This window comes from Triticum aestivum, chromosome 5D, assembly GCF_018294505.1.
Source record: "Triticum aestivum cultivar Chinese Spring chromosome 5D, IWGSC CS RefSeq v2.1, whole genome shotgun sequence".
In the NCBI taxonomy this organism is placed as follows: Eukaryota; Viridiplantae; Streptophyta; class Magnoliopsida; order Poales; family Poaceae; genus Triticum; species Triticum aestivum.
In genome coordinates, this window is record NC_057808.1 from 286,060,557 (window position 1) to 286,132,645 (window position 72,089).

Here is a 72,089-nt window from a genome sequence, read left to right on the forward strand (position 1 = left end):
GATCTTCGCACGCAAGGAAGTGCCTGACAGTCAGGGCCCACCTGGTCGAAGTATATGTAGCGTTGTCATTCTGGTCGCGAACGTGTACGTACATACTGGTCGATGTAGAGGCGCGCACGTGTCGTAGTAGAGGCGGGCACATAGCATGTACACGTACGTACAACGGCCAGGGTGCAAGAAAGTAAATACGGCCACGTACGTACATACGGGCGGGGTCTCGAACGCCTACTCGCGCATACGTACGGCCAGGGCTCATGTACATGGTTGGGTCAGAACGGAGAAACTGCGTCATTGTCGTGTTCATGGGGAGGCAACGAAATGCGTCGTGTTCATCAGGAGGCAACGGAACGCGTGCTGTTCATCGGGAGCCAACCGGCTTGGACGGAACAGCCGATGGAAACGAGGCCTGGCGTACCGCAGAACGGAGGAAACGGCCTTGTGTTCGACCGGCCACGGTCGAAACGGGATCCTGTTCATAGGGAGGGGTCTGGCGTAAGCAAGCATTAAGCATAATTAACACCGAATAATGCACCACAAGTAGGATATAATTTCATTTCATGACTATTGACTTTTGTCCTTGTGTAGGGAATCACAAACCTTAACACCAATATTCTTACTAAAGCATAATTATTGATCAACACAACTCACATATCACATCATCATATCTCAAAACTATTACTAATAATCAAGTTTATTTTGTCCAATGATCTTCATGAAAGTTTTTATTATATCCTTCTTGGATATCTATCACTTTGGTACTAATTTTCATGTGTTCCTTTTCATAAGCTCAAACAAGTATAAGTGAGGATCATGAGCATAACTTTTCTTTCTATCAAAATAATTTAAGTGAAGTAAGAGAGAATTTCTTGAAAATTTTACGAACTCTCAAATAAATCTAAGTGAAGCAAGACAGAATTTCTTCAAAAATACTAAGCACACAGTGCTCAAAAAGATATAAGTGAAGCACTAGAGCAAGTCCATAGCTCATAAAAGATTTAAGTGAAACATAGAGAGCAATTCTAACAAGTCATGACATAATTTTGGGTCTCTCAAATAAGTGTGTCCAGCAAGGATTCATGACTTAAAACACAAAATAAAACAAGCAAAGACTCATATCATACAAGACGCTCCAAGCAAAACACATAGTATGTGACGAATAAAAATATAGCTTCGAGTAAAATACCGATGGTTGTTAGAAGAAAGAGGGGATGCCACTCGGGGGCATCCCCAAGCTTAGTTGGTTGCTCATTTTTGGATAATAGCTTGGGATGCCGGGGCATCCCCAAGCTTAGGCTCTTCTATCCTTTATTCCTTCATCCATCGTAAGATAACCCAAAACTTGAAAACTTCAATCACACAAAACACAACAAAACCTTCGTGAGATCCGTTAGTATAAGAAAGCAAACCACTACTATAAGTACTGTACCAAACCAATTCATATTTTATTTTTGCATTATATCTACTGTATCCCAACTTTTCAATGGCAAAAACTCATCAAAGAAAACAATAGAGCCATCAAAATAAGCACACAATGCAAAGTAAACAGAATCTGTCAAAACAGAACAGTCGGTAGAAATCTGGATATTTCGAATACTTCTGTAACTCCAAAAATTTCGAAAAAATAGGAAGACCTAGGTAATTTGTATATTAATCTACTGCAAAAAGAATCAGGGTAAAAGAAAGTTTCTGTGATTTATTAAAATTATTTTCGTGAGTGCATAAGTTTCTGTTTTTCAGCAAGATCAAACAACTACCACCCAAGAAGATCCTAAAGGCTTTACTTGGCACAAACACTAATTTAAACACAAAAAACACAATCATAACAGTAGCATAATTGTGCAAACACTCAAGAACAGAAAGCAAAAATAAATTTTATTCATTGGGTTTCCTCCCAACAAGCGCTATAGTTTTACGCCCTTTAGCTAGGCATAAAGCAAGGATCTAAGTATTGCCATCTTTGCTTCGAGATCCATAAGATGCCCTCATCATTGATTCATAAGGTGGCTTAATTCTTGTTCTAGGAAAGTGTTTCATACCCTTCCTCAAAGGAAATTGGAACTTGATATTGCCTTCTTTCATATCAATCACGGCACCGATAGTGCGTAAAACGGTCTACCAAGAATAATTGGACAAGACGGATTGCAATCAATATCAAGAACAATGAAATCTATGGGCACATAATTCCTATTTGCAAGAATAAGAACATCATTAATTCTTCCCATAGGCTTTTTAATAGTAGAATCCACCAAGTGCAAAATCAAAGAACACTCTTCAAGATCGGTAAGACCAAGCACATCACATAAAGATTTCGGAATTGTAGAAACACTAGCACCCAAGTCACACAAAGCAAAACACTCATAATTTTTAATCTTGACTTTGATAGTAGGTTCCCATTCATCATGTAGTTTTCTAGGAAGTGATACCTCTAATTCCAATTTTTCTTCAAAACCTTTCATCATAGCATCAAAAATATGTTTACTAAAAGCTTTATTTTGTTCATAGGCATGGGGTGAATTTATCATGGATTGCAACAAAGAAATACAATCAATCAAAGAGCAACTATCATAATTAAAGTCTTTGTAATCTAAATGAGTGGGCACATCACTAATTAAAGTTTTGACCTCTCCAAACCCACTTTTATCAATTTTCTCAACAAGATTTTCACCCTCCGAAATATTGGGGCGCCTTCTACCTAAAGTTGACTCTTCTCCAGTCCCTTTTTCATCAATCTTAACTTTACTAAACAAAGAATCAATAGAAGAGACACCAATCACTTTAAGATTTTCATCATTTTTATATTCTAACGAGATTGGTTTAGCAGCCATTTGATTTACTAAGGTAGCTTGTGCATCGGATATTTTTCCTAGCAAACTTTCAGCAAAAGCATACTTAGATTGGAGATTGCAAACTTCTCTACTAATATCATCAAGTTGTTTTGTGATAGCATCTAGCACAACAGAGTGCTCCTTAAGTTCTTCGGTAAAATACTTATTATGCTCAAATTGTGTAGTCATATATTCCTTAGTACTTTTCTCAATTTCAAGCAAAATATTGGGGTAAGGAACATCATAATATTTTCTTTGAGGGATCATGACTACGCAAACAAGAACGCATATAAAAACAGATCCGGCAAGAAAACGGCGAACGGAAAACGAGGGGCGAATAAAATAGCTGATTTTTCTGAAGTGGGGGGGAGGAAAACGAGAGGCAAATGGCAAATAATGTAAAATGCGAGGAGATGAGATTTGTGATTAGGAACCTGGTATATGTTGAAGATCCTCCCTGGCAACGGCGCCAGAAATTCCTTTTGATGTCGCTTGAAGCTACGTCGGTATTTCCCCAAAGAGGAAGGGATGATGCAGCACAGCGGCGGTAGGTATTTCCCTCAGATATGAAACCAAGGTTATCGAACCAGTAGGAGAACCAAGCAACACAATGTAAACATCCCCTGCACACAAATAACAACACCTCGCAACCTGACATGTTAAACGGGTTGTCAATCCCTTTCGGGTAACGGCGCCAGAAACGGTGCGCGGACGGGAAAAAGTTTTAATAGATTGATAGATCGAACGCCAAATAAAATAAATAAGAATAAAACACAGCAAGGTATTTTTGTATTTTTGGTTTAATAGATCTGAAAACAAATGCAAAGGAAAAGTAGATCGCAAGGGCAAATATATGAGAAAGAGACCCGGGGGCTGTAGGTTTCACTAGTGGCTTCTCTCGAGAAAAATAGCAAACGGTGGGTAAACAAATTACTGTTGGGCAATTGATAGAACTTCAAATAATCATGACGATATCCAGGCAATGATCATTATATAGGCATCACGTCCAAGATTAGTAGACCGACAACTGCCTGCATCTACCACTTGTGCGCGTCGGTCCTAAACAAACGGTTTTTTACCCCTTTCCGCGACGGCATTTGGAACCGTCGCCAAGTGAGTGTGGGCAATAGGGGGTTCCTTCCCACACGACCCAGAAACCGTCGGGGATAGGGAGCCTTGATGCATACAGTTGTCCCTATATAACCGTTTCCGATATCTCAAATATCCCAAACGCTTCATCCTTGCTACTCGTTTGTGCTCGCATTGCCATCGCAGTCGGAGATTTGTGGTTCTGCCTAAAACCAGGCAGATTCCAGGCACGGGAGTTTTCCAGGCAGATTCTAGGCACGGGAGTTTTACGATGCCTGGCACATCACAAACAGTTCATGATTATAAACTGTGTACGATGGGTAGACAATCACATACATTTAGTTTTCCCGCACCTTATGTGATAGTGTCTGACATCACACACGCTTTGCAAATGGCAACTGTGTGCATGCTTGCACACGTTTCCTCTCTGTGAACCATCTCGGATTATGGTGTATATCGCAAACGTTTGTGTTTTAGCAACCGTGTGTGCCGTAATGACCTGCACAACGTAATTTCGCCCTAATTTAATTGCTGCTATTTAAAATTGTACCTAATTTAAACTTGAAAGTAGGCTATAGCTTTATTCATATCCATCAGGTTCAAACAACCAATGCATTATTCGATTCACAGGTACATATGTTTATGAATTACATACGCACCAAATAAAGAATGATGTACCAGGGTTCTATACTTGTACTATTACAGATGGTAAAGAAAGACGCGACAGACATTCCAGTTGCTGAACAAGGTGAAGCGGAATGGCCCTACTGTGCACTCCTGGATGCAGAAGGCATGCAAGACTCTAGTCCAACCCCTTGTGATGGTCGGCCGCCAATCATGTAGTTTGAGAGGTAATCTTGAGGAAACTGCTTCAGGATCTACTGCAAAAGAAAAAAGATTCAGATATTGTCATCTAACACAACTAATTACGGGCAGTAAAAAGAAGGCTACAGGGTTCTTACTTATCATCCTACAGTTCACTGTTGTCTTGCATAAAGTGTAAACAAATAGTTTGATTGACATCTTTTGACCCATTTTAATAACAATCTTTATCAGTTTCCTCACTTGATGCTGGTTCATGAATATCTCATTGCCCCATACGCAGAAAGGGTCGAAGTGTGGATCTTTGGCAATGATATATGTACCTAAAAGCACCAAGTTAATATTAGAAGCTAAACAACAATTGAAAAATGATGTAGTACAACACTCCATCCATCCCATTATATAAGATTTTATTACATGTATATCTAGACATCATCAGAACATTAAGGTAACACTCTTCCTTGTTGTTATGTAGCCTGGGATTGCATATTTAGTCATTCAGTACAATGCATGTTGCTAAACAACAATTGAAACACGAAAAGGCATGTTAACTGCAATATCCTTAACAGCAACCAAATATCGTAATTCATAGTGGTATTGTTGAAACTGTTATTGATGAAATTAAACTACACAACAAATAGTTGCACATATAGAGCATCACATTGTGAAGAACTGAAATAAACAAGTCATAAGCACATCTCTAGGCGATCCTTAAAAAGTTAAAGAACTAAAACCCTTAGTGGATATATATATACTCCAGCAATTTTTGGCCTTTTCTAGTCGATCCCCTAAACTTAAGGTTGTAAACTTCAATTTGATCAAGTTCAAAGCAGGTTCAACCAAAAGTAGCATGCATTCAAACATAAACATAGATAGTTTTGCATAACCGAACATAAAACATAAATTTAAACTAAGCTAAACTACTTTCGGTCGAAGTAGAGGTCGAGCCAATCCTTCCTCATCATGTACGGTGTGCCGCGAGCCGGGTCCGGGCCAGTACCGTCGTCGAGATCGTTGGGGAAGGCACTCCTCCACTCGTAGACGTCGATCTCCTAGTCCTCGGGGCCCACCTCGATGCCCTCCACGCCGCCGTCGCTGCCGCCTTCGACCTCGTCATCAGAGGAGAGCGCGATAACCTCGCCGCCCTTGGCGCCGCCGACCTCGTCATCGGAGGAGAGCGCGATAACCTCGCCGCCCTCCGTGCCGGAAAAGATCACCCGCTCCGCCTCCACGAGCTCCGGGTGCTGCCGGCAGAGCTCTTGCATGTAGGCCTCATCGGCGGCCTCGGCCTCGAGGCGCTCCCACGACTCGCGGTCCTCCCGCGCCATAGCCGAGCTCACCACCCCTGGCTCCGGCGGAACGAGGTGGACTGGACGTGTGCCGAAGGGGAAACTGAGCCTAGCCGCCGCGCCGTGGTAGCGGACCTGCCAGCGGTCGTACTCCATGGCCGCGAGCTCGGCCGTGTGGAAGCTACCGAGCCACCGGCGGGTGTGGGTCTCTCAATCTGTAATCTCGGTGACCCACGTCCCCCACCGCCGCTGCCAGACCCCGAGGTAGGACTTCGTCGGCTGTCGGGTCTGAGGGAGGACGGGGAAGTCCTCAAACCGGCGTAGGGGCGCGGCGGAGGGCGGATCAGGCCCGCGGAGGACGACGGGGACACCTCGGCGGCCACCTCGGCGGCGTCGGGCGAAAAGGCCGCGATAAACCTCTTTTTGTCCATTGGCTTCTCGAGCTCCCCGGCACACGGGCAGAGGTTGAGGATGGAGGCGCCGACGATGGCGGCGACCTACCAATGGTTTCGAGGGTTGTGTGTGTCTGTGTGAGTGGAGGTTTTGGGGTGTGTGTGTGTGTGGAGGGGGGAGCAAGGTTGTGTTTGAGCAAATACTGCGGCAACTGAAAATTTTACTAGGCAGGAGTAACAAGGCGGGGCTACTGAAAATTTGGATCAAGGGCGAGCGGATATTTTTGAGATTGTGAGGGATGCAGAGGCGGGAGTAAAATGCCGGGGCTACTGAAAGTTTGAATCAAGGGACTGAAGCAGAGTGGGAGTAACAGACATCGCACACAGTCTGCACATACTAATCGTGTGCTACCAAACATTAAAACCTTCCAGGTGGTAGATATTTTCGAGATTGCGAGGGATGCAGAGGCGTTTTTGGGGAGTGAGCTAGTGTGCTTCACACGCCGGCTGTGAACTATAGCCGACGCACCTTCTCGCGTAAGCCATAGGCGTACTATACACCGACGGTGCTCCAAGATATTTTGTACTACATCTCACACGGTTGGTGATAATAAACTGTGTGGGATCTACTTGATTTGAATTACAAAATGGGGTCACAGTGGCAATGGACGCTGTTTGAATTGCTAGACCGTTTATCCGTAGTGAACATGCAACTATATGTGTGTCGTAAAAGAATTGGAATTATTCAGAGTTCATTTAGACATTTTATACAATAAACTGGTTTTCTAGCCATTTCACGTGCATGATTCAAAATTAAACTACATGCACATGCCCCGGTGCATACAAATTGGTTGAAAATCAAATTTGTGTCCTTCAGTGCATGCTTAGGTCCCATGGAAGAAATGGGAATGAATTTTTCGGGGTTCGTTTGGACTTTTTATATATTAACTGGGTTTTCTAGGCATTGTATGTGCATTCAAATTTGAACTACAAGCACATGCTCCAATGCACCAAAGTTGGTTGAAAAATCACATGTGTGTCCTTAGGTAAATTTCTAGGCCCCATGCAAGAGATGGGAATGAATTTCAAACACCAAGGAACTGTTGATTGCCAGCAAAACGTTGAGATACCTGGTTTTTAAATTCTAGTAAATCCAAAACTCGTCTGAAATTCATGAAACTTGGCATGCTATGATGGAGCAGCATCAACATGCCGTGGTGAAAGTTTTGTCCCATTTGGGGCAGGTTTGGGTATAAGCTTCTCACAACAAGCATGATGGTTTCGATAGGGAACGTACCACCTATGGGGACGGGACGATATCCGTTGCCTCTTATTGCTTTCAAAAAAATTCTAGTGTCAGCATAGAACAATAGGAGTGTTGTGTTTAATCTTGGAATCTTTCGGGGTTCGTTTGGCCTTTTTTATACATTAACTAGGTTTTGTAGGCATTTTATGTGCATAATTCAAATTTGAACTACCAGCACATGCTCCAATGCACTAAAGTTGGTTGAAAAATCACATGTGTGTCCTTGGGTGAATTTCTAGGTCCCATGCAAGAGATTGGAATGAAATTCAAACACCAGGGCACTGTTGATTGCCAGCAAAACGTGGAGATGCCTGGTTTTTAAATTCTAGTAAATCCAAAACTCATCTGAAATTCATGAAACCTGGCATGCTATCATGGAGCGGCATCAACATGCCGTGGTAAAATATTTGTCCCAATTGGGGCAGGTTCGGGTATATATATGCTTCTCACAAACCAGAGCTTCTCACAACAAGCATGATGGTTTCGATAGGGAACGTCCCACCTTTGGGGACGAAACGATATCCATTGCCTCTTATTGCTTTCAATTTTTTTCTCATGTCAACATAGAACAACAGGAATGTTGTGTCGATTTTTGGGATTTTTCGGGGTTCGTTTGGACATTTTTATGCATTAATTGAGTTTTCAATGCATTTATGTGCATAATTCAAATTTGAACTACATGCACATGCTCCAGTGCATATAAATTGGTTGAAATATCAAATATGTGTCCTTGGGTGCATGCTTAGGTCCCATGCAAGAAATGGAAATGAATTTCAAACACCGGGGCACTGTTGATTGCCGGCAAAACATTGAGATGCCTGGTTTTTAAATTCTAGTAAATCCAAAACTCGTCTGAAATTCATGAAACTTGGCATGCTATCATGTAGCGGCATAAACATGCCATGGTAAAAAAAATTCCCATTTGGGGCAGGTTTGGGTATATGCTTCTCACAAACCAGAGCTTCTCACAACAAGCCTGATAGTTTCGGTAAGGAACGTACGTCCCACCTTTGGGGACGAAACGATATCCATTGCCTCTTATTGCTTTCAAAAAATTTCTCATGTCAACATAGAATAACAGGAGTGTTCTGTCAGTTTTTGGGATTTTTCGGGGTTCGTTTGGACATTTTTCTGCATTAACTGAGTTTTCTAGGCATTTTATGTGCATAATTCAAAATTGAACTACATGCACATGCTCCAGTGCATATAAATTGGTTGAAAAATCACATGTGTGTCCTTGGGTGCATGCTTAGGTCCCATGCAAGAGACGGGAATGAATTTCAAACACCAGGGCACTGTTGATTGCCGGCAAAACGTTGAGATACCTGGTTTTTAAATTCTAGTAAATCCAAAACTCATCTGAAATTCATGAAACTTGGCATGCTATCATGGAGCGGCATCAACATGCCGTGGTGAAAATTTTGTCCCATTTGGGACAGATTTGGGTATAAGCTTCCCACAAACCAGAGCTTCTCACAACAAGCATGATGGTTTTGATAGGGAACGTACCACCTTTGGGGACGGGACGATATCCGTTGCCTCTTATTGCTTTCAAAAAAATTCTAGTGTCAACATAGAACAACAGGAGTGTTGTGTTTAATCTTGGAATTTTTCGGGGTTCGTTTGGCCTTTTTTATTAACTGGGTTTTGTAGGCATTTTATATGCATATTTCAAATTTGAACTACAAGCACATGCTCCAATGCACCAAAGTTGGTTGAAAAATCACATGTGTGTCCTTGGGTGAATTTCTAGGTCCCATGCAAGAGATTGGAATGAAATTCAAACACCAAGGCACTATTTATTGCCGGCAAAACGTTGAGATGCCTGGTTTTTAAATTCTAGTAAATCCATAATTCATCTGAAATTCATGAAACTTGGCATGCTATCATGGAGCGGCATCAACATGCCATGGTAAAAAAATGTCCCATTCAGGGCAGGTTCGGGTATACGCTTCTCACAAACCAGAGCTTCTCACAACTAGCATGATGGTTTCGGTAGGGAACGTCCCACCTTTGGGTACGAAACGATATCCATTGCCTCTTATTGCTTTCATAAATTTTCTCATGTGAAGATAGAACAACAGGAGTGTTGTGTCAATTTTTGGGATTTTTCGCGGTTCGTTTGGATATTTTTATGCATTAACTGAGTTTGTAATGCATTTATGTGCATAATTCAAATTTGAACTACATGAACATGCTCCAGTGCATATAAATTTGTTGAAAATCAAATATGTGTCCTTGGGTGCATGCTTAGGTCCCATGCAAGAAATGGTAACGAATTTCAAACACCGGGGCACCGTTGATTGCCGGCAAAACATTGAGATGCCTGGTTTTTAAATTCTAGTAAATCCAAAACTCGTCTGAAATTCATGAAACTTGGCATGCTATCATGGAATGGCACCCGACATGCTGTGGCATTTTTCGTGTCCATTTTGAGAGAACGCACACTCAAATAATGACAGCCAACAAAGGCATTTTGAAAAAAGAGCTGCCACTTTAATATCTCAAACGTTTGTAGAATTCAAACTGTGTGCGTTCTTTTAACCATTCATGTGACGCCATGTGTCTTGGTTTTAATGGCTGTAGGAGGTGTCATGCGGAAAGCTGCTTGACCTTGACTGAACGGGAGGCATGCAAGCGCAGTCCGGTGCGCAGGCTGACCGAGAGGCATGCAAGATGTCCTCCAATGCGCAGGCTCACCGGGAAGCGTGCGAGCTGTACGCTGCGCAGGCTCACTGGGAAGCGAGCCCTTTGACTTGCATGGCCGCCCGCCTTCCTCTCCATTAATGGCGCCCGAGCCGCTGTTTAATACGGGCGGTCTTACTGTTCGCCTCCCATTCCCCTCCCTCCCGCAGTCGCAGACCTCCACCAACGACATGCCGCAGAATGATCATCTGCCACTAGTCTTCAAGTTTGGTGAAGTCGACTCCGAGCCGGAGGAGATAGAAAATAAGGAGGAATGGGGCCTCATGGACATGGCCCAGAACGAGCTGGCCACGGCGGTTGCTGCCCCCGCTCCCGTCCCCGCTCCCATCCCTGCACCCGCGCCAACGACCATCCCTGTAGCATTGACAGGCTGGTCGCCGAGCACTATCGCAGAGCTGGAAGCCGTGGGCGTTAGCGAGGTCTCCGCGGACCCGCGCAAGCTCGCTCATCAGCTTCCCTTTCCCTCGCCGGTGCAGTGCCATCTGTGTACATGCCAGCGCCAGTGCCTGTGCCTGTGCGCGCCCCTCCACCCACCGTGGCGCCGACCCCCGTGCGTTTGGCTACACCCGCCGCGCCCGTGCACGTGCGCGCGCCCCCCTCAGCGGCATGGGACGCTGCCGTCGACCGCTACCTCTCAGCGGTGCCAGTTGCCGTCCTCCCGCGCCCCGCCTGTTGATCGCGCGACGACATGATGTTTGATTTACAAGTGAATAACATTTTGTGCTGCCTTGAAAACTTCAACAACGGCGTCCCGGAGGACGACAACGACGGCGCGGCACGCCGCCTCCGCCGCCGCCGAAAATATTTTTTTGGGGTTTAATACTGTATCTCGAATTCTCGATCATATGAATATAAATTCGCAGTGTGACTGAATGAAAGATATGGTTTGAATGAACTTGCGTTTTTCTCTCGTAATGTACAGACTTATCAAACGATTTTATTTTGAAAAAAATGTCAATGGTTTTTAAATATAAAACACTCATCGCAAATGTTTTAGTTAGAACACCCGGATGCAAACCGACAGCTTCCCCAGGAAGCCAAGGGAAAATGTGCCGAGCAGAATTTCTGCATCCCTTCAACGCAAACAGTTGTTTTGCATGACCCGTGTGCAACCACGTACAAACAATTAGGTAAGATTTGCATATCTGTCATTTTGGGTATGTTGCCATTTGTCAAACTGGAAAGATTGACATTTGTTTATCTAGTAACATTGCCATTTGTCAACCTTGTAACACTGCGATTTGTCAAAATATGGAGCTAAAAATCACTAGCACTATCTAATTTTTGCAACTAAAATCACTAGCACTGTTCATATGGACACCACTAGCAGGCGTGAGTTGATGGACGCATATGCAAATGTACCATTGATTACATACAACAAGTCATCAGCCCACAACGACAACGAGGATACAGGTTGGATTATAGATCATTTCCAAGAAAACATTTTAGTAAAGTTTTTCTCACACAACAAATAGCAAAGCGATGAAATGAACTTCAGCTCAACCACTCGTCGGCGTTGGAAATGCTTGCTTTGAACCAGAAGTGATTCTCTGGGAAGGGCCAGCTACTGTCAATCTCGAGACCAACGGAGGACTGATCATCCAGGCTGAAGCGGCCTATGTCAGCACCCATATTGGGACGGTAGGGAAGCATAGCAATGTCCGAGGTATAAATACAATTGCTTCTCATAAATGGTAGTAACGTTGTGTCAACAGCAGCTGGATCGCCTTCCACCATCATCGGATAGTTTTGTCCAAGGAAGAGCGAGCTTCCTCCAAGACTTTCAATACTGAACCAGGGAGAAGGTGTTGGCGCTAGTACACTAGTATCCATCCTGAATACCCTACAACGGATGTTGGAATAGGTCCGGAGAGTGCGACCATGCGAGACAACACTTGCTTCCTTAGTAACATCAGCAGTGCCCTGTATACAGACAAGAAGAAGAGGTGATCCATCGGAATAAGTTGCCAGGCACCACTGAGTATATGGGTCCAGCTCGTCCTCATGCTCGTGATCATCAGCATCGTCATCTCCCCCTTGGTTATAAAAATTTAGAAGTATAGGTGGTGGAATGTTCACAGGACCTTGGAAACACAAGAAGGTTAATTAATTAGTAATGGGAAACTAGCTAACCCACATGCATGTGGATGAAACAATTATAATTACGGTGGAAGACAAACGTACCGAAAGCATGATGATTCCGTGCAAAAACAGTGCCACGAGTGGTGGCAGCAAACACAAGACCCTCGTATTGAATTGCATCACAGTACTCATCCGTGTACAGAAATTGATTTTTGAGCAATATCCATCGAGGCGTGGAAGTAAGGAAGGCAACAAGCTTGTCGAAGATAGCAATAACTTCATAGTTCGAGTAATCCCAATAGTGGCTGGGAACTCGACAAATTGCTATCTTCCATAGACGACAGTCACCATGATCGTATTTGAACTCACGTAGAATACCGGTGTACTCAACCTTTGGGCAGTCGTCTGAGATTTTTGGAAGTGGAACCCGGTGACGAGTGTACACATTCACAAGTTCCCACTCGAAGTTGTACCCAATGTAAACAACCCAATCTCCATTTGCGCCTGCCCAAGCCTTGCCCTCAAGCGATGGCATCTTAACATCATATGTATCATTATCAAGCGACATAAACTTGCACAAGGCGAGGCTTACCTCGTCCCCGCGCCAGTCAGCAGGGTCACGGCGAAGAAGATAGGGGAGATCAAACTGCTCCTGGACCCTTGGGTTCCTTGTAATGATGTTATTAGTTGAGTCGAGAATGGTCTTGAACGAACCTGGCATGCTAGCCGAGGTGATGACGTCGCACCGATCAATGAGTTCCTCCACCGCATCATCATTCAGATCGGGGCAAGTATAATGGGGTCGTTTCCGGCCTGTTCCCTCCATGGAGAAGATGATCAAACAATGGCAGAAGGAAGGGTGAAGGCGAATGGAGGAGGGAGGAAGAGCGCGCGATAGCAGTTCCAAATCGAGAGGGAAAGGCGAAGAGGCGGTGGACGGTTGCCACGGTACACGAAGAGGCGCCTGGGGAGTGAACGGTTGCCACAGAGGTCACACACTGGCGACAAGGGCCGAGTGAACCGCATGCGTATATTGCACACACCTTGATCTGGTTGACCGTTTCTTTTGTGTTGCCTAATCACAAACAGTTCATCCGAGTGAACTGTATGCTGTATATCGCACACACATTCATCCGGCTGACCGTTTCTTTTGTGTTGCTTAATCACAAACGGTTCATCCGAGTGAACCGTATGCTGTGTATCGCACACGCCTTCATCTGGCTACCCGTTTCTTCTGTTCCTCCTCATCGCAAACAGTTAATTGAACTGAACTGTATGCCCTTTATCGCACACGCAACTAAAACCTGAATCGTGTTTGATGCATAAGTCATCGCAAACGTTTTATACATTTCTGACGGTTTTCATACATCGCCGTTTCCGATTATTGCATCGCACACAGTTTCTCAAAGGGTCTCTGATCGTAGTGTCGCGTTAGCAGCATCCTGCAGTAGTGTACTACTATTACTCCACACATCGACCGCTATCCAGCATGCATCTAGTGTATTAAGTTCATGGAAAAACTGAGTAATGCAATAAGAACGATGACATGATGTAGACAAGATCTATCTATGTAGAGATAGACCCCATCATTTTATCCTTAGTAGCAACGATACATACGTGTCGGCTCCCCTTCTATCACTGGGATCAAGCACCGTAAGATCGAACCCACTACAAAGCACCTCTTCCCATTGCAAGATAAATAGATCAAGTTGGCCAAACAAAACCCAAATATCAAAGAAGAAATACGAGGCTATGAGCAATCATGCATATAAGAGATCAAAGAAACTCAAATACTTTCATGGATATAAAAAGATATAACTGATCATGAACTCAAAGTTCATCAAATCCCAACAAACACACCACAAAAAGAGTTACATCATATGGATCTCCAAGAGACCATTGTATTGAGAATTCAGCGAGAGAGAGAAAGCCATCTAGCTACTAACTACAGACCCAAAGGTCTACAAAGAACTACTCACGCATCATCGGAGAGGCACCAATGGAGGTGGTGAGCCCCATCCGAGATGGTGTCTAGATTGGATCTGGTGGTTCGGGACTCTGCGGCGGCTGGATCAATATTTCGTGGACTCCCCTAGGATTTTGGAAATATTGGGGTATTGATAGAGCAAAGAGGCGGTCCGGGGGGCACCCGAGGTGGGCACAACCCACCAGGGCGCGCCCTGGTGGGTTGTGCCCCCCTCGGGGCACCCCCAGGCGTAGCCAGGGCCCATTATGTTCCTTCTGGTCCAAAAAAAACTCTGTAAAGTTTCGTTGTGTCTAGACTCCGTCTGATATTGATTTCCTGCAATGTAAAAACATGCAGAAGCAACTAGCACTTGGCACTATGTCAATAGGTTAGTACCAAAAAATGATATAAAATGATTATAAAACGCCCAAGATTGATAATATAACAGCATGGAACAATCAAAAATTATAGATACTTTGGAGACGTATCACTATGCTTGTGGCCATGATGCCAATATGAATTATGCATATGGAGATGAACTTGCTATAGTTCCTTATGTTAAGAATGAAATTGTTGCTATTGCACCCATGCATGATAGTCCTATTATCTTTTTGAATTCTCCCAACTACACTATATCGGAGAAGTTTGCGCTTATTAAGGATTATATTGATGGGTTGCCTTTTACTACTACACATGATGATTTTGATAAATATAATATGCATGTGCTTGCTGCTCCTACTTGCAATTATTATGAGAGAGGAACTACATCTCCGCCTCTCTATGTTTCCAATACGATAAAATTGCAACAAATTGTTTATACTATGCATTGGCCTTTACTTTGTGTGTATGAATTGTTCTTTTATGACATGATGATGCATAGGAAGAGAGTTAGACTTCATCATTACATGATATATGTTACTTTGTGCTCACTACTAAATTACAAATCATTGTTAATTAAAATTGGCTTTGATATACCTTGGGATCCGGGTGGATCCATTACTTGAGCACTATATGCCTAGCTTAATAGCTTTAAAGAAAGCGCCGCCAGGGAGACAACCCAGAAGTTTTAGAGAGTCGTTTATTTCTTTTGAGTGCTTTTATAAAGTTTAAAAACAAAAAAATAAAGAGGGTAACCTAAAACTTTTTCAAAAAGAAATGTGAAAGTGAGAGAGACGAGCATTGTTAAAGTGGGAGCATGCCTTGAACTTTGTTCATGCCCATGGAAACTTTGTAAATCTTAATTAGAGAAACTTTTCTACAAAAATAATTAGCCCCTTGTATAAATCCATTGTATTATAAAAATAATGTGCCAAGACTTGCCTTTAGGATGATTAGATTGCTTGTTTGGTTTGTGTGGTGCAAAAACAGAAACTTTGGCTATAGTGCGTGATTTTACATTTTTTACCGGAAAGTCAAACACTTCTGAAACTTTTTGCACAGTACTACAAATTGTTTATTTTGTCCTAATTTTTTGGAATTTTTGGAGTTACAGAAGTATGGTAGATGTTCAGATTACTACAGACTGTCCTGTTGAAGACAGATTATGTTTTGATGCATTGTTTTGCTAGTTTTGATGAAACTATCGATTTTATCGGTGGTATAAGCCATGGAGAAGTTAAAATACAGTAGCTACAATGCAAAAACAAAATATGAATGGGTTTACAACAGTACTTAAAGTGGTGATTTGTTTTATTATACTAACAGATCTCACGAGGTTTTGTTAAGTTTTGTGTGATTGAAGTTTTCAAGTTTTGGGTGAGATCACGATGGATGAAGGAAGAAGGAGTGGCAAGAGCCTAAGCTTGGGGATTCTCGAGGCACCCCAAGGTAATATTCAAGGACTCCCAAGCAACTAAGCTTGGGGATGCCCCGGAAGGCATCGCCTCTTTGTTCCAACTATCATCGGTAATTTTACTTGGAGCTATATTTTTATTCGTCACATGATATGCGTAAATCTTGGAGAGCCGTGTGCCTTTTATTTTTCTTTTAATAAATGCACTATGCTGGCATGAGATAGTCCTTGGTTGATTTATAGAATGCTCTTTGCACTTCACTTATATATTTTGAGTATGGCTTTATAGAATGCTTCATGTGCTTCACTTATATCATTTGAAGCTTGGATTGCCTATTTCCCTACCCATAGAAAACCGCCATTTGTAGAATGCTCTTTTGCTTCACTTATATTTGTTAGAGCGTGGGCATATATTTTGTAGAAAGAATTAAACTCTCTTGCTTCACTTATATCTATTTAGAGAGTCATCAGGAATTGGTCATTCACATGGTTAGTCATAAAATCCTACATAAACTTGTAGATCCCTTAATATGATATGTTTGATTCCTTGCAATAGTTTTGCGATATAAAAACGGTGATATTAGAGCCGTGCTAGTGAGTAATTGTGGATTGGTAGAAATACTTGTGTTAAGGTCTGTGATTCCCGTAGCATGCACATATGGTGAACTGTTATGTAACGAAGTCGGAGCATGATTTATTTTTGATTGTCTTCCTTATGAGTGGCGGCCGGGGACGAGCGATGGTCTTTTCCTACCAATCTATCCCCCTAGGAGCATGCGCGTAGTACTTTGTTTCGATAGACTTTTGCAATAAGTATGTGAGTTCTTTATGACTAATGTTGAGTCCATGGATTATACGCACTCTCACCCTTCCATCATTGCTAGCCTCTTCGGGATCGTGCATTGCCCTTTCTCACCTCGAGAGTTGACGCAAACTTCGCCGGTGCATCCAAACCCCGTGATACGATACGCTCTATCACACATAAGCCTCCTTATATCTTCCTCAAAACAGCCACCATACCTACCTATCATGGCATTTCCATAGCCATTTCGAGATATATTGCCATGCAACTTCCATCATCATCATATACACGACTTGAGCGTTCATTCTCATATTGCTTTGCATAATCGTAAGATAGCTAGCATGATATTTTCATGGCTTGTCCGTTTTTTATATCTTTGCTACGCTAGATCATTGCACATCCTGGTACACTGCCAGAGGCATTCATATAGAGTCATATTTTGTTCCAGTATCGAGTTGTAAGTAAATAAAAGTGTAATGATCATCATTATTTGAGCATTGCCCCAGTGAGGAAAGGATGATGGAGACTATGATTCCCCCACAAGTCGGGATGAGACTCCGGACGAAAAAAAAGAGGCAAAAAAGGGGAGAGCCAAAAAAGGAAAAAAAATGAGAGAAAAAGAAAGAAGGGGCAATGCTAATATCCCTTTACCACACTTGTGCTTCAGAGTAGCACCATGTTCTTGATATAGAGTCTCTTGAGTTATCACTTTCATATACTAGTGGGAATTTTTCATTATAGAACTTGGCTTGTATATTCCAATGATGGACTTCCTCAAATGCCCTAGGTCTTCATGAGCAAGCAATTTGGATGCACACCCACTTAGTTTCCTTTTGAGCTTTCATACACTTATAGCTCTAGTGCATCCGTTGCATGGCAATCCCTACTCGCTCACATTGATATCTATTGATGGGCATCTCCATAGCCCGTTGATTAGCCGTGTCGATGTGAGACTTTCTTCCTTTTTGTCTTCTCCACACAACCACCACCATTATATTCTATTCCACCTATAGTGCTATATCCATGGCTCACGCTCATGTATTCCGTGAAAGTTGAAAAGGCTTGAGAACATTAAAAGTATGAAACAATTGCTTGGCTTGTCATCGAGGTTGTGCATGATGAAATACTTTGTGTGGTGAAGATGGAGCATAGCTAGACTATATGATTTTGTAGGGATAACTTTCTTTGGCCATTGTATTTTGAGAAGACATGATTGCTTTATTAGTATGCTTGAAGTATTATTGTCTTAATGTCAAATGATAGACTATTGCTTTGAATCACTCGTATCTTAATATTCATGCCATGATTAGATTATATGATCAAGATTATGCTAGGTAGCATTCCACATCAAAAATTATCTTTTTTATCATTTACCTACTCGAGGACGAGGAGGAATTAATCTTGGGGATGCTGATATGTCTCCGTCGTATCTGTATTTTTTTATTGTTTCATGCCAATATTCTACAACTTTTACATACTTTTGGCAACTTTTTATACTATTTTTGGGACTACATATTGATCCAATGCCCAGTGCCAGTGCCTGTTTGTTGCATGTTTTTTGTTTCACATAAAATCCATATCAAACAAAGTCCAAATGCGATAAAAACTTGCAGAGATTTGTTTGGAATATATGTGATTTTTGGGAAAAAGAACTAACACGAGACTATGCCCGAGGGGGCCACAAGGCAGGGGGCGCGCCCTAGGCCCTTGTGGCCACCCCGTAAGGCAGTTGGTGCCCTTCTTCGGCTGGAAGAAAGCTAATATCCGGATAAAAATTATGTTAAAATTTCAGCCCAATCGGAGTTATGAATCTCCGAGAATTTAAGAAACGGTGAAAGGGCAGAATCTGGGAGCGCAGAAACAGAAGGAAACAGAGAGAGAGAGAGGGAGAGAGAGAGAGAGAGATCCAATCTCAGAGGGGCTCTCGCCCCTCCGCCGCCATGGAGGCCATGGACCAGAGGGGAAACCCTTCTCCCATCTAGGGGGGAGGTCAAGGAAGAAGAAGAAGAAGGAGGGGGCTCTCTCCCCTCTCTCCCCTCTCTCCCGGTGGCACCGGAACACCGCCGGGGCCATCATCGTGATGGCGATCTACACCAACAACTTCACCACCGTCATCACCAACTCTCTCCCCCTCTATGCAGCGGTGTAACACCCCTTCTCCCCGCTGTAATCTCTACTTAAACATGGTGCTCAACGCTTCGCTAGATTTCTTTGATCTCGTGCATTTGCAACGCGCCCCTACGATCCAACCAATTGGGAGAGAATCAATAGACTCCTTTTCGGGAGCGATTCATCCTTCCCGAATGCAGCATACAACTCCCCGTTGTACTGCGCTCTTCAAGTGTGCTTCTTCCCCCTTCTCCCTCTTACCATGTCAAGTCCTTGGACTAATTCTTCCTCCGCTTCTGGTAAATCAAAGGGTAATCTTATATATTATTTCCCAATGATGTATGGCTATCCTATGATGTTTGAGTAGATCCGTTTTTTCCTATGGGTTGACTGATGATCGTGATTGGTTTGAGTTGTATGTTTTATTATTGGTGTTGTCCTATGGTGCTCTCCGTGTCACGCAAGCGTGAGGGATCCCTGTTGTAGGGTTTGCAATATGTTCATGGTTTGCTTATTTTCTGCATTATGTGAGTGGCTGAAACACAAACACGGATAAGTGGGTCATGGTGTATGGGAATAAAGAGGACTTGATACTTTAATGCTATGGTTGGGTTTTACCTTAATGATCTTTAGTAGTTGAGGATGCTTGCTAGAGTTCCAATCATAAGTGCATATGATCCAAGAAGAGAAAATGTGTTAGCTTATGCCTCTCCCTCATATAAATTGCAATAGTGATTACCGGTCTAGTTATCGATTGCCTAGGGACAAATAACTTTCTTGTGACAAAAAGCTCTCTACTAAAACTAACTTAGTTGTTTCTTTATCTAAGTAGCCGCTATTGTTTATTTGCGTGCTCTTTATTATCTTGCAAACCTATTCTATAACACCTACAAAGTACTTCTAGTTTCATACTTGTTCTAGGTAAAGCGAACATTAAGTGTGCGTAGAGTTGGATCGGTGGTCGATAGAACTTGAGGGAATATCTGTTCTACCTTGAGCTCCTCGTTGGGTTCGACAATCTTACTTATCGAAAGAGGCTACAATTGATCCCCTATACGTGTGGGTTATCATCCTCGAATGGAGAAAATATGCAACCAACATGCTCACACAATAAGATAGCAAATGAAATATGTGTCAAAGCATGCACAATCAATTCTAGCATCTCTCAAGCAATTGGCGATGACTAGGTCATCTATATATGAGTTTATTGACTTAGGAGTCAAATGTGAACATTTGATTATAGGCAATACACATTGTTTAAGCACAAGTGGGGTTACCACTTTTACATAAAGCATTAATTTGTTCACACCATTAGAGTTGCTTTAGCTCAATTTTTAGAGCAAAGCTCCCCCTAGATATGATATCCCCCCTAAGAGGGATGAACTAACCTTGGGTTTTGTCGATGATGACTTCATGTAGATAGTGAAGCTATGGATGCTCAATGTTGATGTAGATCATTTGGAGCAATCATTTAGTGTTGCACTTTCAATACCTACATGGGTTAGTCCCACAAGGAACATACAAGGATATCCATAGACATAGAGTGAATTGCACATATGATGATGCCCATGAAAGCATTAGGTTACCTTGTCCCTTGTCTTACCAACAAGAGGGTTTATGACTCCATGAACTAGTGCAAGATATGGAAGTTGATTGCACAACTCCTTGCCATAATGAATATGAGTGAAGTATGTTGGAGGAGTCACCCTCAAGAACACTCTAGTTCTTCTTTGGGACCCACATCAACTTGATGGAAATTCTTGGAGTTGTAGTTGTACTTGATGAAGTAGAGCTTGACGTAGTCTTGGGAACCCACTTGAACATGGCCTTAGGAGCTTCTTCAAATGAGTCAATCTCTTCTTGAAGCTTGTCCTTGCCTTTTAGCTTGTGGTCTTATGGTGGAAGATCATCTTGAGCTTGTGTTCCCTCAAAAGAAGTGGGGGCATACTGAAGGAAATATGCCCTAGAGGCAATAATAAAGTTGTTATTTTATATTTCCTTATATCATGATAAAAGTTTATTATCCATGCTAGAATTGTATTGACCGAAAACTTGATACATGTGTGGGTACATTGACAAAACACTGTGCCCCTAGTAAGCCTCTACTAGACTAGCTCGTTAATCAAAGATGGTTAAGTTTCCTAACCATAGACATGTGTTGTCATTGATGAACGAGATCACATCATTAGGAGAATGATGTGATGGACATGACCCATCCGTTAGCTTAGCATATTGATCGTTCAGTTTTCTTGCTATAGCTTTCTTCATGTCATATACATATTCCTTTGACTATGAGATTATGCAACTCCCAGATACCGGAGGAATGCCTTGTGTGCTATCAAACGTCACAATGTAACTGGGTGATTATAAAGATGCTCTACAGGTATCTCCGAAGTGTTTGTTGGGTTGGCATAGATCGAGATTAGGATTTGTCACTCCGAGTATCGGGGAGGTATCTCTGGGCCCTCTCGGTAATGCACATCATAATAAGCCTTGCAAGCAATGTGACTAATGAGTGAGTTGCGGGATGATGCATTACGGAATGAGTAAAGAGACTTGCCGGTAACGAGATTGAACTAGGTATGAAGATACCGACGATCGAATCTCGGGCAAGTAACATACCGATGACAAACGGAATAACGTATGTTGTCATTACGGTACGACCGATAAAGATCTTCGTAGAATATGTGGGAACCAATATGAGCATCCAGGTTCTGTTGTTGGTTATTGACCGGAGAGGTGTCTCGGTCATGTCTACATAGTTCTCGAACCCGTAGGGTCCGCACGCTTAACGTTCGATGACGATTTTGTATTATATGAGTTATGTGATTTGGTGACTGAATGTTGTTCGGAGTCCCGGATGAGACCACGGACATGACGAGGAGTCTCGAAATGGTTGAGAGGTAAAGATTGATATATAGGACGATGGTATTCGGACACCGGAAGTGTTCCGGGGGTACCGGGTACATATCGGGTCACCAGAAGGGGTTCCCGGTATCCCCCCCCCCCCCCGGGCAACTACATGGGCCTAATGGGCCAAGAAGGGGACAGACCAGCCCCTAAGGGGCTGGTGCACCCCATGTAGGCTAAAATAGGAGGGGAAGGAAAGAGGAGAAGAGAGAAAGGAAGGGGAGGGATTCAGCCTCCCCCTTCCTTCTCTCCACCCTCCTCCTTCCTTCCCCCTCTGGAAGGTATGGTAAAGGGGGGAGGATAGGATTAGGGCCCCAAGTAGGATTCCTCCTACTTGGGCGCCCCCTTGGCTGCCCCCTCTCCCTCCCACTTATATATGTGAAGGGGAGGAGGCACCTAGAACACACAACAACATCTGTTAGCCGTGTGCGGCGCCTCCCTCCACAGTTTACGCCTCCGGTCATATTCACATAGCGCTTAGGCGAAGCCCCGCGCAGATCACTTCACCATCACCGTCACCACGCCATCGTGCTGACAGAACTCTCCCTCGATACTTTGCTGAAACAAGAGTTCGAGGGACGTCATCGAGCTGAACGTGTGCAGAACTCGGAGGTGCCGTATGTTTGGTACTTGATCGATCGGAACGAGAAGAAGTTTGACTACATAAACCGCGTTGTCAAACGCTTCCGCTTTCGGGCTACGAGGGTACGTGGACACACTCTCCCCCTCTCGTTGCTATGCATCTCCTAGATAGATCTTGCGTGAGCGTAGGAAATTTTTTAAATTGCATGCTACGTTTACCAACACATACTTCTCTTGTTAAGGAACAAACTTCATCTTGGGGCATTGATCTTCCTCCCATTCAACTTCATTGGCATTGAACTTTTGTTCAAAACCAACACCTTGATTCCTCCGGTGCCTTCCTTGCTTGCGTACAATTTGCTCGAATTGCTTACTCCCAGCAAGGCTCTTGTAAACACTTTTCTCCATAATTCCCTTCAATAAGCTATTTTCTTGCTCAAGTGTAACTTGGCTAAGAGAATCATTAGTGGAATCAAGAGAACAACTAGAAGCAACGATATTGGATTTGGCATGGTTATTGTTACTACTAGAAGAAGAATCTTTCTTGCTCTTGTTGCTAGATTTTATTTGTGGCATATAAATAGACAAGAGGAGACGTTTGGAAATGTAATAAGAACTCTTCTTTCGAAGATCATCATTGATTGCTTTTAGGAACTCATGCTCTTGCTCTAAATTTAGCTTCTCGAAGCGTAGCTTCTCATGAGTCCTTAGGAGCTGTCTATGATCCTCTAGAGTTGTTTCGTGAGCTAACTTAAGAGTGTTTAGTTCTTTAGTTAGATGCTCAATCTCCTTATTACCATTGTCATTCGTTTCATCTTGATTAGCATGATTACTAGCAAGTTCATCATAGTTTTTATCACTAGCTTTGTCAATGAGTAAATCATCATCACCTAGCAAATCATCTTCATAACTATCAAAATCAAGATACTCGGGGTGTGATACCTTGGGGCCTTTAGCCATGAAGCATCTTCCAATTCCTTCATTTGGTGAGTCAAATATGTCGTAGGAGTTGGATGACACTAATGCAAGACCGGCAACACCTTCATCTTGAGTATATTCGGAGTCGGAGTGATAGCTTCTCTCAAAGAAGTTGTCGGAGCCGGAATTGGACACCCATTCACCAATGTGAGCTTGATGTCTTTGTCTTGTGTAGCTCTTTGATGACTTGTCCTTTCTTTCTGAATCCTTGCTTCTACGAGAGGGTCTTCGTTCATAACAATCATCTCTACTCCTCTCTCTTGGAGGTGATTCATCTCTTTTACTTCTCCTTTTTGGTGAGTCTTCTCTTTTCTTGTAGGGAGCCATACACTCATTGGAATAGTGTCCGGGTCTTCCACAATTGTAGAAATTATGATCATGACTATAAGATCTTTTGTCATTGTAGGACTTTGACTTGGAGCTTCTGTCTTTGCTTCTACTCTTGTAGAATTTGTTGAAGTTCTTCACCATTAAGCTCAATTCTTCATTGGAGACTTGCTTCTCACTTGATGTTGTAGGGGCATCACTTGAAGCTTTGTAAGCACCACTTGACTTATTGTGAAGCTCTTCCTTATCCTTGAGTGACATCTCATGAGCAACAATTCTACCAATGACTTCTGTGGGCTTGAGATCTTTGTAATTGGGCATCATTTGGATCAATGTGCACACAGTTGTTGGGTGCTACCTCTTGAGCACTGCGTTGGTTTTTCCCTTGAAGAGGAAAGGGTGATGCAGTAAAGTAGCGTAAGTATTTCCCTCAGTTTTTGAGAACCAAGGTATCAATCCAGTAGGAGACCACGCTCAAGTCCCTCGCACCTACACAAACAAATAAGAACCTCGCAACCAACACAATAAAGGGGTTGTCAATCCCTTCACGGTCACTTACGAGAGTGAGATCTGATAGATATGATAAGATAATATTTTTGGTATTTTTATGATAAATATGCAAAGTAAAATAAAAGGCAATAGAAATAGCTAATTGTTGGAAGATTAATATGATGATAAATAGACCCGGGGGCCATAGGTTTCACTAGTGGCTTCTCTCAAGAGCATAAGTATTACGGTGGGTGAACAAATTACTGTCGAGCAATTGATAGAACTGAGCATAGTTATGAGAATATCTAGGTATGATCATGTATATAGGCATCACGTCCGTGACAAGTAGACCGACTCCTGCCTGCATCTACTACTATTACTCCACACATCGACCGCTATCCAGCATGCATCTAGAGTATTAAGTTCATAAGAACGGAGTAACGCTTTAAGCAAGATGACATGATGTAGAGGGATAAACTCATGCAATATGATATAAACCCCATCTTGTTATCCTCGATGGCAACGATACAATACGTGCCTTGCTGCCCCTGCTGTCACTGAGAAAGGACACCGCAAGATTGAACCCAAAACTAAGCACTTCTCCCATTGCAAGAAAGATCAATCTAGTAGGCCAAACCAAACTGATAATTCGAAGAGACTTGCAAAGATAACCAATCATACATAAAAGAATTCAGAGAAGATTCAAATATTGTTCATAGATAAACTTGATCATAAACCCACAATTCATCGGTCCCGACAAACACACCGCAAAAGAAGATTACATCGAATAGATCTCCACGAGAATCGTGGAGAACTTTGTATTGAGATCCAAAGAGAGAGAAGAAGCCATTTAGCTAATAACTATGGACCCGAAGGTCTGAGTTAAACTACTCACACATCATCGGAGAGGCTATGGTGTTGATGTAGAAGCCCTCCGTGATCAATGCCCCCTCCGGCAGGACAGGACGCCGGAAAAGGCCCCAAGATGGGATCTCACGGGTACAGAAGGTTGCGGCGGTGGAATTAGGTTTTCGTGGATGCCTCTGTTGGTTTGGGGGTACGTAGGTATATATAGGAGGAAGAAGTACGTCGGTGGAGCAACGTGGGCACCATGAGGGTGGAGGGCGCGCCTGGGGGGGTAGGCGCGCCCCCCTGCCTCGTGATCTCCTCATTGTTTTCTTGACGTGGACTCCAAGTCCTCTGGATCACGTTTGTTCCGAAAATCACGTTCCCGAAGGTTTCATTCCGTTTGGACTCCGTTTGATATTCTTTTTCTGCGAAACACTGAAATAGGCAAAAAAACAGCAATTTGGGCTGGGCTTCCAGTTAATAGGTTAGTCCCAAAAATAATATAAAAGTGTATAATAAAGCCCATTAAACATCCAAAACAGAATATAATATAGCATGGCACAATAAAAAATTATAGATACGTTGGAGACGTATCATTGGGAAACGTTGCATGGAAAACAAAAAAATTCCACACACATGCAATGATCTATCCATGGATATGCATAGCAATGAGGGGGAGACTGTGTCTACATACCCTCGTAGACCGTAAGCAGAAGCGTTTTAACAACGCGGTTGATGTAGTCGAACTTCTTCGCGCTCCAACCGATCAAGTACCGAACGTACGACACCTCCGCGTTCTGCACACGTTCAGCTCAGTGACGTCCTCCGCCTTCTTGATCCAGCAAGACAGCGAGGTAGTAGATGAGTTCTGACAGGACGACGGCGTGGTGACGGTGATGGTGAAGTGATCTCCGCAGGGCTTTGCCTAAGCACTACGAAAATATGACGGGGGTGTAAATGGTGGAGGGGGCGCCGCACACGGCTATGCAATTGTCTGTGTTGTGCTAGGCGCCCCCTCCCACATATATATAGGTGGGAGGGAGGGAGGAGCAGCCAAAGTAGGCACACAAGTAGGAGGAATCCTACTTGGGGTCCCTCCCAAGCCGCGCCCCCCTGCCATATATAAACAAGGGGGAAGGAAAGAGGGGGCGAGAGGGAAGGAAGGGGGAGTCCTACTCCACACTTTCCTTTCCCTCCCCTCTTTCCTTCTCCTCCTCATAGGGCTGGCCTCTATAGGGGCGAACCAGCCCCTTGTGGGCTGGTGTGTTCCCTCACTTGGCCCATAAGGCCCGTATCTTTGCTAGGGGTGCCTGAAACTCCTTTCCGGTGCCCCGATAAGTACCCGGTATCCTCCGAAACACTTCCGGTGTCCGAATACCATCGTCCTATATATCAATATTTACCTCTCAACCATTTAGAGACTCCTCGTCATGTCCGTGATCTCATTCGGGACTTCGAACAACATTCAGTCACCAAATCATATAACTCATATAACACTATATCGTCAACGAACGTTAAGCGTGCGGACCCTACAGGTTCAAGAACTATGTAGACTTGACAACACTTCTCCGGTCAATAACCAATAGCGGAACCTGGATGCCCATATTGGCTCCTACATATTCTACGAAGATCTTTACCGGTCGAACCGTTATGAAAACATACGTAATTCCCTTTGTCCATCGGTATGTTACTTGCCCGAGATTCGATCGTAGGTATCTCTATACCTAGTTCAATCTCATTACCGGCAAGTCTCTTTACTCGTTCCGTAATACATCACCTCGTGACTAACTCCTTAGCCGTTTGCTTGCAAGCTTATGATGTGTATTACCGAAAGGGCCCAGAGATACCTCTCCGATACTCGGGGTGACAAATCCTAATCTCGATTTATGCCAACTCAACAAACACCTTCGAAGATACCTGTAGAGCATCTTTATAATCACCCAGTTACGTTGTGACGTTTGATAGCTCACAAGCCATTCCTACGATATCCGGGAGTGGCATAATCTCATATTCGAAGGAATATGCATTTGACATGAAGAAGCAATAGCAATAAAACTGAACGATCATTATGCTGAGCTAACGAATGGGTCTTGTACATCACATCATTCTCCTAATGATGTGATCCCATTATCAAATGACAATACATGTCTATGGTTAGGAAACCTTAACCATCTTTGATCAACGAGCTAGTCTAGTAGAGGCATACTAGGGACACGGTATTTGTTTATGTATTCACACATGTATTTAAGTTTCTGATCAATACAATTCTAGCATGAATAATAAACCTTTATCATGAATAAGGAAATATAAAATAACAACTTTATTATTGCCTCTAGGGCATATTTCCTTCAACGGTATCATATTTTCCATCCAAGGCCCTAAGGATCTTCTTGATGATGAATTGGTCGGTCATCTCTTCACTTCCTAAGCCGGCAATCTCATTTGTGATGAGAGCAAACCTAGAGTACATTTTGGTGACTCCTTCAGCATCCTTCATCTTGAACTTGTCAAGTTAACTTTGAAGCACATCCAACTTGGATTCCTTGACGGACTCGGTACCTCCGTGCATATCAACCAAAGTATCCCAAATTTCCTTTGCATTCTCAAGACGGCTGATTTTGTTGAATTCTTCGAGACACAATCCATTGAAGAGAATATCGCAAGCTTGAGCATTGTATTGCAACATCTTCATTTCTTCCGCGGTTGCTTCACGATCCAGTTCTCTACCATCTTCAAAGAATTCACCTTGCAAGCCAACACGCACAACATCCCAAACGGCGTGGTTAAGACCAAGAATATGCAGTTTCATCTTATGCTTCCAACTAGCAAAATTTGTACCATCAAAATAAGAACCTCTACGGTGATTCCTCGCTAGACGCCCTACTCTCCTAGGTTGTAAAACCAAGGCTATGATCACCGAAGTTATGGAAATCAAGGCTAATGGAGACCAAAGCTCTGATACCACTTATAGGATCGAAAGTATGTCTAGAGGGGGTGATTAGACTACTTGACCAAATAAAAATATATCATTTTCCAATTTTAGTTGTTGGCAGATTTTAGCAATTAGCATAAGTCAGGCAATCAACCTACACATGCAATTCTAATAGTATAACAGCGAAATGTAAAACATTGCATATGAAGGTAAGGGGAAGGGTTTGGAGAAAGCAAACGCAATGGAGACACAGAGATATTTGGCGTGGTTCCGATAGGTGGTGCTATCATACGTCCACATTGATGGAGACTTCAACCCACGAAGGGTAACGACTGCGCGAGTCCACGGTGGGATCCACCCACGAAGGGTCCACGAAGAAGCAACATTGTCTATCCCACCATGGCCATCATCCACGAAGGACTTGCCTCACTCGGGTGGATCTTCACAAAGTAGGCGATCTCCTTGCCCTTACAAACTTCTTGGTTCAACTCCACATCACGAGGGAGGCTCCCAAGCGACACCTAACCAATCTAGGAGACACCATTCTCCAAAAGGTAATAGATAGTGTGTAGATGATGAACTCCTTGATCTTATGCTTCAAATGATAGTCTTCCCAACACTCAGCTCTGTCTCACAGATTTCGCTATGGTGGAAGAGTAATTTGAGTGGAAAGCAACTTGGAGAAGGTTAGAAATCAAGGTTCAAATGGTTGGAATGGAATCTCTTGATCTCAACACATGAGTAGGTGGTTCTCTCTCAGAAAATGAATGGTGGAAGTGTAGGCACGTTCTGATGGCTCTCCTCAGTGAGGAAGAAGAGGTGGTGGGGTATATATAGCCTCCACACAAAATCCAACCGTTACACACTTTTGACTCATCTTGGTGGCACCGATCTGTTCAAAAATATGAACGTTAGGAATCTCGATGGGACCGACTAGAACAACTCGGTGGGACCAATGTGCTAGGGCTTAGGGCAAACATCATCTCGGTGGCGCCGATTGCATCAACTCAGTGGGACCGAAGTGAAGCAATAAGCAACAGAGAATCTGTCAAGAAAACTTGGTGAGACCGATTGCATAAACTCGGTGGGACCGAAGTGAGTGCAATAGATCACAGAGCGCTGGCAAGGCCATCTCGGTGGGACCGAGATCCGTATCGGTGTGACCGAGCTATTAGGGGTTCTGGCAGTGGCTATGTCAAATGAACTCGGTGGCTCCGGATAGAAAGAATCGGTGGGGCCGAGTTTGGAATTAGGGTTTGGACATATTTGGATAAAGAAAGTGGCTGAGGGTTTTGGAGCAATATCATTAAGCACTTTGATCAAGTAGACTATTAAGCAACACCTTATCCCCTTTTAATAGTATTGGCTTTCCTATTGACTCAATGTGATCTCGGATCACTTAAATACAAATAAGAATCTTGAGCTTTTGCCAATCTTTGTCTTTAGCATTTTGAGGAGTCCACATCTCTAGTCCATGCCATGCTAATCATTGAACATCTTGAAATATTTGTCTTGAATGGATATTAGTTCAATGAGCTATATGTTGTTATGAACTATCAAAACCACCTGGGGATTAGTTGCACTTTCACTCTCTTTATAAAAAAGGAACTGAATATATGTCAATTCTAGAGCCTAAATTTACTGCTGGTAATTACTTTGATCCTCATGAAAACCATTGTAAAATTATACCCTTAAACCTTCACTTCTCCTATTTGCATAGAGTGCTCCATCTCTTGGAATTCATACAAACTTGAAACTTGTATGTGCGCAATTAGCCAAGGTCATACAATGCATGCTTACCTGCCGTCCAGTGGTTGTTACTAGAGTACTCTTGTGGCCTGCAAGCATGGAGGAGAACCAGAAGTGTTATCTACAGTGCCAAAGCACCAACAACAAAGCAAACACGCATGCCCTCCTCGCGACCCAAGCACCGCAACGACAACAGAGAGAAGAACGCCCGCGCTTACCTGACGAAGATGGCGGTGACCCCTGCATCGGCGCACCTATGGACGGGTCGGAGCTCTCCCGCCGCACCGCTGGTGAGGCTTGTGTAGAGGGCGCCGTCGGCCTCAGCTCCCGTCTTGGGACGAACCCCTCCTCCTTCCGTCGTGCGTCGCACCAGGAGGGGAGCGCCACGCCCCATCTCCTCTTCATCGAGTTGCCTCCTGCCCCGAGCTCACTGCACCCCACCGAAGGCCGGCCTCGATCTGATGCGCCCCAACCGATCCCTTAGTCGCAGACTCCGCGAGGAAGGAGGCAGGCAGTGGCGGCGGTGCGCCCGCTCGTGCATGGGGAAGAGGAAGGGGATCCTACGGCCACGGACTCCGCGAGGAAGGCGACAGCGGCGGCGCGCCCGCTCGTGTGTGGGGAAGAGGAAGGGGATCTGGCGTGATGTGTTTGTTTAAAGGGCTTTGGGTTGAATATACTAAACTACATGGATGTTTTTGCAAAAATGAAACGTTACCTTAGATAGCCAGTTAAAAAAGGACTGTGGGTTGATTCTTCAAAACGTAAGGGACTTTTCTGCAAAAACACTGACGACATACAACCAGAAGCAACAAGGGCTTTATGATTAGGGAAAGACTAGTAGTTGGATGAACGAGCCTCCTGGCTGGTTAGTCTCGAAACTGATGAATGATGCAATTCTTTAGTTCAATAAAGCTAGCCATGATGGTCTTTTCTAAAAAAGACGAACGCATGCGGTGCATGCGCACGCGCACTCGCGGCGATGGACGGACAGTGGATTATTCTTCCGCGGCGGTGCTGGGCATGCTAAAGGTGAAGGAGGAGGGGTTGACCGCTTTTTCGGCGGCTGACTCCATCGCGGACCCAGCGCCTGCAAGCGTCCCGGCGCCACCGGCGGCTTCCCCCGTGATAGGGATCGCGCCGGCGAGCGGCGCCACCGCGACGGTGGCGGCCAGCAGCAGGATCGCGAGGGCCAGCGCGCGAGACATGTCGATTGACTTGGAGTTTGGACGGAACGCACGTAGCAGATAGGGGAGGATGGTGGAGCGCGTAGCGCCAGCAGACGAGTTTTATACTGTACGCAGCCAGCCGATGCATGCGAGGGATGGAACGCCTAGCTTAACTGGTGGTCGCACAATAGGTCAGGAGGCTGTCTCCTTTATTTGTTCGGTGATCATGCCATGCATTCATGGATGCTCCCGTAATAAAAAAAAGGAAATTAAGTGATATTCTCTTTTATTAGTCTGCATATTAAATTTGTCTGAAGTCAAACTTTATAAAATTTAAACAACTTTTGTGAAAAAGTATCAACACGAAATCAATATTCTTAGATGCATCATGAAATTTTCATACTCCCTCCATCACATAATATAATAGTGTCAGAAACGCTTTTATATTATAGGATGAAGGGAGTATCATATAATTTTAGTATTGAGATGTTGATATTTTTTTATGTAGATTTGATCAAACTTTGCTTCTTATAAGGGCCGTGCATTGTGTTTTCCTGGAGGAAAGCGGAGCTCTAGGGTTAGCTTCGTTTGAAAAAAGAAGAAAAAACTTATGTGTGTTTAGGGCACATCTCGTCATAGTTATTACACATCTAAGTGATTTAAGCAAGCATAAAAAGAAAAATAGAAAAGAAAATACCCACGCAAATCTTCGTGTACAATCAATGATATAGCAAAATTAATGATATAGCAATACTTATGGCACTTTTTTTTTGCCAAACAATACTTATGGAGCAAAACTGAACGTATATATACGCATCTCTGGAATACACAGGGTTTGGAATCATTCAGTGTTCGCAAATGCCATATTTATAGAAGTTTACTCGTAGCTGTGGAACGATTGTGACATTTTTGGTGCCAGGAAAAAGAACAAGAAACGGGATTGCAGTCAGCTAGTAGCATCAGCATATGCTCAACTAACAATGGAGTGATGTTCATCTGAAACCTATAGGCGGCTGGAGCCACAAAGGTGCGAGACCATCAAAGAGTAAAACAGTTGCTGCAACACACGCACTTTGAAAGAAAGAAACAAGAAAACATACTTGTGGACACACACAAACACATATTATATTTCCTTGACACAGGTTGTTTCTTCAATTACAGACCTTAATTAGTACCACCAAATCGCCAAACCGGTACATGTTTCATTCCATCTCCTTAACGGCAATCAGGCAGATCGCGAGGAACACGGTTTCACATAAAACTGGGAAAAGATCTGCAGGCAGCAGACGCCGAATCTACATTTCGAATCCCATGGGAGTGACATAGATCGCTGCTGTTGGAACTGGAGATGGGCCAGCAAACACCCCGCTAGAAGAATGTCCCTTCTGGAGGCTGCACTAGCTTGCGGTTCTGCGTCGCCGCCATATCTTTCTTCAGCTGGGTCAAGACATGTTCCATAGTGTACTCTCGCTGCCAGTTCGCTAGCACACTGAACTTCTTCGGGTCAACCTGCATCACCACGGCAACCAATGAATCTATGCCACACGTCAACAAAGCGTATCTTCTATGCATGGATTGACATGGAGGGAGAGAGAGAGAGAGAGAGAGAGAGAGAGAGTACCGCCCCAGTCTCGTGATTAACACAAGCCATGTTGATTCTTGAATGGAATCTAACAGATGGTGCCTTCTCGGGGTAGTCCTTGTCACAGAACAGCTTCAGCTGGTAGATGCGACCCTCATGGACAGTCTGCAAAGGTTGAGTAAGATAAAAGACTTCAAATAATATAAATGGCAACGGCTGAAGGAAGAATAATGTCACTACACATTTCCACCAATAGAACAGGAAGGAACTATAGTCATGTCATAAACTCACATTGTGAGGACCAATAATGGTGCCAGTCCATGACCGCATGTATATGTCATCAGCATCATCCATTCCATAGCTGACCGTTCCATCTCCAATGCCCTTCTCCCCGCGTTCAAGCTCTTCTAGCAGCCTGAAGTTCCGAGGAACTGCAAGCAGGTTGAAACATTAGTTACCTCCATATAAGAAACTAAAATGACTAAAGTAAATATGCAAGGTCAGTTCATTTTCCCAAGATGGAACATAAAAATATCAAAGAATCAGCAGCAATCCTTGAGCAGTAAAAATTCAGAGAAAAAAAAGTTTAGGCAAGACGGTTACAAATTTAACCTCGAGATATGCAACAGTAGCTCTACGATTGCATAATTAACCTTTCAGATTTTCTATGCAGTAATTAATCACAAGCATGATACCATTGTTAATACACTCTGTGATCCTTCATACACAGTCTGGGACTAGTAAACCCTGCTGCGTCTTCTGTACTGTACCTTTCGAGTTCCCACCGACAGTCATGCTTCCACTTTTCATCAAATTAGTTTCCATTGACAAAGTTCAGTTGGTAAAAAATTAAATAAGAACAAAAATATTAAATGAACTTCGGCAAGCATAAATCACACAATTGAAACAAAGCAAACTCAGTCCATCTGTGGTTACACAACCCCAATTTATCATCAGAACATCAAGAGATTTTATATGTTCAAGATAAAAAAAAACTGCAAATCTAGAGCAATATGGTTTTGGTACCAGGGAGTGGATTTTTTTTTTAATGAAAACCAGGGTATGGATTTTCTGCATGCTTTTAAAGATAAGTGGAGAACACACATATCAATTGGCATTTTCTGTTGGTACCAAAGAGATCATACAAGTGTCAACACTTTACACTACATATTCAATTACCTGTAGAGGCATGACACATACAATACGTACAACATGGTTATTAGTGCGGTAGGCGACCTCACCATCTACAGCACGATAAGGTAACCTGTGCCCGTATGGTTGGTTACCATACATACATTATCTTACAACCAAAACATAAAATAAAAAGGGAAGATACCTATATCCATCATGAAGAATTGGTAAAAGAATAAAGAAAATGGCTATGAACTATTGGGCCAGCCAACCAGCAGGCAGAAAAGGAACAAGGAAAGAAGAGGGATTGGAAAAGAACTTGCTTAGCCCATCAGGCCCATTTATGTCCTCGTGCCTCCCAGGGAGAGCAGTAGGGCCTTAGGGTTTCTCCCCATAACAGCACTGCCACCAGCAAACATGGACAGCTGAGACACCATGGACCCAAGGCAGACATCATAGGAAAATTTTCCCTCGAAGCACACACACTGAACACTGTAGTAGCAGTCTTGATTTCACCATGCATGTAGCATGGCCAAATCTTGATATATGTAATATCCAAGACACAAAGAAAATATTCTAAGAACATGGCTTGCCCAACAAAACATGTGCCACGTGTCTAGAATAATATTCTAAGTGAAATTTTCTTGCCATAATCTCCTTTCGGTAAGATGTCATATAGTGCGAACCTCATTCTCAGTATTTCCAACATCTGATTAAGAGAAAGAAAGAAGTGCAAATTGCTCAATTAGTGAAATACCACCTATCTACAATTTACACAGCATTCTGAATGGTCTACCAATACCAAAATCCCTCTGCTTAAGTAAAGGAAATGCAGTACGCTGGACACATACAATTTGCTGCTCATTCCCCCCACACCCCGTGACTATAGAGAATGCCTGTAGTGAAGACACACGCCAGTGTACAGGAACACATCCAGCTCCATGATCTCTGTCTACAGGTAACTAGGCAAGCCATGGCCAAGTGAGGATTGTGATCTGCTTACAATTGACCACTTGAGGTAATAAGCCCCCACTCCCGTACCTACTGCTACACAAGTCCAATTGAGTTGTGAGTAAGACCAGCATAATGGCCGTAAGAATCACTTGCTAGCACATACGCTGTTACGCCTTTCTCTAGAATTAGTTGGTGAAACAGAAAAGAGAAAATCCAACACTACATCACAGTCACCTCATACCATGGCTTCATCAACCATATCTATCAGCAGGACGGCAGCCAATCATAAAAGTGTGGCATGCAATCAATCACAATGCCTAACAAAGATATCAGGTGATCGCTTGAACAGGAAGATCTTATATGGCATCCAATCATGCGCCAAGCAACTACCACCCCCTAGTTAATCCACGCGTCGGCGTCGCCTGGTCACTTGGAACCAACCAAATTCCTCGCATGCCTTTCATGAGATGCATGTTCCGCATCAGATCGTGAACAACCAGCCGGATCGGACCGCAGCGCAAGGCGACACGGACAGGACCAAATCGCGCGCGGTCGAGGGAAGAAGGAACAAACAGAAAACGGAAGGTAGCGCGCGAAGGAGGACGGGGATCGCTCACCGACGACGCTCGATCCGGCACCGGAGCTGCCCAGCGTCATCGTCGATCGACCGGTGCGGCGGGCGGGCGGGCGGGCGGATCCGATCGAAGGAGAGGGGGACGGTGCGGGGGATTTGAGGGGATCGCCTGCGCGTGGGGAAAGGGAAGGTCTGCGGCGGCTCAACGCGAACAAGATTCTTCCCTGTCCTCTTGTGGGGGGTGGAATGCTCCGGTGGTGGCTATCCGCCGTTGGATCGGGAATCGGGGGATCAGGTGGACGAGAGACGTGACATTAATTAGGTAAGTATTTAGAAAACTTTGTGCGGTTGCCTGTGAGAATTGAGACCTTTTCTCAAGATTCACCGATGATTTTTAATGGCAGTAGTTTGGACTTATTTTCCGTGCAAAAGCTTTTGTTGACGCAATTACACTCCTGCCTCGCATTCGGGTATACATAATGATTGCTGCAAGTGGGACAACCTGTGGCCCTCCCGCATAACGCCGTATATGTCCATATAATTATGTGAGATTATGCGGACCGTTCACTTAAAAGTAAATCTTATTCGCGGTTGTCGTGTATCCACTTAAACGAACACCCATACACGCCGCTACCTGACAGTAAATGGAGAAATTGAATCTTTTGTCCCACTTTACTTCTAACTTTGTTCATTTACCTCCCTGAGAATGACGGGTGGGGCCGGAGCCACTTGCCATTGAGACAAGTATGGGGCAAATCATCAAACCCCACGTAAAGTGGGGCAAAAGATCCAACCCCCTAGTAAATGAGTATGAGCAAACATATAAGAAAGTTCAGACAACGCTACTACCTATTTTAACACTACTGCACACAAAAAGTAGCCAGTCCTTTGATGATTTTCAAGAGTGGTTCCACACTGTGAGGCAACTGCAAGGCTCCATCAACATCTTCCCCGACGCAGGCCCCGACATCCGGTGGGTCGGTGATGAGAAGGGCTTCGCCGGAACCACCTGCTGGTTCGCCGTCAACCAATCGTCCATAACAATCGGCAGCGCCGGCATCGAGAAGTAGTACATAAGCTTTAGGCATCTAATTCTTGACTTTCATAAAAACAAACCAAACATTTAACATGGTGATTGTAAATCCCTGTTAGACACCAAACTTAACTTCCCCGCAAAAACACACACCAGACTTAACTAGTACTATAGCATCTGGAAATTAAGAGACCGGAAAATTCACTAGTACACTTTGCCAAAAATAAGGGAGAACAAATCATAACTTGTCAAAAAAAGTGGAGGTGACAATGCAAGAGGAGTTCCATTTGGTGGTGCTTCACAGGTACTGGCCTCGAGCTCTGGGGGTAAACCCTCTGTTTGACTCAAGTTGGTTATACTCCTTGGCAATGGCGATGTTTTTGCACCATCACTCTGAATTTGCTCAGACATGATTTTCAGAGTGAAAACTCACGATATGACCTTCGGAGATTGGATCCGACAATGACGACGTGTACATGTCGTTACCTTCCTGAAGACGTTGTTTTTGAAGAACCCTTCTTGTAGTCCTTGTGTTGTCAAGAGATGATTACTGCTGATGGTCTTTGACGTACTTCGTCCATCAGAGTTTGATAATTTTGTTGTTTTCTTTCTCCATGGCCTATACATAACTTCGGTTTTTTTTTACTTTGCTCCTGCAGTTGCAGGTGTGTTTCTTTATGCGCATGTGCTAGTGTTGGTTGTGTGCAACATAGTCATGCAACGATCGGGTGTATACTCATTGTATTTTGCATTCTCTTGATGCTTCATTACGAGTCAATAAAAACATTATTTGTAGAAAAAGATAAAATAGGACATCATGGTAACGGAATCATGTAGAATATAGTTTACATATTCTGAAATTTCCATGGTACATTTCAACTAAATGTAAGTTGATCTCTCATGTGTAGGTTAACAGTAGTTTGGTACTTTGAGGTGTTAGGAAATGGAAAAATTAAAATAAAAGCAATGTAAAAGAGAAAATGTCACGGTAATCAAAGCGCACACAAGTTGGGTGGTATTTTTACGAAGCCAATCTTGAATGTGGCAATTTTGTAAAGCCACATACTCAAAGGGCCAAATAACCAGATTTCTCTTGAAGCTTCTAGAAACGAAAGCATGTACAAATGAATACTGCTCAAGCAAATATTAACCAACTGAAATACTCCTCTAGTAGATAGGATATTTTCACTCTCTCCTCAACTAGCCTCCATCATGAATTACTCTTATCTTTTTTTGGAAACATAGTACGAACACATGGACCCTATTCATATGAGCACTTTCAAGAGATTGTGCCGATAAATTTTAAGATTGGTGAAGTCGCCATATGCACCTAACGGTCGACGGGCATGTCATACATTTGAGAGTAACGTCAGACAGACCGAAATGAATCCGAGAAATATGCAAGCACCTGTGGCAAGTTTAGGACCTGAACCGAAGTGGTTGGTTCCACCACAAGAAACCTAACCACCTAAGCGCTCAGTTCAACACTCAATCTTTTTACATCACTAGAATCTCCCAAAATTTGAAAAGGGACCAACATTGCAAGTAAATTTAATTGTATGCTTCCTTCATCCCAAGCAACAAATTTCATTGTCAACTTATATACTTTACATCTACGAGTGTCATTCATGTATATTGCCAGCTTATATAGTTCACATATACAAGAAAAAAATGATGTATTTTTTATTGTCAAGAGTTAACTCGAGGAACACAATATTTTTGATATCTTCCATAAATTATGTTCACTCAAAAAGACACAATATTAGATTTTTTTACGAAAAGCAACAATGCTACATTTAATTGATGATGAAGTAGAACACTAGCCCCCAACTTCTCATAGAGAGAAGATGAGACCAACAAACACACAACAACACCACACACAACGTTGAATACATGCGATGATTGGCTGCTCCAACGGTCCAACTTCTACACATGAACGAGGAGAGAGGGCACCTATTGCTCTTGATGATGATGTGGCGAAGATGGCATGTGCGAAATGAAATCACTCACCACAACAAACCGCCCCTGTGGAAGCTTCCAAGTGATCTCTATGTGGTTACATCAACTCCTTCTAGCCTTGCACCAAGACCCAATGGAGATATTCATCCTAGGAAGATGATCATCACATGTGAAAGTGAAATAGGAAAGAAGAAGAAGCAAGACACACCTGGCAAAGGCCTTGTAGGCCCTCCTGATCGCTGGGTTAAGCCTCCGATGGGCTGGAATAAGCTGAACGTCAATGGTGCTTTCAACACCGAAGCTAGGATGAGGTGAGCTGGCATGATCCTCCGGGATGAGATGCCCTGCTCTCCTCCTGCATACATTTACATGGTACCCCCCCCCCCCCCCCCCCCCCCTCTTATAAGTTGAGCTTTTGGCATGCATGGAGGGAATCGCCTTGCTCAAGAATGGAGCCTGAAGCCGATCATCATTAAGACCGACTCGGAAATGGCGTCCAAGGCAATCATGTGACAAGAGCTTGACCGTTTCGGCTAATGCAACGATTACTGAGGAGATTAAACACCTACTTCAAGATTGACAACATCTCATCACTATGATCCGCTGCTTGAGGAACTGTGTGGCTCACTGCCTCGCTCAAATAGGGCACATAGTATACGCACTGTCGTGTGGTTAAGGTCTTGACCTGATGAGATTAACGTCGTGTACCAGAATGATTGTATGCCCAATGGTTAAGGAATGAAAGCTTCTTTCTCGTCAAAAAATAAGGATGCGGACCTGGAACTTTGAGGGTACCTATTTAGTTCCAGTAAATGAACTAAATTTTCAGAATTCATATTATTTTTAAAATTATAATTCATCTGGTTGAACTAAGTAGGATCCAAAGGTACCCTAAAGGTTTCAAATTTTACATGCCTAAAAATAAACGCCGCACACTAGAACACTTGCAGATGTGCGGGTCACTGTGCTAGTCGGATAAAAATAGCATTACCGCGGCGCTATATATGGCTTTATGGGATAACTGTGATTCAAATCCTCCTCAGGTGGTCTTTCCGTCCATGGTTAGTCATGAAGTGCATGTGCCTGTCCCCAGCCACGATATATCAAGGAAAGCGCCCGATACATGCAGCCACGTACGGCGCGCGTCCAGATCGGGAGCCGCCAACGTGCGGCAATGGCAGGCCTCGCCGCGGCTTTCGCCGTGGCGACCCTCGCGGCGATGGCCCACGCCACCACCACCGGCTCCCCGCCGTTGTCGCCGTCGTCGCAGCCGTGGTCGTCGTCCTACTACGCGGCCGTGGAGAACCGGCTGTCGGCGGGGGGCGGCATGGTGCTCGTCTGCCGCGCGCTGGGCGGCGGCGACATCTTTACCCAGTGGAGCGTTGTGCCGCGTGGCCGCGTGCCCCGCGACGGCCGGCGCGTCTTGGAGCTCCTGGTGGACGCCAAGACGTACGGGTGGGTCACCTGCAGCTGGGCCTACCAGGGCAACTACGTCGGCGCCATGCCGCTCTTCGACTCGCGGTGGCCGGAGGCCAAGCGGTGCCAGGACGTCGCCGGCGGCGGCCTGTGCCGCGTCGTGTTCGAGAGCGACATGGTGCGCCTCGAGACGCCCGGCGGGGGACAGCGGGTTCTCGGCGACCTGCCGGTGAAACGTTGCCGGCGGCACTGGCTTCTGTTCAGCACGGAGTGCACGTACCCGGACCATCCCCACCCCTACGCCGGCCGCCGCCTCAGCAACGCCTTCGAATACTTTGGCGTGTGACCGGTTAGGTAATTCATTAGGGCATCTTCGATTGAATGTACGTAATGGGCTGTAGGTGAAAGAAACCTATTTTTTCTCCAAACATGCATGGAACATACCACGTGGCATTCCTCTCTCCACTATGAACAGCTCGATTCGCCGCCTTCGTTTAAACGATCGGACCCTGCCGTTTAAACGATTTCTTGCTGGAGCTCTCTCTCCTTTAAAACCGGACGACGCCATCTCTCCTTCACATAGTACTTCCCCACGGACCGGCAAGGATTCTCAAACCAACCACCCTGCTCCTTGCCCTGACCCCCTCCCCCCATGTTTGTGTCGATCCGCCACATCAAGGAGGTGTGCGCCGCCAGTGATGCCCCCGAACCAAGAAGGTTGATCTGATGTCCTAAAACCATCTAAAAGATAATAAACAAAAATCTAGCTGAAATATTGCATGGATACAACAATCAAGAAAATATAATGAACAAAGCGAAAGTTTAAAGCGCATGCTCAGTGAACCAATTTCCGTGAGGCTCGCATGGTGATTTAAGCTTATTGTTGCAATTCTAATATATGAGAAGTGCAACATTTAAATGTCAATTGACCAAAAAAGGGACGTCCAAAACCCAATTTATCCTTGTACTTGCATGTCACTTTAAGGATAAATAAACACTGAGATAAATATCAGGCACAATTTACTAAAAGTTTTGATAACTAATCTATATGATGCAAAATATCTTCATAAGATCGGAAATAGCCAAACTGGACCCATTTATGAAACAACCACAACCCACTATCAAGAGCGCAGGAAAAACAAAAAAAATTGTACAAGATAAAGCTCATATGGGATATTTGCCTGATTTCTCCTCCCATAGCATGACCATGACATGCATTTACACTTCCATGTATTCTTAATACATTTCTACCACAGTTAGAGGAATCATTCAAAACACAACATCATCAATTTCTCAAGGGTATTCACTGAAGGCGGGAGTTGTTTTCTTCTCTTAGCATTTTGCTAAAAATTCCGCATGGAAACATTAGAGAGGTTGGGAGTTGAAAATCGAAGGAAACCTTTGCACCTGTTGTGTTCTTGCTCACACTTAACTGGGCCTGTGGGTTGAAGAAAAAAAAATCCAAACTTAAACATAAGCAACAAAATGACGACAACTTATAAGAAATGGAAACGTAAGGAAGCACACACCTACATGCCTAAACAGAATATAAGACGCAACTGCACTATGATTTACTCACGATAGAGAGTTAAGAAAGCATAACAATCAGGTGAAGAGGCAACATCCCCTGTTGAAGTCTTTGATGTAGTTTAGGACCAACAATAATAATCCAAACATTCACATCAAATTTGAGGTACTACTGACAAAACATTATATACTTAGGGGTAATAATTAGATCCATCTCTCTCTTTCTCTCTCATCTCTCTGAATTTAAACATATATAACCATTTATATAACCTGTTGAATAGATGACACTCAAGATTAAAGAGGAAGCCTGAGTCTGATATAAAGAGTACTGATACAGATGATTCTACTGAGGTATCTCAGCATGTTCCAAGACAAAACGTAGGCAATAGCCTGTGCGTTGCAACGGGGGGATAGAAATTCTGGTGGTTCAACACTAATCATGTTAACATATGTTTTTCTAGTTCTTCTTCCTCTTCCACACACTATCTTCACCTCCTCGGTCCAAGATTTCGACCGCCCTCAATGGAACATCATGTGCTGAATATAGTTGCAACGGTTCATAAGACTAACATAATATAGGTACTCAAACCAGCATCAGTTATGATGTGACACATATGGTGAGCAATCCAAACTATTCAAAAAAAAAAACTCAGCCAAAATCGCACGTCCCAAATCGCGTAACTCTGGAAGGCCTGAGCGTGCAGGTCGTTAGCTCCGCACAGGGACACAAAATACTCTAAAATAAGAGTGCAAATTCATAAAATGGATCTATAGAATTTAGTCAATAATTAGAACAATGCCCGTGCGTTGCAACGGGATATAAATTTTCTAGTACGTTAACTTGTAATTTACCTGTCAATAATAATGTGATTGTGTAAATAAATGTTCATCAAATTCTAACCGTGAACTACCTTATATTTTGATTAAAAGTTTGGTAAGTACATTAAAATGGAATCAGTACAGAAGGTATGTAAATTAAGGTGATTGATTATTATACACTACATGGAAGGTTGGACATAGGGGTGGTGGGAAGAAAGGTAAAATGAGAACCTTACGTTCTTTTTAAGTAGTAGAGATATTAATACGAAACTTCAAAATAAAGCATGTTCTTTTTAAGTAGTAGAGATATTAATACGAAAGTTCAAAATAAAGCATGTCAGCAACAACAGATGCACGTAGGAAAAGGCTTGGCAGTGTTCATTTCATCGAAAAGTCAGCACTGTTTGTTATAGAAACAAGGTTACAACAATGCAAGTTCACAACCATGCACGATGCCCTGGCACCAGACATATAGAGGGCATCAGGGCACACATGAATGTAGTACTGTCCGGTTAAATACAATGAATGTAGTACTCCCTCCGTCTCATAATATAAGAACGCTTTTGACACTAATGTAGTATCAAAAACGTTCTTATATTACGAGGCTTTTGACACTAGTGTAGTATCAAAATCGTTCTTATATTACGGGACGGAGGTAGTAAGTTGCAATATCTTGTTCATGAACTTCATGTGGTGTTAGCAAGTAAAGCTTTCTGAATTATCTATGAAAATGGCTAAAAGGGACAGAAATTAACCCTTACGGACGTAGCTCATCGGTGACTTCATCACGGCACGATCAAACTGCAGAGGTTTTATTAAAGTGGCAACTAGAACGTCCAAGTAAAGAACGGTGAAAAAGATTTCAAAACTTTCCTGGTCAAAATGCTCATTACTGAATTACAAATGATCCTGCACGGTACTAGTTACTCAACAAGGCATCCCAATATGTCCGGCTAAACTAAAGCACCGATTCCAAGAGTGTGGCAACGCTCCCTCCCTACTGATCCTGACGAACGGAATGCAATCAGGCAGCCTTGGGCTTGGGCTGAAGTCTTTTCAGTTGTGAGTACAGGAAAACTCCCGCAAGAGCGATCGCGGTTCCTACAGAGACATTTCGAATATGTAAAGAGGATGTGATATGATCGATAGAACGCACATGAAAACAGGTGCTTACCGATAGAGTTGATTGGAGACACAGGGGTCTTGAAGAACAGAACGGATGTAACAATGACCACCACACGCTTGACACAGTTACCTACCGAATGGGTAACTGGTGACACCCTTGCGAGGATCATGTATGACACCTACGATAAATCAGAAGACAAGTAAGAAAAATTCGAGCAAGTACAGAAGTGCCTAGGCTTTCTACACATGTGCTGGGCATGTGCTACACATATGCATATACTGATACATGACTTGGCATCAGTTTCCAACTATTCGAAACCAGAAAAAAAAACGATTGATCAAAGTAACAAAGACATCCAACAAAAAACATAAAACTTTCAAACAAGGAGTGATTCTAACAAGACGAACCATCACACAACATAAAACTGAATAGATGGCTGACCTGTTGGTATGCATGGAAACAGAATGCGGCAATCAAAGACCTTGTGTACACTTGTTGCAAGTTCAGACCCTGCACAAGAAAGAACATAGTAAGAATTCAAACAAGACACTGTAATTATAAGGTTGGGAAGACAAATAAACAGTGGATACTCACAGAAGACTGCAGAAAAGTAGGAGTGACCTTGACACCTTCTGTCAACAAGGTTACAGGGGCTAAGAGGAAGAATGACATGACTGTAATAATCGAGAAGAGATTGATGTTGTCCAGAGATGCCTGGTCAGAGTTGGGGAAAATATGAAGGTTAGTCATAGATTTTTATACAGTCATGGGTAAAGACTGAGAGGCCCTATGCATGTTAAAATATGAGAGTAGCATATAAATTACTAACCCCTCCATTCACAAAAAAGAAAAGAAAAGAATTGCAGACACCCCCAAAACATGACTTTGACAAATTATCTCTACTGCAATACTTCAACAATACCGACTAAAACAACATTATGAAGATACTTTTTGATATTAATATGTGCATATAATTTTCATGTGTCCAATGTAAAAGTTCATAAAGATAACCATAGTTGGCCGTACATAATCCAAGAGAACTGTAAATTGATGGACTGATTCATAATTCGAGAGAACTGAACATTGATATTCAGTTACAACTATCCAAGAGAACTGTAAATTGCTAACTTAGTTACCTCTTTCTTCAGCATAAGCTTCTTGCTGAGGACATTCCTTGACTGGAAGGTCACATTTGAAGCCATTGCACTCAAAAATCCAGCCCTGTTGTCATTTAAATTGCAAATTAATCACCAATAATGCAAATAATTTATGAGCAACAAATGATTTGGAGTCTATGGAGGAAAATATCAATGCAAAAATGAATACACACGTCAGCCATTAGGCGATCACATATGAAACTCAAGAGACATGCCGCAACTGTAATGTGCATCCTAACAAGTAACAATACAGTTCCTTTATTCAAATGAAGGTGTTATTGCTCACCAGTTAAAAGAAGCTTCAGAAATAGATGCCAATGCCACACCACCAACAATAGGAAGAAGAGACAAAACAACCCAGGGAGTAGGCAGCTGCATGGCCATTCATGTGTCAGAACAGGACAAAGAAAATTCTAAGATTATGCACATTTGCAATGTTTCATGGAAGATCTAACAGAGGACAGAGAAACAGACATTACCTCGCCAAGGAACATTGCAGAAAGTAGAACTGAGAAGAAAGGCTCCATGGCCTTGATTGTATGTGTAAATGACACTGCAACCTTCCCAAGGCTCATGTTAGTGAAAAGATTGCCCATGGTATGGACAATAGCCAGAGGGAGGATAGCAAGAAGCTGGGAAATAAAAGCCATTAGAATACATCTTCTAATGGTGCAATATATGTGTACTGAAAGTTTGTCACAGGAAACTAGATAATTACCTGTGCACCGGAAATCTTTGGTCTTTTAAGGATACCTGTGGCCCACATAAACAAGGAAATCGTAGTTCCAACAGCAAACTGAACTGTTGTGATGTTTATGGGAAAAGGAAAAACCTTCAGGACCTGTCAAATATAGGAACAGCGGAGAAAGTTGCATTATCCACAGGTAAATGATGCAATTGTCTAGAAATTTCTTAGGAAAATAAATCAAAAGGCGATCTCTGTAGCTTGATCATTAACAAAACATGTGCCGCAGAATTCTCCATTTACACACTCACCAGAAAACAGAAGGGCATGGTACCGATTCAAATTTGTAATCACAGAGGCACAAATACTGGACAAAGAAATGAACATATATGTCCGTAGGATTAAAGCCATAGTGCACATCATATTGGTACAGTGTATTATGAAAGACCCTGAGTGAAGTCGACAGCAAAAGCTTATTCTGACATGCAGCAGACAGAAAAACCCTTACTTGATTGGAATTATTACTAACAATAACCCTAGGCTCTGGCATGCAGCGTTGCAACTTTTATACACTTAAGCTAATAGCTCAGGAAAATGCTACAGGTTCAACAATTGTCTAAACTAAGTTTTTGGAATAAAAAAAATATGAGGCAAAATGGTACAGTATTTCAACAACCCAGTGAAAAATCGTGAACTTAGACATTTCTGAATCTAAAGACATTCGTCAAAAAGCTCCAGCAAAGATCACTTCGCCATACAGATGAACCATATAGGTCAGCTTTCTCTTCACACAAGCAGACAGGAAGCACCCTGATTTGGTAGGAATCAATTGCTTCTACTGATCCTGGTTTCTGGGATGGGGTCTTGAAAATTTATGCACTTATGCTAAACGTTCGATAAGAAAAGGCGATTCAAGTTCAGTATGTTCTTCGGTCTGACGTAGGTCTATGTAAATCAATGATGTTCACTAGAACAAATCACAAAATATGAAAATGGTATTTTCGACAAGTTCAGTTCAGTTAGATTTCACTGAATCTAAGTACGATTCACCAAATGATCACTCCGTCATACGTATAAAAATAACAGAAATAAAGAGCTGGAGGAGGAATTTCCATGCAATGTCACTCGGGATGATCCGAAGTGGAGAGATGCAGATTACTTGGACAGATCTGTCACTACAAGACTACGAACGCACCAAAACAACAGAAACAACACGTCGATTCGCACCCAGTAACCGATTCCCAGGACAATTGATCAGATCGAACTAGAAGGCGCGCTCGCTAAACCACGAAGGACTACAAGAGCTAACATTGGACGCAACAGAACAGAAAAAGGCAACCTTTTGGTGCAAACAAAAGGCGTGGCAGCTGACCTGCTTGTTGTAGATGTTGAAGTAGATGTTGAAGAGGTACCAGAGCCCGAAGAAGACGCCGAGCTGCAGCGTCTTGGCGAGCGCCGCTCCGCTTTCCTCCCCGGCCTCCTCGCCCGCCGCCGCCTTCCCGGAGGCCGCGGCGGCCACGAGGCAGTCGCTCCTCTTCTCCTGCTCAGGCAACGCCGGGACGAGCCCGATGCGGCCGAGCCCGGCCGCAGCCACGAGGCCCGCGCGGGGCGCCGCGGCGGAGAGGCGGAGGGCCGCGCGGGAGGCCGGGAGGCGGGCGGCCCCGGGGCTAGGGCTCTTGAGGATGGGCCGCGCGGCGCATGGCCGGAGGAGCCCGATGGCCGCCGCGCTCTGCATTGCGGCGGGAGCGGACTGTTCCGGGCAGACGGGGGGCGCCTCTGGAGCCTCGGCCGCGCGTGGGGGGCGGGTGGAGGCCTCGAGGCCGAGGCTGCGGCTGCGGCGGCGGCGGCGGCGGAGGGCACGAGGAGGGAGGCGGGGTGGTGCGGTCTGGTGAGATGAGAGAGAGTGGGTTGGTGGGCGAAGGGTTTTTAAGGAGCTGCGGCCCGAGGCCGGCTGAGCTGGCACTGGCGGGGAGGAGCGTCTGCAAGAGTGACAGGTGGGCCCGGGCGCTTGACCTGGCATTGGCCGGCTGCTGGGTGGAGCCGGTGCACGGTGCCGGGGCGGACGGCCGTGGGGCGAGGGTGCGCGGGGCCCGGGCGCGGGTGAGTCGCCGCGCGATGCGGTGGAGGGGTTGTTGGGTGGAACCTGCCCAGCGAGGGCGCCGAGGGGCGGGTGGGTCCCGGCGCGGGAAAAACCTGGCCTGGTGGGCCCACAGTAGGCGGGGCGGGATCTGCGAGAGCGAGACCGCCGCGCCAGCTCACCATGCGTCTTGGGGCGGACTGCCAGTTGCTCCGGACCTCAACTTTGGGGAGTACAGGTTTTATTTTTTAACTTCGTGAAACACAAACGCCATTTCCTGGCTCATTCGGTTCACAGAATTCTCAAATCAAAGGAATAGAAAAATGTAAGAGCAACTCTAACGGGGCGACCCAAACATACGGTGCTTTTGTCCGTTTTTTATTCGTTTGGGTCGGCCGCCCGCCCGGCGTCCGCCGTGTTTTAGATTTGGTCGGCGGTGCGCCCAATGCGACGACCCATACATGACGGCGTGGCCGGCTGGCTGCCCTATTTCAACAAATAGTTTATTTTTTGCATTGTTTGACACACAACTTTTGCATTCAATATATAATCAACATAGTTTCAAACGAATAAAATAGCATAGTTTTGCAATCCGAATAAAAGTAAAAATGTCTCACATAGTTTTGCAAACCGAATAAAGAAGATACATCTATTGGTTGCCAACATGAGCCCACATATGCTCAATCAAATCATTTTGCAGTTGCACGTGAGTTTTCCAATCACGCGTGTCATGATGAAACTGGGTGAACTGTTCAAACATTGCCGCTGCTCCATGCTCAGGCACAACATTCTCACCTTGAAACTGAAACCCTTGATCGTACAGACGTTCCGGACGCTCGTCTTCTACGATCATATTGTGCATGATCACACAAGCAGTCATCACCTCCCACAGTTTCTGCGTGCTCCAAGTATTAGCAGGGTACTGAACGATGCCCCATCGAGCTAGCTGCCCTTTCAGCGTCCGACGAGCGTGCCGGTGAGGATCTGGCTGGGGCGGCGAGGCGGCTTCTTGGTCGCGGTCGCGGCTGTGTCGGGGGGTAGCGGGGTTGGGAAGTAGTCGGTTCCCCGGCGGCAAGGCGGCGGTGGCGGGCGGCGGTGGGAGGTGGGGTGTTGTAGGGTGAAACCCTAGAGGGGATCTTTTCACACTTGGAGGGGGAAAAGAGGAAGAACACTCAAGAACACAAGGAACAAATCACTGAAACAAACCCAAATATCACATCTACTAGAGTAGCATATATGAGACCCACAAGATTACAAGAACAATTCAAGGAAAATAGCACTAGGTAAGTTCTTCCCACTAGGTGAGGTCTTGATGTTGATCTTCTCCAAGAGGAGGGCTTGATAATCCAAAGATTCTTCCCTAGATGGGGGCTTGATCTCCAAGAGGAGGGGATACAAGGAGCAAAGCTCTCTCTTTGTGTTCTAAATACTTTGTTATCCCTCTAATGAGCTAAGGGAGGTCCTTATATAGTTTAGAGACCAAATAAGAGGAGGGGGATACAAGGGTAAAAACCCAAAGAGGCACGCAGGCCCTCAGAGTGGTCCGGGCACCCGGACCAGTCAGGGGCGCCGGCTGTAGGAGGACCGGGCACCCTAGGGTCCAAGGCCCGGGCACCCGGGGGTGGCCGCAGGTGGCTGGGCGGGGCAGGCCGAGCACCCGGGGTTGAGGGCTCGGGCACCCAGGGGCGAGCTGGGCGCGACCCAGGTGAGGGGCCGGGCACCCAGGTGGGGCTGGGGCGAGGCCTAGGCTGCGGCCGGGCACCCGGGGTGTCCAAGGGGTTTGGCCCTCCCCACGTCTTCGAGTCCGGGCACCCGGGGTCCTTCCGTCCAGGTACCCGGGGTGTCCAGGAGCTTCTCTCCTTCGTTCTTCTCAACCTCTCCTTCCTTCTCTTGCTCCGTGGATGCTCGTGTCTTCACCTTCTCCTTCTCACGATCATCTCCTTGGTATCCTAGAATGCATAACATATCTTTGTGAGGTAGAACCCAATTCTCATGCGAATCCGAACGAAACTCGAAGAGGAGAGAATCAACCTCGTTCTCGATGGCGCGTGCACGTGCTCTTTTCATTGGTCCCTTCGGTGCTTGCGGTGGTGATGTAGTGTCCGAGGGATGCTCCGCATCATCTCCCCCCTTGGAAGAGATCCATCCACGGATCGTGATCTTCATCACCATGGTACATGGCCAAGTCTTTGACGTTGAAGATGTCGCTTACGTTGTACTTGTCACGTGGAATGTTGACCTTGTAGGCGTTGTCGTTGTAGCGTGCGAGCACCTTGAATGGTCCCTCGGCTCTCGGGAGTAGCTTGGACTTGTGCTCCTTGGGGAAGCGGTCCTTGCGTAGATGTATCCATACTTGATCACCCGGTTGGAACACCATTGGAGACTTGTGGATGTTGAGCTTGGAGGCAAGTCGTTGTACTTGGCGCTCGATCGTGGAACGTGTTTCTTCTTCCATCTTCTTGAGGTAGGTGGCTCTTGCACTAGCGTCCACGTTTGCTCGTTCTTGAAGCGTAGAGGAAGGATGTCCAACGGCGACAATGGGTTGAAACCGTAGACAACCTCGAAGGGGGACTTTCCGGTGGTAGAGTGTCTTGCTCGGTTGTAGGCATACTTGGCGATGGGTAAGCACTCCTCCCACTCCTTGATGTTCTTCTTTATCAACACGCGTAGGAGAGTGGCGAGGGTCTGGTTGGTGACTTCCTTTGGCCATCGGTTTGGGGATGATACGCCGTGGAGAAGAGTAGCTTGATTCCGAGCTTGGCGCATAGCGTCTTCCAAAAGTAGCTTAATAACTTGACGTCTCTGTCCGACACAATTGTCTTTTGCACGCCGTGCAACCTCAAGATTTCCCTACAAAAGAGATTTGCAACATGTGAAGCATCGTCTATCTTATTGCATGGGATGAAATGAGCTATTTTAGAGAATCGGTCCACTACAACAAATACAGAGTCCTTGCCATTTTGAGTCCTAGGTAACCCAAGCACAAAATCCATGCTAATATCTTCCCAAGGTTGATGTGGAATAGGTAAAGGCATATGTAAACCATGGGATTGAGATTGTGACTTAGCTTTGCAACATGTAGAGCACCGGGTGGTGAAGCGTGAGACATCGCGAAACATCTTGGGCCAAAAATAGTTCTTGGAGAGCGTGGCGAAAGTCTTGTCGTGTCCAAAGTGTCCCATGAGTCCACCTCCATGAGCCTCTTGCAAAAGTAACAAACGAAGAGAAGACTCGGGAATGCATAGTTTGTTAGCTCTCATAAGATAACCATCTTTGATATAGTATCGTTCCCAAGAAGTATGCGTCACACACTTAGCATAAGGAGTAGCAAAAGTCACATCATGCTCATACAAATCTTTGATATGATCAAATCCAACAACATTCAATTCAAGGTGAGTAAGTAACATGCATTTGCGGGAAAGGGCATCCGCCACAACATTCTCTTTGCCCTTAATGTACTTGATTACATAGGGGAAAGAATCAATAAATTCACTCCATTTAGCATGCCGTTTATTCAACTTGGTTTGACCTTTAAGGTACTTAAGTGTCTCATGATCGGTATGTATGACAAACTCATGCGGTCTACGATAATGTTCCCAAACATGTAACACACACACTAAAGCATACAGTTCTTTGTCATAGATGGGATAATTGAGTTGAGCACTGGAGAGTTTTTCATTAAAATATGCAATAGCTCGTTTTTCTTGCATCAAAACTCCACCAATTCCATTACCACTAGCATCGCAATGAACCTCGAAAGTTTTGTCAAAGTTGGGCAAAGCAAGAATCGGAGCATGATTAAGCAAGGATTTGAGCTCATCAAAAGCGGTAGATTGCAAAGGTCCCCAAACAAACGGAGCATTTTTCTTACTCAAGGCATGCAACGGTGCGGCAATAGTGCTAAAGTCTTTCACAAAGTGACGACAGAAACCCGCAAGGCCAAGAAAACTACGCACTTTGTTGCAAATTAGTGGGTTGTGGCAAGTTTTAATTGCTTCAATTTTAGACTCATCAACATGGACACCCTTTGAAGAAACAACGAAACCTAAGAAAACAAGCTTGTCAACACCAAACGTGCACTTTTTCATGTCGGCATAGAGACGTTCCTTGCGAAGAGTTTGCAACACGGCCCTAACATGATTCACATGATCTTTGATGGATTTGCTAAAAACAAGTATGTCATCGAAGTAGACCACAACAAACACTCCAATGTAAGGACGAAGCACAAAATGCATAAGTCGCATGAAAGTACCTGGAGCTTCCGATAAACCCATAGGCATAACCAACCACTCGTACAAGCCAAATTTAGTTTTGAAAGCTGTTTTCCATTTGTCACCTTCTTGTATGCGGATTTGATAATAGCCGCTTTTAAGATCAATTTTTGAGAAAATGGTGGCACCGCTAAGCTCATCTAGCATATCATCAAGGCGAGGAATGGGATGCCTATAACAAACGGTGATAACATTGATGGGTCTACAATCGGAGCACATGCAAAAACTACCATCTTGCTTGGGCACAAGTATAACCGGAACGGCACAAGGGCTTAAGCTTTCACGTACATGGCCGTTGTCGATGAGTTGTTGTACTTGCCATTGGATATCCTTAGTTTCTTCGGGGTTGACGCGGTAGGGAGCCTTGTTCGGAAGAGGTGCTCCGGGGATGAGGTCGATCCTATGTTCAATGCCACGTAGAAAAGGAAGACCGGGAGGTAGCTCATCGGGGAAGACATCCTCGAATTCCTGCAACAAGTTAGAGAACACTAGAGGAAGAGGATTAGGAGTGTTAGTTTTTGCCACCTCATCTTTGCAAAGTAGGACAAAGTGGATGACACTTGATGGGTTCTCACACACTTCTCTCATCTCTCTTTTTATGGCTAGAAGGACTAAGTTTTTCTCTCTTGGCGAAGAGTCGCTCAATTTTGGCTTGTGGCGCTCACTTTCTTTTTGGTGGTTCATTCTCTCATTAGTATCTCCATGATGGGTGGATGCTTGCTTGTAGGCGATCACTTGGCTTGGTGACATTGGTCGAAGCACATACCCTTTGCCCTTCATCTTGAATCTATAGTGGTTGGTTCTTCCGTTGTGGATGACTCCGCGGTCGAATTGCCAAGGCCGTCCCAAGAGAAGATGGCACACGGACATAGGAACTATGTCACACTCCAAGGTGTCCTCGTAGGCGCCGATCTTGAAAGAAATTTGCACCGTATGCTCCACTTGAATAGTGCCGGAGTTGCTTAGCCATTGCACCTTGTAGGGATGAGGGTGCTTCTTCTTGACCAATTGCAGCTTGGAACATAGCTCTTCACTTGCCAGGTTGTGACAACTTCCTCCGTCAATGATGACCTTCACGAAACGCCCGTTGATGCCGGACTTGGTGTGGAAGATGTGGCATCGTTGGTTTTCTTCTTGGTGGTGTTGTAGCGTCAAGACCTTGGAGACCACGAGAGAGGGACTTGAATCGTTGTCGCAAAACACCTGGTCATCTTCATCTTCATTCACGCGCCGGTGCATGGCCACGTGCTTGCTACCTCTTGAGCATGCGTTGGTTTTCCCTTGAAGAGGAAAGGGTGATGCAGCAAAGTAGCGTAAGTATTTCCCTCAGTTTTGAGAACCAAGGTATCAATCCAGTAGGAGACAACGCACAAGTCACCTAGTATCTGCACAAACAATCAAGAACCTTGCAACGAACGCGATAAAGGGGTTGTCAATCCCTTCATGGTCACTCGCAAAAGTGAGATCTAATAGAGATAGTAAAATAAATATTTTTGGTATTTTTGTTGTATAGATTGGAAAGTAAAGATTACAAAATAGTAAATGAGATGCGATGTAAATAAAAGAGATGCAATATAATAGGAAAGAGACCCGGAGGCCACAGGTTTCACTAGTGGCTTCTCTCAAGATAGCATGTATTATGGTGGGTGAACAAATTACTGCCGAGCAATTGATAGAAAAGCGCATAGTTATGAAGATATCTAAGGCAATGATCATGAATATAGGCATCACGTCCATGTCAAGTAGACCGAAACGATTCTACATCTACTACTATTACTCCACACATCGATAGCTATCCAGCATGAATCTAGAGTATTAAGTTCATAAGAACGGAGTAACGCATTAAGCAAGATGACATGATGTAGAGGGATAAACTCAAGCAATATGATATAAACCCCATCTTTTTAACCTCGATGGCAACAATACAATACGTGCCTTGCTGCCCCTACTGTCACTGGGAAAGGACACCGCAAGATTGAACCCAAAGCTAAGCACTTCTCCCATTGCAAGAAAGATCAATCTAGTAGGCCAAACTAAACCGATAACTCGAAGAGACTTGCAAAGATATCAAATCATGCATATAAGAATTCAGAGAAGAACCAAATAATATTCATAGATAATCTTGTTCATAAATCCACAATTCATCGGATCTCGGCAAACACACCGCAAAAGAGTGTTGCATCAAATAGATCTCCAAGAACATCGAGGAGAACTTTGTATTGAGAATCAAACAGAGAGAAGAAGCCATCTAGCTAATAACTATGGACCCGAAGGTCTGTGGTAAACTACTCACGCTTCATCGAAGAGGCAATGGTGTTGATGTAGAAGCCATCCGTGATTGATTCCCCCTCCGGAAGATCACCGGAAAAGGCCCCAAGATGGGATCTCACGGGTACAGAAGGTTGCGGCGGTGGAAAAGTGGTTTCGTGGCTCCCCTTGATGTTTCTAAGGTATAGGAGTATAAATAGGCGAAAGAAGTACGTCGGTGGAGCTACGAGGGGCCCACGAGGGTGGGAGGCGCGCCTACCCCCTTGGGCGCGCTCTCCTGCCTTGTGGCTTCCTCGTGGAGTTCCAGACTTCGACTCCAAGTCTTCTGGATTGCTTTCGGTCCAAGAAAGATCATCGTGAAGGTTTCATTCCGTTTGGTATTCCTTTTCCGCAAAACTCTAAAATAGGCAAAAAAAACATAAACTGTCACTGGGCCTCCGGTTAATAGGTTAGTCCCAAAAATAATATAAAAGAGCGTATTAAAGCCCATTAAACATCCAAAATAGATAATATAATAGCATGGAACAATAAAAAATTATAGATACATTGGATACGTATCAAGCATCCCCAAGCTTAATTCCTGCTCGTCCTCGAGTAGGTAAATGATAATAATAGAATTTTTGATGTGGAATGCTACCTAACTAATTATCAATGTAATTTTCTTTATTGCGGCATGAATGTTCAGATCCGAAAGATTCAAGACAAAAGTTTAATATTGACATAAAAATAATAATACTTCAAGCATATTAACAAAGTAATCATGTCTTCTCAAAATAACATGGCCAAAGAAAGCTATCCCTACAAAATCATATAGCCTGGTTATACCCTATCTTCATCACAAAAAGTATTTAATCATGCACAACCCGGATGACAAGCCAAGCAATTGTTTCATATTTTAGTATTCTCAAACTTTTTCAACTTTCACACAATACATGAGCGTGAGCCATGGACATAGCACTATAGGTGGAATAGAGTGATGGTTGTGGAGAAGACAAAAAGGAGGAAGATGGTCTCACATCAACTAGGCGTATTAATGGGCTATGGAGATGCCCATCAATAGATATCAATGTGAGTGAGTAGGGATTGCCATGCAACGGATGCACTAGAGCTATAAATGTATAAAAGCTCAACAAAAGAAACTAAGTGGGTGTGCATCCAACTTGCTTGCTCACGAAGACCTAGGGCATTTTGAGAAAGCCCATCATTGGAATATACAAGCCAAGTTCTATAATGAAAAATTCCCACTAGTATATGAAAGTGACAACATAGGAGACTCTCTATCATGAAGATCATGGTGCTACTTTGAAGCACAACTGTGGAAAAAGGATAGTAGCATTGCCCCTTCTCTCTTTTTCTCTCATTTTTTATTTGGGCCTTTCTCTCTCTCTCTCTCTTTTTATGGCCTCCTTTTTTGTTTTATTTTTATTTTTCGTCCGGAGTCTCATCCCGACTTGTGGGGGAATCATAGTCTCCATCATCCTTTCCTCACTGGGACAATGCTCTAATAATGAAGATCATCACACTTTTATTTACTTACAACTCAAGAATTACAACTCAATACTTATAACACAATATGACTCTATGTGAATGCCTCCGGCGGTGTACCGAGATGTTCAATGATTCAAGAGTGGCATGTATGAAAAATTATGAACGGTGGCTTCACCACAAATACGATGTCAACTACATGATCATGCAAATCAATATGACAATGATGGAGCGTGTCATAATAAACGGAACGGTGGAAAGTTGCATGGCAATATATCTCGAAATGGCTATGGAAATGCCATAATAGGTAGGTATGGTGGTTGTTTTGAGGAAGGTATATGGTGGGTGTATGGTGCCAGCGAAAGTTGTGCGGTACTAGAGAGGCTAGCAATGGTGGAAGGGTGAGAGTGCGTATAATCCATGGACTTAACATTAGTCATAAAGAACTCACATACTTATTGCAAAAATCTACTAGTTATCGAAACGAAGTACTATGTGCATGCTCCTAGGGGGATAGATTGGTAGGAAAAGACCAGCGCTCGTCCCCGACCGCCACTCATAAGGAAGACAATCAATAAATGAATCATGCTCCAACTTCATCACATAACGGTTCACCATACGTGCATGCTACGGGAATCACAAACTTTAACACAAGTATCTCTCAAATTCACAACTACTCTACTAGCATGACTCTAATATCACCATCTTCATATCTCAAAACAATCATAAAGAATCAAACTTATCATAGTATTCAATGCACTTTATATGAAAGTTTTTATTATACCCATCTTGGATGCCCATCATATTAGGACTAGTTTTATAGCCAAAGCAAATTACCATGCTGTTCTAAAAGACTCTCAAAATAATATAAGTGAAGCATGAGAGATCAGTAATTTCTATAAAACAAAACCACCACCGTGCTCTAAAAGGATATAAGTGAAGCACTAGAGCAAAATTATCTAGCTCAAAAGATATAAGTGAAGCACATAGAGTATTCTAATAAATTCCGATTCATGCGTGTCTCTCCGAAAAGGTATGTACAGCAAGGATTATTGTGGTAAACTAAAAAGCAAAGACTCAAATCATACAAGACGCTCCAAGCAAAACACATATCATGTGGTGAATTAAAATATAGCCTCAAGTAAAATTACCGATAGACGAAGACGGAAGAGGGGATGCCTTCCGGTGCATCCCCAAGCTTAGGCTTTTGGTTGTCCTTGAATTTTACCTTGGGGTGCCTTGGGAATCCCCAAGATTAGTCTCTTGCCACTCCTTATTCCAAAATCCATCAAATCTTTACCCAAAGACTTGAAAACTTCACAACACAAAACTTCAACAAAAAATCTCATGAGCTCCGTTAGTATAAGAAAATAAACCACCACTTGAAGGTACTGTAATGAACTCATTTTTTATTTATATTGGTGTTAAACCTACTGTATTACAACTTCTCTATGGTTCATACCCCCCAATACTACTCATAGATTCATCAAAATAAGCAAACAACACACGAAAAACAGAATCTGTCAAAAACAGAACAGTCTATAGCAATCTGTAACTTACGAATACTTCTGTAACTCCAAAAATTCTGAAATAAATTGGTGGACATGAGGAATTTGTCTATTAATCATCTTCAAAAAGAATCAACCTAAAATATCTCTCCAGTAAAAAAAGACAGCTAATCTCGTGAGCACAAAAGTTTCTGTTTTTTACAGCAAGATCGCAAAGACTTCACCTAGGTCTTACCAAAGGTTCTACTTGGCACAAACACTAATTATAACATAAAAACACATCTAAACAGAAGCTAGATTAATTATTTATTACTAAACAGGAGCAAAAAGCAAAGAACAAAAATAAAATTGGGTTGCCTCCCAACAAGCGCTATCGTTTAACGCCCCTAGCTAGGCATAAAAACAAGAATAGATCTAGGTATTGCCATCTTTGGTATGCAATCCTTCAATTGAACACACATAACCCTTAGGAGGTTCTTTGGTTTTGCTAATGATCAAACTCCTAGGCAAGAAATCAAGAAATTCATTTGTAGCAAAAGGTTCCTTAATGATATCGAAAAAGTTGGGGTGAACACTTATTGATTTGAGGTCTTCATTTTACTAGAAGATTCACCCTTATTTTTAGTAACATAGATAAACTTGGCAACTTTGGTAGGAGTAGGATTTGAGGTATTTTTAACGGCAGAAAAAGCGGACCCCAAGTTGGTAATAATATCTTCGAGTTTATCAATTCTAGTGGAATCTTGATATATCTTCTTATTGACTATGGGTTCCTTTTCCCTAAGATTTTTCAGAGTAACTCCTACCTTAGATCCATATTCGTTAATTTGGTTGTGGATCGTTTTATCCAAATTTTTGATTAACTCTACAGTGGCAATTTTATTTTCAATCATATCAAGCCTTTGCATCACATGTTCCAAAGTTAAAATAGTTCCATTGACCAAAAGAGGTGGTGGGCCTAACAAATCTATCATAACATTATAAGAATCAAAAGTATGGCTTCCCAAGAAATTCCCTCCGGTAATGGTGTCAAGAACATATCTATTCCAAGGAGTGATGCCTACGTAAAAATTGCAAAGAAGAACGGAAGTGGATTGCTTTCTAGTAGATCTATTTTGAGCATTGCAAATTCTATACCAAGCATCTTTTAGATTTTTCTCCCTTCCTTTGTTTAAAATTGAGAACTCCATTATCGGGAGTATTAACAATGATAGGAGGACTAGCCATGAAGGCAAAACAAACGATCTAACACACGGACGCACAAGAAGCAAGCGAAAAGAGACGAACAGAAGAGGGGCGAAGAAAAGGCAAAGGTTTTCGAAAATCGTTTTAGAAGTGGGGGAGAGGAAAACGAGAGGCGAATGGCAAATAATGTAATGCAAGGGAGAAGAGTTTATGATGGGTACTTGGTATTCTTGACTTGGCGTAGATCTTCCCGGCAACAATGCCAGAAATCCTTCTTGCTACCTCTTGAGCATGCGTTGGTTTTCCCTTGAACAAGAAAGGGTGATGCAGCAAAGTAGCGTAAGTATTTCCCTCAGTTTTGAGAACCAAGGTATCAATCCAGTAGGAGACAACACACAAGTCACCTAGTACCTGCACAAACAATCAAGAACCTTGCAACCAACGCGATAAAGGGGTTGTCAATCCCTCCACGGTCACTCGCAAAAGTGAGATCTAATAGAGATAGTAAAAATAAATATTTTTGGTATTTTGGTTGTATAGATTGGAAAGTAAAGATTGCAAAATAGTAAACGAGATGCGATGTGAATAAAAGAGATGCAATATAATAGGAAAGAGACCCGGGGGCCATAGGTTTCACTAGTGGCTTCTCTCAAGATAGCATGTATTACGGTGGGTGAACAAATTACTGCCGAGCAATTGATAGAAAAGCGCATAGTTATGAAGATATCTAAGGCAATGATCATGAATATAGGCATCACGTCCGTGTCAAGTAGACCGAAATGATTCTGCATCTACTACTATTACTCCACACATCGACCGCTATCCAGGATGCACCTAGAGTATTAAGTTCATAAGAACGGAGAAACACATTAAGCAAGATGACATGATGTAGAGGGATAAACTCAAGCAATATGATATAAACCCCATCTTTTTATCCTCGATGGCAACAATACAATACGTGCCTTGCTGCCCTACTGTCACTGGGAAAGGACACCGCAAGATTGAACCCAAAGCTAAGCACTTCTCCCATTGCAAGAAAGATCAATCTAGTAGGCTAAACTAAACCGATAATTCGAAGAGACTTGCAAAGATATCAAATCATGCATATAAGAATTCAGAGAAGAACCAAATAATATTCATAGATAATCTTGTTCATAAATCCACAATTCATCGGATCTCGGCAAACACACCGCAAAAGAGTATTACATCGAATAGATCTCCAAGAACATCAAGGAGAACTTTGTATTGAGAATCAAAGAGAGAGAAGAAGCCATCTAGCTAATAACTATGGACCCGAAGGTCTGTGGTAAACTACTCACACTTCATCGGAGAGGCAATGGTGTTGATGTAGAAGCCCTCCGTGATCGATTCCCCCTCCAGCAGATCGCCGAAAAAGGCCCCAAGATGGGATCTCATGGGTATAGAAGGTTGCGGCGGTTGAAAAGTGGTTTCGTGGCTCCCCTTGATGTTTCTAGGGTATAAGAGTATATATAGGCGAAAGAAGTACGTCGGTGGAGCTACGAGGGGCCCACAAAGGTGGGGGGTGTGCCTACCCCCCGGGCGTGCCCTCCTGCCTCGTGGCTTCCTCTTGGAGTTCCAGACTTCGACTCTAAGTCTTCTGGATTGCTTTCGGTCCAAGAAAGATCATCGTGAAGGTTTCATTCCATTTGGACTCCGTTTGGTATTCCTTTTCTGCAAAATCTAAAATAGGCAAAAAAACAAAAACTGGCACTAGGCCTCCAGTTAATAGGTTAGTCCCAAAAATAATATAAAAGAGCATAGTAAAGGCCATTAAACATCCAAAACATATAATATAATAGCATGGAACAATAAAAAATTATAGATACGTTAGAGATGTATCAGTGCTCAAGGGCTTCCATTTCTTCTTCACTCATCGAGTCATATGTGCCATCATCGTTGAAGATCATGGTTCGCTTGTTGGTGCATTCGAAGGACTTGTGTCCTCGGCCACCACATATGAAGCACTTGAAAGAACTTGTCTTGACGGGGTCAAGCGGTGGCGCCGAAGATGAGGGAGTCTTGGATTTGTAGGTGCTTGCCGGAGGACGAGTTGAGGAAGGCATAGCTTGCTTGGAACTTGACTTGTCGCCGGTACTTGGTGATGCTCTAGTGGAGGTAGGAGTTGCCGAAGTCGCGGGAGCTTGAGAGTAGGAGCCGTAGGTCTTGGACGAGTACTTGGTGTATTTGAAGTCATCTTGCACTTGTCGCTCGGCCTTGGTCGCTTGATGAACTAGCTCGAGAAGGTTTGAGTATGGTTGGAAGTCAGCGATCCACTTGATTGGGTGGTTGAGGCCGTTTAAGAAGTGTGCCATTGTATGCTCATCGTCTTCCTTGACAATAGCTCGTATCATGGCAATCTCCATTTCTTGGTAGTATTCTTCCACCGTCTTCGTGCCTTGCTTGGGGAGTTGCAACTTCTTGAAGAGATCCCGGGTGTAGTGTGTAGGCACGAAGCGAGCTCTCATGACATCCTTCATTTCCGTCCAAGTTGTGGTTGGTGGTTCGCCTCTTGTTTGTCGTTGCTCGATCACTTGTTCCTACCAAATGAGGACGTAGTCTTGAAACTCGAGGGAGGCCATGGCGATCTTCTTTTCCTCGTCGTAGTTGTGGAGACCGAATATCTTGTCCACCTTCAAGGCCCATGAGAGATATTCTTCGGGATCATTGCTTCCGGAAAACTTGGGCATGGTGAACTTGAGCTTGCCGTAGCGGAGTTCTTCATCATAGTAGCGGTTTTGATGTCGCTCTTGCCATGGAGGAAGGTCTTCAAATGGTCGTCCCTCAAGATGTCGCTCTTGGCGTGGGGGAGGGTCTTGAAGCACTTGTTCCGCTTGTTGTCGTTCTTGTCGTGGAGGAGGACGACGAATATGCGCTTGGTTGCGCCTTTCTTGTTGTTCTTCGCGATGTGCGGCTTCTTCTTGTATCTCCCGGTGAAGAGCTTCCTCTTGTTCTCGCACTTGGCGGTTGCGCTCTTCAACGACTCTAGTGGACTCATGGAGGGCGCGTTGTGCTTCGAGTGCTTGTGCTTGACGGATGGCGTCATCATCTTGAGGTTCTTGACGTGGCACATGCGGAGGTATTTGCTCTTGCTCCATTTGTTCTTGCGCTTGTTCTCGCTGTTGGGGAACGTAGTATTTCAAAAAAAATCCTACGATCACGCAAGATCTATCTAGGAGAAGCATAGCAACGAGCGGGGAGAGTGTGTCCACGTACCCTCGTAGACCGAAAGCGGAAGCGTTTAGTAACACGGGTTATGTAGTCGAACGTCTTCGCGATCCAACCGATCCAAGTACCGAACGCACGGCACCTCCGCGATCTACACACGTTCAGCTCGGTGACGTCCCTCGAACTCTTGATCCAGTTGAGGCCGAGGGAGAGTTTCGTCAGCACGACAGCGTGGTGACGGTGATGATAAAGTTACCGGCACAGGACTTCGCCTAAGCACTACGGCGATTTGACCGAGGTGTGTTTCTGTGGAGGGGGGCACCGCACACGGGTAAAAGATCAACTTGTGCATTCTAGGGTGCCCCCTCCCCACATATATAAAGGAGGGAGGGAGGAGGCCGGCCGGCCCTAGGAGGCGTGCCCAAGGAGGGGAGTCCTACTAGGACTCCAAGTCCTAGTAGGATTCCACCAAGAGGAAGAGAGGGGGAAGGAAGGAGAGGGAGAGGGAGTAGGAAAGGGGGCGCCGCCCCTGTCGGCGTTCTGGGAACGGGGGTCCCCAGACTTGCCTGCCTGCGGCCCATAGCGTGGCTAAGCCAGCAGGCCGTACGGCCCATCTTCATCAACAAGGCATCCAAGACCCTCGCGAGGCGGACGACGCAAGACCTCCTCTGGAGTGGCCTAGCCAGGCAGGCTCACGAGGAGCGGAGATATCAAGGCAGGGCAAAACCTCACGAGGCTCTCGTGATGTGAGCCATGATGAATGACACCAGGCGGGCGCCAGCGCGCGCAGCGTCCTTATTTCCTCTTTGGTGCTAAGGAGGCCAGCGCAGGCGAAGAGCACCGAGGCATCAGGCAAAGGTTGCTACATTGGTGCAACGAGACCAAGACCAGGAGGACGGCAAGACGGAGGTCATCGTGGAGCCCAAGACGGTGTCACCACCAGAGCTTTTCGCAGGCGAAGACCGCTTTTGTCAGGATAGCTTGTACTAGCTGTCCCCCTTCAAATTTGCCCGCCGTTGTTGGCTCCCTTCCCGCTCGATATTTGGGAAGAGGACCAGGGCCTCTATAAATAGGTCTGGCCACCACAGTACGAGGCAACTGATCTCGAGCTGATTCAGATCATCCTCAACTACACAAGCACAAGAACACCTCAACCTCAGGAGGCTGTTCTTCCCTTGTACTGTTCATCATCAGCCCAAGAGGCAATCCACCACCACCACACTGGAGTAGGGTATTACACCAGAACGGTGGCCCGAGCCAGTATAAACCTCGTGTCTTTCTGCGTTGCGAGTTCGTCCGCGAGATCTTAGCGAGCTAGAGCGTAGATCGGTAGGAGGGAAAGACTTCGCGTGCACCCCAGTGTTCGAACCTTAAGGGTTTGCCGGAACCCCACATCGGACATTTGGCATGCCAGGTAGGGGTGCGCCGGAGCTTCTTCTCCACCAACCAGCTTGCCGACGCTCCACAGCCACAATGTCTGGCGACTCAAGGGCCAGCTCCGATCGCTGGGCAGCCTGGCCAGCCCGGGCAGCGCCGCCTGCCCATGAAGATCTCGACCCCGCACTCCAGACGGCGCGAGCGCCGCCAAACTCCGCCGGGCGCGGACAGGCGTCATCCACCCTCACCCCGCAGCAAGTACTAGCCGCGGCAAGAGCGGCGAGTCATGCCGCAGCAACGGCGCCGCACTCACGGCGGGAGCAAGCAAACGTGCGTGCGGCACTCACGGTGGCAAGGGAGCTGCTGCGATGCAGGCTGATGGAGAGCGGCCGGGATACGCTGCTGGAGCGTGTTGCCGAGCTGCTGGATGCAGCGGCGCCGGGAGCACCACCCTTCTGCTATCGACTTCCTCCTCAGGCCACTGCAGGGCCACGCGGTGAACCTCACCACATCCGTGTGCCATTAACTACGCCCGGGGGCTTCATCAACATCAGCACGGCCGGTGGCGTAGGGGGCTCCGACTCCCCCATGGCGCCCGCGACAAGCACGAGCGCAAGCGTCGCCCTTCATGGTCCCAGCCGGATGCCATGCTACCATCCTTAGGACGCCGCCCTGGGCCAAGCAACATGGAGCGTGGGGCACCATGGTGAGGTGTTCGGGGTGACGGCCCCGGAAGCCTACGTGCCCTGCATGATGGATCAAGGGTACGCACCAGAGGACGACCTCGGCTCATTCATTGGAGAAGATTGGGGAGAGGGGGCGCTAGGAGCCGAAGCCTTCCAAGGACCAATGGAGAACCACAACGATCGCGCCGGCAACGACAACTACAGGGTATCGCTAATCTCTCAGGAACAGGCTTATGCTAACCATGGGCTGCAGATGAATCAGGTTGCAGCGTCGATCAACGACCCTGGCATGGCGGCACCCGTTCCAACAAGGGAGACACGCTGGGGGCCGCCGGGAGGGAGCCAGGAGCAAGGCCCCTCCCCTCGGCGTGCGACGCCTGGCGACACCCGGAGGTAGGCCCTCTGCCGGGGAGGCCTCGACAACCCTTCCCCCGGCAGAGGACCTGTGGTCGTCGGGGGCACCGCTGGCATCCTCTTTCCCTCCTTTGAGTCGTTTCGGTGACCGGTCGGCTCAAAGGAGGTCAAGAGTGGCGCAAGGCGGGGCCCTCGTCTGGCGATATGAAGCAAGGCCGGTACCTGTGAAGAAGGCCCAGTGCCTGTGAAGCTCGTCGCCCGTGACACTCTCACGTAATAATGAGTTGGGGTTGTACACGCCCCAGAGTCTCAGGGGTTCCGGCCTCAGGCCCTGTGGCTCCCTCCCACGCCTAGTGGCAGCACTTAGCTCCGTGCTGGTGAGAATACTTGAAGACCAGAAGACTAGACTAGGTGCCGGATGCGGCCTTTTGCTTTGGATCTCTCTTTCTGTAGCTTTGCTTCTGGATCTGGATTTGAGTTGAAACCGAGTTTTTATCAATGCGCGTGGGGGGAGCCTTTTCTCGTTCGAGCAATTTCTTGCCTTCTGGATCTTGTTTTGTCTGGGACTCATGTCCGTCGCCTTCCCCTCACGAGCTCCTCGCGAGCGGGACTGCGCAAAGCACGCGCACGCCAAGCGCACGTTAGCACTGCAACTGGAGCTCACCTCTCGTGGGGCCCCTTCTGATGGGGCGACAAGCTCCGCAGGATTCTCAGAAACTCGACGTCTTGCGACCCAGCTCAAGCCAACACTGACTACGGTAAACCATGACAGAAAACTCGCACCTGGATTCACGAGTCCGTGAGGACACAAACTCGCGTTGCATAGGAAAGTAAAAACTGCAGTTTGCTTACATGAGGGGCTCCCCATCTCAAAATGCTCTTACAAGTTTTCTAAGGGCCACGCCCGAGTTTGTGTGCAGGATGAAGTGACAGGAGAACAAGGGATCAGCCAGAAATGTCGCTCGCTGCGTCACCCGCGGATGCGTCACTCGCGTCATCGTCGTCTTCATCGGCATCGACGCCACCGTCGGCGACGCCCCCATCGCCGTCGTCAACCACGTCGCCTTCGTCTGCAATGACCACCACCGCGTCATCCTCAGAAGTGAAGGCCCTGACCAACGGGTCCACATTGTCCTCAACCCAATGCGCTAGGTCGACCCGGGCAGCCGTGGGTATGGGGGCGATGGCGGCGTCGAAATCAAAGTTGGGGTCGGCATTCAGGAGGTGGCTAAAGACACAGGAGAAAGCGCGCTCGAGCAGGCCACGACCCCTTTCCTCCACAAGCTGGCGAGCTCTGGCAGATCGAGCCTCCAGGCGCGTCACCACCTCGGTGAAGAAGGTCAGGTGGCTGGCATAATCATTCGAGTGAGGGGCCGGCGCCTCCACGTCGCAAACATGGCCCAGGGCGATATTGGCCCTGTTCCGGAGATCCTGAAGCATAGGGGCATGCTCTCGCTCCGGCGTTCGTCGCTGGAGCACTTCCTCCATGTTTTGTCGTGCGACGGCCTCAGCGTCATCAACCCGCCTTCGAAGGGAATGCAGCTCGGCGCGGGCGGAGGCCAAGTCCGCCTGCGCCATAACCAGGGCGGCGGACGTGGCTTCCGCGCGCCTCTCAGCCTCATCCAACCTGGGCCTGAGGGCAGCGGCCCTGCCCGCATCCTCCGTACCCGCAAGCTTCAGCTTCAGGTTGTACCTACCCTCCAGGTCTGCGTGAACCTCGGGCACCCGGCGATTGACCTCCTCCTCGACTCTGGCCTCGCGAGCCCCAACGGCATCTTCTGCTTGAGCAACTTGACGCTCCCTCGTCTCCAGTCGCTCGAGCTCGAGGCTGCGCTCCACGGCTTCCAGGGCCAGCGCCTCGCCGCGCTTCCGGACCTCCTCATCCTCCGCGGGCGTCCCCCTCAGCGATGCAAGAGCAGCCCTGCGCGCCTCCACCTGCTGCTCAAGGGACGCGCTCCAGGCCTGGAGCTCCCACGCGCGCTCCTCTGCACCCTCGCGACGACAGTCAGCCTCACGAGCCTCTTCCAAGGTTCGCGAGCGGGCTTCATGGGCAATCTTGAGGGACGCCTCGACCTTCGCATTCTCAAGGTCGCGCTGATAGCGGCCGAGGTTGATGGCCCCCTTCAGCTTGCGCTGCTCCTCCACCAGCCGGAGACCTTCAGCCTCAAGGCACGAGTCAACACCAGTGAGCTCTTCACCCAGTCGACTCATCGCGCCCATCGCCTCCTGGAAAAGCTCGTGACGAACTACGCTCCACCCGCGCTCGAGCTCGAACACTCGGCCCACCTCGTCCTCCACCTTCGGGGCAGCGGGCGGGGCGCCAAGTGGCGCATCACCTCCCGGCAAGGGGCTGGGGGCTGACGCCGCACCCGACGTCAACCCGTCCTCGCGAGAAGCCCGAGCTGATCGGGGCACGCTGCATGAAGAGGAGCTGAAGATCGAAGCCAACCAGCTGCCGTCTATGAGCAAAGGAGGGGTCCTAGGTACGCCCACCAGGCTCCACGCCAGACCGTGGGGGAGGAGTGACAAAGCCGCGGGCTCAGCGCGCCACGAAGGCGGAGATGCTCCCCCAACCGACCCTGCTCCAGGGGCGGTAAGCAGACCAGGAACGCTCAAGGCCGATGGGGGGGTCAAGGAAGGAGGAGGCCGTTTCTCAGGAGGCGCAGCCGCCTCGACGGAAGGAGCCCTGAAGAACTGACGTCAGAAGATGAAAAACAGCACACAAGGAGCCACAACGATACGATACTTACACGTCAACGGCGATGTACTTCCTCCGCTTCAGCGGTCCAAAGATGTTGCTGCCGCTGGGGGATCCTTTCCTCTTGCGGAGCTCCTCGAAGTCCACACAAAGACGACCAAAACGCTGGACGTGACAGCTGGTGCGCAGCGGGGCCGAAGAAGATCTCAGAAGGATATCTTCAGGGGTGCCTGGTTGCGGCAAACAGCCGGGCACCGTTTCACCACGACCTCCCGAGGCTCCTGGAGCCTTGGCCTCAGGAGTCGCATGCTGCGTCTCCTCAGCAACCGACGCCTCAGGAGGGGGGTGGCAGGCTCCTGAGGACGATGCCCCAGGATCCCCACTCGGCACGTGGTCCTCAGCACTCAAGCCACCGGCCTCCGCCGGAGCTCGCCCACCTGCACCGTCGCTTGGGGCGAGCTCAGCACCAGGGGCAAGGAAGGGAACCACAACGACGGGGTTCTCATGAGGCCCCTACAGGCCGATCGGCCGCGGCCCCCACTCGTGAAAAGGAGGCACGTTCTTTGCAAATTTATCCTTGTTCTTGCAGCGGTACAGTAAGCAATTCTTCCCAGGCAGTTCGGCCGGCAAAGGGACACCCGTCAGGACCTTGAGCACTGTCTGCCGCGTCCCGAGAAGGAGCCCAAGCTCCTGAAACCTCATGTGGTCCTGGCTGTGGAGCAAGGTCCACATTGGGCGAGAATGGCGCTGAAGCGGAGCAACCCGGCGCTTGACGAATTCCTGCACCACCATCGGCGCGGTCACGCCACGATCCTTCAGCAACCTCAACCTGAGCCAGACGTGGGCAAGCACTACAAAAAAATACACTTCCGTGATGATACGTGTTTGTCACAGTAGGTCGCGTTTTTTGTCATGCATGTACATCCATGAGAAATTTATGACAGAATCAAGATAGTCATACCTGTGCTGTCGTAGAAGTGTTCCATGACATTACCAAAATTATCATCACGGAAGTGTCCACTTCCATGACGATAAATCGCGCGTCACAGAAGTGCTTTCGTCAAGGGTGACCGACACGTGGCATCCACCGTAACGGAACGCCGTTAAGCTATCGGGTCGGGTTTTGGATCCAATAACCCGTTAACAGCCCCAACCAATGGGGATTTTCCGCATGTAAAACCATCATTGGCTGGAGGAAACACGTGTCGGCTCACCGTTGGGACAGATGTCATCCGCTCATTGGACCGAAGGCGCCTATGATACGGCGACACGTGGCACGGCCCAACAGAGGCCCATTCCTGTGAAAAGGCCGGCCTGTTTGACTTGGTCAAAAGGTGGCGGGCCGGCCCACAGAAAGCCTGTTAACGGCCTGTTCGCATATAGCCCATTTACAGCCCGCTAACCCAGGGCCCGTTACGCCCTATCCGAATTAGGCCCAGTAGCGTCATCTGGGCCTTCCAATATGATTCAGCCCGTTTAACTTCCGGCCCATGTGTGGCCCATGACTTCTTTCGGCCCATATGAGGACCTTTCTAACTCCTGGCCCATTAACGGCCCGTGGTGAAACTGGCCCGTAATGAATAGTGTATCACTTTATACCCATTAACGGCCCGTTATTCCATTGGGCCGTTTCCAGCCCAAGTTATCTTTCGGCCTTCTCAGGGCCCATTGATTCTTGGGATCATTTGCAGCATTCGGTTACATATGGCCCGTTACTGTCATTTTCTGCTTGTGGGCCAAATTCAGCCCGTCGTTACAGTCGGCCCGTTTGCGGACCGTTAATACGTTGGGCCATTTTCATGTCAAAAAAAACCCGTTGGGCTGTTTTCATAGAGTTATCAAATACGGCCTATTAACGACCCGTTATGGTCCACGAATAGTACGACCCATGATTGGCGAAATGATGATACGCCCCGTAGAAGGCCCATGGATCCTACGACCCGTATGAGGCCGATGGATAGTACGGCCCGTAGAAGGCCCATGGATCGTACGGCCCGAAGAAGGCCCATGGACCCTACGGCCCGTAGAAGGCCCATGGACCCTAAGGCCCGTATAGAAGGCCGATGGATCCTACGGCCGGACAAAGGCCCATGGATCATACGGCCTGCAGGAGGCCCATGGTTACAACAGTCCGTGTGTTGCCATGATTATTTTGGCCTAGTTACCAAAAATAGGCTATTGTGGCCACTAGAAAAAAACAGAAAAAGAACTGCAGTGACTACAAGCAAACAACTAAACAAGACAATAAGGAAATAAATAAGCAAGCAATTAACGCTAGCCTATTACCGCTATTACACATATTACATCGACTGGGCATCAAAGTTCACCACCAGTGCAAATATAGGGAACAAAGCAGCACATTACATACACTAGCCGTCAAAATTGGCCACCAGTGCAAATAAACGCGACAGCAAAACAAGAGCATAACTGAAACAACTTCAGAAGAGCTCAAGAAACGTTATCTTGGGTATCCACCATGCTGCAAATAAGCTTAGCAAGCTGATTAGCTTTGTCCTGTTTGGCGCTAAAATCCTCCAACGCTTGCTGTTGCACCAAGAAGTATGCATCTGAATGCTCCAGGGACTTCCGCAGTCCTTCCGCTTCTTGTCGCAGCACAACTGATCGATGTCTTTCAGCTTGTAGTTGAGACTCAAGAAACCGAACTGATTCAGACAGTGAGTTTGAATAGCTTGTGCAAGCGGTAGTGGCCAGTAACTCGAACACTAAACCAAGACAGGACTTTGGGGTTGTCTCGCTGTCTTCAAGATAGTCTTCCTTAGCTGTTTTATCAGCTTTGTTGGAGACCAACAAGGATGTGTCACTATCCTGAACCTTATCTGCATTATTTCCTTTACCATTGCTTAATAAGGCACTCTTCCCCAATATTCTGCCAGCATTCTAAAAGAAGAAACAAGCAGACACATAACAAGTTTAGCATGTACTAGTATATGAAACTCATTTCGGTGAACCAGTTCATTAGTAAGGTGGACAGGATTAAACTACCAAGTCTTCTATTGCCAAGTACTAGTACATAATAAAAGCATCAAACAAACATATATCTATGTCCTATGGTCACTGCATTGTCTTGCCAAATCAATAGAGACACGGTTCAAATCATATCAGTTCAAGACAAAGCAGCAGTGAAAGAATACAAAGCGTGGGAAACTACACGGCACAACAAGATTTCAGATGGGTACCACGGGTCTACATGTGCAACAACACTATTGGCTTTGTTGTGATGCTAGTAATGTGCATGATATGAAAGTCAACTGTATACACAATTGAAATTGAAATCAACAGAGCTATTGATAAGAGCAAACCTGTTAAAGAAACATGCGTGAACATACCTGCTGTGCCATTGGAGTTTCGATTGGATCCTTCAATTTAAAAATAAGTTTGCATGAGTACATACAGTGATACAAGAGCAAAGCAATCATAGTTAAAAAAGGCGCGCCTAAGCGAGCGCTTAAGCGCGCCTAAGCTCTAGGCGTTGGCAAAACGCATTGCGCATGACTACGCATAATCTGTGCATAACTGGGCATAAGCATGCGCTTTGGTCAGTAAAGCGCAAGGCGGTGGCAAAACGCACAATTAACGCCTAGCGCTTTTTTGAACTATGATAGCAATGGAATCTTAAATTAGAACAATTGTTCTTCAGGTTTAGGCACTTGTTCTACATGAACAAAGTACAGTAAGACGCGAGAATATAATACTTAAAAATAGAAAATGAGCTCATAGACCTTACCACATTCTTGGTTCGGGACCAGTACAGAACAAGGCGTTCCCAGTCATCGTCCAGTAAATGTGTCTCAGGAGAACATAAGGGAATTTGATGAGTTTCTTTGCCGGTGAAGTACGTTTTCTTCAGGTAATTCCGATACTGCCACCAAGCATTCTTGAAGATAGCAGAGGTATTAGCACAGGTTACCTCATCCTGAGTTTCTAAATCGGTCCTTCTCTATAGAGAAAAATGGGAAAATTTGCTGTATTATAACCATCATGGAGGTAGGATGTATGGGACGAAGCAAAGTATTTGCCATGAATAACATTACTTACACATAACTCCTGGACAAACACCTGCAACTGGCATTTTCCTTCATCTTCAGTATAATATTTCCAAGATGGGAAGATACGCACATACGATTTAACAACATCAAATGCGATAGATGCTAAACTACGACTAGCTGGTTGTGCTTCCTCCACAGGAATAGGCGTACTAACTGGTGGAGTTGGGGTTCGCCGTGATAGTACTGGCCCTTTGGGCACTGGAGCTGCCTTACTAACTGCTCTTGTTTGGGAGCTCTGTGGTGGAGATGGTGATGTGTCAACAGGAACTGGGTTACTATCGGCTGGGGTTGGGGTTAGATTGGGTGAAGCTGGTTCTCTGTCCATCGCAGTAGGGGTACAATCTGCGAGAGTTTGGGTTATGTGTGGTAGGGCTAGTTCTTGTGCATGTACAACCGGGGTGCTATCTCCACCAAGAGGTAGCACTGTTTTATTTGAAGACTGTGTTTTTAGTCCGCTAGATACTGGCATCACCCGCTCCAATTCAAATGGCTGATAAACAGGAAACATAGTTGAATGTACAGGCATTGTATGAGAGACAGATGCAATAGATAGTGTGGAAAAAAGGGGGCATGAAATAGTTGACATGTATATTGTTTAACTAAAACGGATAGCATGACATAATTTCACATATATGATGTCTATCTAAACTGGATAGCATAGCATAACATAATTCAAAGATATGATGAATAACTAAACAGGATCGCATGACATAATTCACCTACATGTTATCTCAGTAATCAGGATCACATCATTTAATTCACATATGTGATTTGTATGCTAAACAGAGGGCATTCGATATGATGTCTGAACTAAGAAAATGGTGTTGAATATTGTGTATATGATGTCTAAACTATGCAATGCAAGACACCGTATGCATGATATGAGCAATATAACCGTGCCAAGTTAGAGCATACACCTCAGTGGGGGAATAGGACTGGTCATCTGTCTCTGAATCCATCTCTGAGGAGCTATCGGGACCCAACAAGAGATCTGCTTCGACAGGTAGCACTGTCTGCTCTGAAGGCCTTGTTTTCACTCCAGATTTTTCCATCTCCCACCCAAATGGCTGATTCATAGGAAGAGTAGTTTAATGTACAAACATTGTCGACAAATGGAAATGTAATGAAGAAAAGGATGGGCAAGATATCATTCAAATATATGATGCCTGGTTAAACAGGATGGCATTGCACATTTCACATATACTATGGCTGGCTAAAAGACATGAGACTGCATAATTCCCATATATGATATAGAAACTAAACAGGTGGCATTACAGAACATGTCTAAACTAAGCAGATGATATATGATGTCAAAAGTAGGCACTGCAAGGCAACATATGCATGATATGACTAACATCATCATGCCAAGGTAGAGCAAACACCTTGGGGGGTAAATAGGAGTGGTCAGCGGTATCTGAATCCGCCTCAGAACAGATATCTTCCTCTGGATTACAATCTGGAGAGGGGTGGGGAGGGTTTGCCATTGAACCCACCATGGAGTGATGTCTGCATGACATTGTATTGCCACGCAAAACTCTTCTCTTTTTCTCTACATGTTCAACTGATTGTGTACAATATCTGACATGCATACGAAAAAAATATGGTGAGATTATGTAAGGAGAGCATGCAGAAATTTAGAGTGATGGTAACAACCAGTGGATCGACGTTTTTCCGTTGAACCAAAATAGCCCTAATGGATCGACGTGAATGTATAGTAATAAGTGAAGCAACAAGTGTACAACCTCTTTGCCGTAGCTGTGTCAACCTCAACATCATTGGGTTGGTCGCTGAAGCAGTTGAGG

At 45.3% G+C, this 72,089-nt stretch overlaps 4 protein-coding genes across 4 annotated transcripts; 1 reads left to right on the forward strand and 3 right to left on the reverse strand.

Annotated features, from left to right (window-relative positions):
- Positions 1–27,559: 27,559 nt before the first annotated feature.
- On the reverse strand, positions 27,560–30,699 carry LOC123121106 (uncharacterized). The gene is made up of 3 exons (XM_044541035.1): positions 30,215–30,699; positions 30,048–30,085; positions 27,560–28,060 (listed from the first exon to the last, which is right to left on the reverse strand). The coding sequence occupies exons 1-3, from the start codon at positions 30,388–30,390 to the stop codon at positions 27,828–27,830; spliced, it is 447 nt and encodes a 148-aa protein (XP_044396970.1). The 5' UTR covers positions 30,391–30,699; the 3' UTR covers positions 27,560–27,827.
- Positions 30,700–32,265: 1,566 nt separating this feature from the next.
- On the reverse strand, positions 32,266–35,673 carry LOC123121108 (ubiquitin-conjugating enzyme E2 variant 1C). Its single transcript, XM_044541037.1, has 4 exons — positions 35,447–35,673; positions 33,036–33,175; positions 32,784–32,909; positions 32,266–32,671 (listed from the first exon to the last, which is right to left on the reverse strand). Exons 1-4 carry the CDS (start codon positions 35,484–35,486, stop codon positions 32,531–32,533), a joined length of 447 nt encoding a protein of 148 aa, XP_044396972.1. The 5' UTR covers positions 35,487–35,673; the 3' UTR covers positions 32,266–32,530.
- Positions 35,674–39,443: 3,770 nt separating this feature from the next.
- On the forward strand, positions 39,444–40,252 carry LOC123124686 (uncharacterized). Its single transcript, XM_044545261.1, has one exon. The coding sequence runs from the start codon at positions 39,519–39,521 to the stop codon at positions 40,155–40,157; it is 639 nt and encodes a 212-aa protein (XP_044401196.1). The 5' UTR covers positions 39,444–39,518; the 3' UTR covers positions 40,158–40,252.
- A 2,695-nt stretch (positions 40,253–42,947) lies between these two features.
- Positions 42,948–47,028, reverse strand: LOC123121110 (phosphoenolpyruvate/phosphate translocator 1, chloroplastic). Its single transcript, XM_044541038.1, has 9 exons — positions 46,498–47,028; positions 45,159–45,281; positions 44,920–45,072; positions 44,727–44,812; positions 44,420–44,504; positions 43,878–43,997; positions 43,725–43,793; positions 43,332–43,461; positions 42,948–43,258 (listed from the first exon to the last, which is right to left on the reverse strand). Exons 1-9 carry the CDS (start codon positions 46,858–46,860, stop codon positions 43,182–43,184), a joined length of 1,206 nt encoding a protein of 401 aa, XP_044396973.1. The 5' UTR covers positions 46,861–47,028; the 3' UTR covers positions 42,948–43,181.
- Positions 47,029–72,089: the final 25,061 nt, after the last annotated feature.

Coding starts and splice junctions, on each gene's coding strand:
- LOC123121108 (XM_044541037.1), bottom strand. CDS start 35,486: ATGACGCTGGGCAGCTCCGGTGCCGGATCGAGCGTCGTCG. Junction 33,176..35,446: donor TGCCGGATCGAGCGTCGTCG/GTGAGCGATCCC, acceptor ACCTGCTTGCAG/TTCCTCGGAACTTCAGGCTG. Junction 32,910..33,035: donor CCATTATTGGTCCTCACAAT/GTGAGTTTATGA, acceptor CAACCTTTGCAG/ACTGTCCATGAGGGTCGCAT.
- LOC123121106 (XM_044541035.1), bottom strand. CDS start 30,390: ATGGGGCGTGGCGCTCCCCTCCTGGTGCGACGCACGACGGAAGGAGGA. Junction 30,086..30,214: donor GTCACCGCCATCTTCGTCAG/GTAAGCGCGGGC, acceptor CCATGCTTGCAG/GCCACAAGAGTACTCTAGTA. Junction 28,061..30,047: donor TAACAACCACTGGACGGCAG/GTAAGCATGCAT, acceptor TTGGCTTGCAAG/GTGAATTCTTTGAAGATGGT.
- LOC123124686 (XM_044545261.1), top strand. CDS start 39,519: ATGCAGCCACGTACGGCGCGCGTCCAGATCGGGAGCCGCCAACGTGCG.
- LOC123121110 (XM_044541038.1), bottom strand. CDS start 46,860: ATGCAGAGCGCGGCGGCCATCGGGCTCCTCCGGCCATGCGCCGCGCGG. Junction 43,998..44,419: donor AGCTTATGCTGAAGAAAGAG/GTAACTAAGTTA, acceptor AACTCTGACCAG/GCATCTCTGGACAACATCAA. Junction 43,794..43,877: donor CTACTTTTCTGCAGTCTTCT/GTGAGTATCCAC, acceptor TTTCTTGTGCAG/GGTCTGAACTTGCAACAAGT.